The sequence below is a fragment of the Peromyscus eremicus genome, chromosome 16_21 (assembly GCF_949786415.1).
Source record: "Peromyscus eremicus chromosome 16_21, PerEre_H2_v1, whole genome shotgun sequence".
NCBI classification, from domain to species: domain Eukaryota; kingdom Metazoa; phylum Chordata; class Mammalia; order Rodentia; family Cricetidae; genus Peromyscus; species Peromyscus eremicus.
Window position 1 is genome coordinate 8,981,864 of NC_081432.1, and position 69,312 is coordinate 9,051,175.

General features: G+C 51.2%; 3 protein-coding genes across 11 annotated transcripts; 1 reads left to right on the forward strand and 2 right to left on the reverse strand.

Moving 5' to 3' along the window:
• Positions 1–14,108: 14,108 nt before the first annotated feature.
• On the reverse strand, positions 14,109–25,960 carry Icoslg (inducible T cell costimulator ligand). 2 transcript variants are annotated; one of them, XM_059281713.1, is made up of 7 exons: positions 25,739–25,960; positions 24,149–24,276; positions 23,327–23,683; positions 21,548–21,841; positions 18,849–19,007; positions 16,922–16,951; positions 14,109–15,956 (listed from the first exon to the last, which is right to left on the reverse strand). In XM_059281713.1, the coding sequence occupies exons 1-7, from the start codon at positions 25,747–25,749 to the stop codon at positions 15,946–15,948; spliced, it is 990 nt and encodes a 329-aa protein (XP_059137696.1). In that variant the 5' UTR covers positions 25,750–25,960; the 3' UTR covers positions 14,109–15,945. The 2 variants fall into 2 exon arrangements, with proteins under 2 accessions (XP_059137696.1, XP_059137698.1); XM_059281715.1 differs by lacking the exon at positions 25,739–25,960 and adding an exon at positions 25,452–25,559.
• A 4,479-nt stretch (positions 25,961–30,439) lies between these two features.
• Dnmt3l (DNA methyltransferase 3 like) lies at positions 30,440–43,410 on the reverse strand. The gene is made up of 12 exons (XM_059243943.1): positions 43,290–43,410; positions 42,744–42,833; positions 42,469–42,513; positions 41,283–41,362; positions 41,096–41,208; positions 40,383–40,554; positions 39,097–39,184; positions 37,779–37,873; positions 35,905–35,980; positions 35,431–35,570; positions 33,343–33,428; positions 30,440–30,672 (listed from the first exon to the last, which is right to left on the reverse strand). The coding sequence occupies exons 1-12, from the start codon at positions 43,408–43,410 to the stop codon at positions 30,504–30,506; spliced, it is 1,275 nt and encodes a 424-aa protein (XP_059099926.1). The 3' UTR covers positions 30,440–30,503.
• Positions 43,411–50,340: 6,930 nt separating this feature from the next.
• On the forward strand, positions 50,341–62,433 carry Aire (autoimmune regulator). 8 transcript variants are annotated; one of them, XM_059282124.1, is made up of 14 exons: positions 50,341–50,475; positions 50,879–51,053; positions 51,271–51,426; positions 51,819–51,893; positions 52,366–52,479; positions 53,748–53,896; positions 54,081–54,161; positions 55,283–55,398; positions 56,298–56,397; positions 57,107–57,289; positions 58,237–58,358; positions 58,451–58,547; positions 60,745–60,813; positions 62,097–62,433. In XM_059282124.1, exons 1-14 carry the CDS (start codon positions 50,341–50,343, stop codon positions 62,175–62,177), a joined length of 1,653 nt encoding a protein of 550 aa, XP_059138107.1. In that variant the 3' UTR covers positions 62,178–62,433. The 8 variants fall into 8 exon arrangements, with proteins under 8 accessions (XP_059138107.1, XP_059138108.1, XP_059138109.1 ...); XM_059282125.1 differs by having other exon boundaries at positions 55,286–55,398; XM_059282126.1 differs by having other exon boundaries at positions 53,748–53,884.
• The last annotated feature ends 6,879 nt before the right edge of the window (positions 62,434–69,312 follow it).

Genomic DNA, 69,312 nt, shown 5'->3' on the forward strand with positions numbered 1-69,312 from the left:
GTTGATGAAAGTGCCACTTCCTCTTTCAGGCCTTAGAAGCAGACAGGAACTCAACATCTACCACGCTCACTCCTGAGTGACAGGCCCAGCTCTCCCCTCCGAGTGAAGTCCCTAGTGAGGTGCCTTGTGGATCCTAAGCTTGCTGCTTCTGATTGCTTGTCCCAAGTTTTTAAAGATGACAGTTCCAGCCATCTTGTTCCACCAGAGGCTTACCCAGCGGGTGTTCTGTACACAGCAGTTCTTCAGTGTGCCCTTACTGCTTCATATGCCCCTTGTCTTTACTGGAGACCTTAGTGTGTAATGGGTGCTAGTTGATGTCTGGCTTGTCCTGTCTAAGGGGACCATCCCGGCCTGCAGGAGCCCAGCCTGGCTGCTTCCTCCCGATCTCTGCAGAGCAGATTCTGAAGTGCCCTAAAACTGAAGATTGTGACATAAACCCTTCCTGAACAGGTCACACTGACTCAGAGGAAGCTGTTTTTTCCTCTCTCTTTCAAATCAGTATATGAATGGAGAAGCCAACCAGTTATGAAACAGAAGCCAAGCATCCTGATCAGGACAGGCACCCAGGTCTAAACTGAACTCTCTCTGAAAGTGTGAAATGCTCAGTTCCTATAGCCACACAGTCCCTCCGCCATTCAGCGGCTCGGAAAGTCCCTCCCGGTCTCTGATTCTGGTTTCAGGCCATCACCCAGCAAGGATGTGACAGCCCACCTGGACCCTTCTGAACCACAGCCCAGGCCCAGAGTCCTCCAGTCCAGCCTCATGGAGGTGGCTGCAGCCCCTGGTGTGGAGTGGGGAGGTGGATCACAGTTGACCCACATCAGTTTGACCCTGGAAGTTCATATCAGGGGTGCCATCAAATCTGGGCTCCCATGAGACTGTCACACTCAGCCCAGTTCCTCATAGTGTATGAAGTATCTCAAAGCCTCTGTGTGTGTGTGTGTGTGTGTGTGTGTGTGTGTGTGTGTGTGTGTGTGTAGGGGGAGTGCTCTCACTCCGGGCTGCACTGCCTTAAGCCTCAGTACAGGCAGGCAGTGGTGGCACACGCCTTTAATCCAAGCACTCAGGAGGCAGAGGCAGAGGCAGAGGCAGACAGATTCTCTGTGAGTTCAAGGCCAGCCTGGTCTACAGAGCTAGTTCCAGGACAGCCAAGGCTATGCAAAGAGACCCTGTCTAGGGCTGGAGAGATGGCTCAGAGGTTAAGAGCACCGACTGCTCTTCCAGAGGTCCTGAGTTCAATTCCTAGCACCCCATGGTGGCTCACAACCATCTGTAATAAGATCTGGCGCCCTCTTCTGTGTACATAATAAATAAATAAATCTTAAAAAAAAAAAAACAGAAAGAAAGAAACCTTGTCTAGAAAACAAACAAGCAAAGAGCCTCGATACATCTGCCCACAGCCCTCACCAAATGGCTCCAACACCCAATGGCTGTACTTTCCTAGCCTGGTTCCAGTTCACTTCCAAGACACAGAAGGGACTGTTTAAACTCAAGACCTCGAGAGCCAACAAATGCACATGGCCACTGGGAAGTTGATGGAGAGTTAGAGACATAGGAAAGCTAAGGCAGGCTCCCCAAGATGGAGGCTTCTTATTCCTGGAGACACTGTGAGGAGAAACTTCAGGAAGGCATGGGGGGGGGGCATCTAAGCAGGACCAATAGGAGGAGGGGGAGGGGGAGGAGGGAGGAGAAGGAGGGGAAGAAGGGAGAGGGGAGAAGAGGGGAGGACATAAAAACTCGCAAGCCAGTGTCCATTTAGCAGGTTCCTGGGCCCCTTCCACCCCAGGGGTTAAAGCAGTTCCTTTCTCAAGCTCCAGGCTAGGATTTTGTCTTTTCTAGAGGGTCAACTTCTTTTCTATCTGAGAACAGCCTTAGATCCCGAGATGACCACCAGTATTCCTGTTGTTTTTCTTGGGAACTGTCATCTATCCGGAATTTGAGACGACTTCTACTCAAGTTTGTATACTTGACTGAAAATCAGGAAGAATTGGAAGTGACTGTGACCTTCTGGCCCTCCAGGGCCTCTCAGAGAGGGGACCACCCCCCCCAAACTCCTGCCATGAAACCCCCAACCAGCACCCACCCCCACCAAGAATAAGAAGAGTAGAGGCTCAGGGTCCGATGGAGTGGGCTGCTTTGATCTCTTCTGGCTGGATGGAGATCTCACCGTAAGAACCAGAACAGACACTTATGCTGAGCCAAGAGACATGGCAAACTGGACCTCAGGGAACCAATCATCTCCTGGGGAGGAAGGTGGTTAGGGCCAGGTTTCCCACTCAGTGCTCCTGGGAAAGATGCACAGGGGGTCACTCGGCTCTGTGTCCTCTTCACCCCTCCCCCACTCTCGGGCCCTTAAGCTCTGATTAGCTAAATGTGGGCACCTGGGGGTGGGAGACCTAGTCAGCTGTATCTCATTTCTTGAGGCATTCCGTCCTAGCACGTGGGCAAAACCTGCCGTAGTCATGAGAGTGAACGTCATCCCAAGCCTGATGTTCACACTGAGCACACTAGGTGGGAAATGTCTGTTTCCATACGGGAAAGCTTCCTTCGGTGCTGCCCCGCTGCCCCCAAGGGGCTTTGGCTGTTTTTCTGGAACCCATGCGGCTGCTGGAGGCTCTACCTTGGAGTGCTCACGAGGAGAGGTAGGAATGTCGTGCCTCAAAATGCCCTCATCTTGTGTGAACTCTGAGGGAGGAGCTGAGGTGGCAGGAACCTGGGCTGTCGGGCAAGTGACAGCTCTGACCTTACAAATGCTCCCTACACAGACATACATACATACATACATACATACATACATACATACAGACAGACAGACAGACACACACACACACACACACACACACACACACACCCCTTCTACAGCTCAGGTTCTCCTGTGTCCCCTGCAAAGCTTTCTGCTGGCCTTGGAAAAGATACTGGGTTCGGGAGGAAAATGGAAGAGCAGGGTGGGCGGTGGGGGTTGAGGTTGTGGGCAGAGCTGCCATGGGCTCAGTTGTGGAAGGGCTGTGTAAGCTCTAGGCCCTCAGTCTACTAGTGTGGCAACTATCAATCCATAAAGAAGAGAGGAGACTCTCGGCCTCAGCTTCCTACGTTTGGATGTTTGCAAGACTTTTTCCACCCATGTGCCTCTAGCACTAAGGAGGTGAGACCTGGAAAGCATGTGCCGGGTGCTAGGCCAGCTGCTGCCAATAACAACGGGAAGCAGAAGAGGAGCAGCCTGCGATGGTGGAGGCTGGAGATGGGGGCTCCGCAGGTCTTCACGCCTGCTCTCTGTCCAGCAGCCCGAGCCTGATTTTCTCTGTTTACCTCCTACCTGCCCGCTCTTGTTTCTGCCCCATCGTGCTCTGAGAACCCACAGCCTTTCCTTTCACTTTCCCCTCACCGTGACACAGACAGGTTGAGGGAAAAGAGCAGATTTCAGGGTGGGGTGGGATGGGGGGGTGGTAAGGATCAAAGGGAACATTTACTCCAAAGAGTTTTGTTTTGTTTTGTTTTCAAGACAGGGTTTCTCTGTGTAGCCCTGGCTGTTTTGGAACTCGGTCTGTAGACCAGGCTGGACTTGAACTCAGTGATCCACCTGCCTCTGCCACAAGATATTAAAGGCTTCAAGCACTGGGCGGTGGTGGCACACACCTTTAATCCCAGCACTTGGGAGGCAGAGGCAGACAGATCTGAGTTCGAGGCCAGCCTGGTCTACAGAGAGAGTTCCAGGACAGCCAGGCTACACAGAGAAACCCTGCCTCAGAAAAAAAAAAAAAAAAAAAAAAAAAAGACTTGAAGCAATCCAAACAGGCTTCCTGTCTTTCATGGCTGCTAATGAGGAAGGAAAGTATGCAGATACTCACACCCATGTCAGTAAGAAGTGACTAAGTCTCCAGAGGATGCTCTCCCAGGGAGACAGCCCTGGAAGACCTTCGGGATCTCTTTTGTTGTACAGAAGGGCAGTCATGAGCAGAGACTCCTCTAGATTCTATCCTTACTCACTGGGATCTCTTCAACCCACAGACATTATGAAAGGAATGCTGATATCTTACTGTACACGGGCCTGGCCTAAATATAAACTAGAGGATTTAAAAAGTGGCCTTGAATGGGAAATATTAGTATGTAAAAAACAGCAGGATAGAATGTCTCTTTAGTCTTGAGCAGGTCCTGGTGTGGGCTGAGAGCTAGATGGACTGGTTTCCTGCTGGGTGAAGCTTAAGAGGTGGTAGCTGCCCCTTGTGTTTCCAAAGTGCCTCACAATGTCTGCAAAGTGTTGGCAATAAAGGAAGCGCCTTCAGGGAAGCCTCTGAAAGCAAGAGAGGGGCACATTAGATGTAGCGGAAACCGCTCACTCCTGCAGGGTCAGGAGAACAGGAAGAGGTTCCACGCTGGGGCTCTGAAGTCAGACGGCCATGTCTGGAGCACCTCGGGGTGATTCTTTCTTCAGACTCTAGCTTCCCATGGTGAACAGGGAGTCTCAGTGTCATTGCTACCCCATTCTCAGTGTTGCTTTATGACCTCAGATGTCACCCCCTTGGCATGCCCCCGGCTTGGCCATTATGGGCAGGAGGCCTCCAGAGGTCGGAGGATATTGTTATCCTAGTGACCAAGAGAGTCCTTGTGGCTGTCTAGCATTGGTGCCGTGGACCCTTCTGTCCTGATGATCTCTGTAGGAAAGCAAGGCACACACGAGACACACTCTGGAGCTCCGTGGGCTAAGATCAGTTATTGGAACAGCAAAGGGCCCAACCTTTCTGAGGAACAAAGGTTGTGCACTTTTACGGGGGCTGAGGAACACATATATACACATATACATATAGGTGTGAATTGTTTGCCCTAATAAACTTGCCTGAGGATCAGAGGACAGAGCCAGCCACTAGATTAGACGTAGAGGTCAGGCAGTGGTGGCACACTCCTTTAATCCTGTTACTCGGGAGGCAGAGATCTGTCTGGATATCTGTGTGTTCAAGGTCACACTGGGCTACATGAGATTGATCCAGTATAGGAGAGAAACAGGGCCAGATGGTGGTGGCCCACATCTTTAATCCTAGCACTTGAGATCTCATGCCTTTGCTTGGGAAGCACATAGGCCTTTAATCCTAGGAAATAATATGGCAGGGCAGAGAAAGGTATATAAGGCATGAGGAAACAGGAACTCTCTCTCTTTAGGCTGAGGATTTCGTAGAGGTGAGAACTAGTGGCTGGTTGTTCTGCTTCTCTGATCTTTCAGCTTTCACCCTGATATCTGGCTCTGGGTTTTTTATTAGAAGACCATCTAAGATTCGGACAACACATAGGTAGCTACCAGGAAGTTACAGCTGTTTTTTTATGGTTTGACTGGGAGTAGGATGAGTTGTTTTTGATACTGGCATATTGTTTTTGAGCTGAATGATCAAGCCAGGGTTAAGCAATTCTTCATGGCTTGGGTCAATCACTCAGTATAGCCTGACTCAGTTTCTCATGACCTGCGACTATTACCCAACATTCCTCCTAATTAGATACCCTTCCCCATTAGGGATGGCAGTAGACCGCTTTGTTAAGGATGAGCCTTCTCTGTGACTGCTTTCCACCTTCAACCTTGACCTCGTGGTTGCGTGATGAGATGAAATAGGAAAGAGTGGCAGTGCATTGGTGAAAATATCTCATATTCTGTTTGTTCGTTTGTTTGTTTGGAGATAGATAGGGTTTTACCACTGCCATGAGGAGCAGCCTTCAGTAGCTCGGGGTTGAGGGGGATCGACGGAGTCAGTGAACTAATCACTCGGCTTGACTTTTCTATCTGAGGGATAAAACTTAACTCTCTGGGGCTGTCAAAAAAGGGAAAACACACACACACACCCCTTTAGGGTCTTGCCATCATCATTTTTCTCTGTTCTTTCTTTTCTTACCTCTATCCAAGTGTATATCCTCTGACTCTCTTGACGTCTTCCTTCTAACTAACTTTATTTTTTTCCCTTACAGCTTATACACCCCAGCAATCTTTCAAACAGTATAAAAATTACAGTGTGGTTACGTGAATGATTACAATGAATACAAGTAAAAAAAACATGTTTTCCAAAGTATCTGTTACATGATTAAACATTTTATATATTGCGGGTGAAAAACAAATTCTCCCCGGGACTCACATACATTCATATCCAAGCAACTTGTTATAGATGATCAGAGTACAAGCAAGCACAGCATTTTTCTCGGACAGTTCCTTTACTGGCAGGTCACATTTTGCAGTTACAGAGAAAGGATCAACCACTTTATTACTTATCTTAAAGGTAATCTTATAAGAAATCTTAGAAGAATCACAAATCTGAACTTTTATATATGAAAAACAATCAGTCATCTCTATTTTAAAGCCTCAGGGTGCATACCCACTCATCAACAGTTTTTTTTATATCAGGAAGTTAAAGGTAGAAATGGGTGCAAGGAATTAATCATCACCCTTGATCACCAACACATCCTAAGGAATTAATAATCACCCTTGATCACCAACACATCCTAGCAAGAAAGCCACATCAGCCAGCAGTAGCCAGACTGTCATTGTTCTTGTTTTCTGACCTCAACAAGTGCCTTGCTCAGCTATTAAAAGTGTGCCTTTAAATTGTTCCCCAAGATTTTTTTTACCTCAAAGTCATTCACAAAAACATCTTAACCTAACCTAAAGTCATTATTTAAAGTTTTGCTTTAGCTATGATGTACACTAAAACCCATGAACACATCTCTCAACATTAAGATTAAAAAAGAACTTGAGCTAACTTAACTTCCGGAACACAATTGTTTTTCTTAATCATTAACCTAAGCCACAGTCTGTTCAGCTCCTCAAGAGAAACTAGCTGTGTGACATTTCCTCATTCTTATTTTCTATCCTCTGCAGCACCTGCATTATCAGAGGTGAGGGCAACACCATAGCTTGCTTTTACCCATATTAGTTTTCCCACTAAACTGGCCTCTATCATAATCCCTTACTATATTTATTAAAGACCCTCAATCATCAAAATCCTATTTAAACTAACACTATTATTGTATCATTGCTTCAGTTAAACAGTACATCTTGGGAGGAAGTCCTCTTCATAATAATCCACAGGTAAAAATGCCCAGTGGAACGGGATATTCTCATGAGGTAATCACACTACGTTAAAGGCAGTGGGGATCTCCCACGCCCATTCACACCATGCCAGATACCAGAGAAAAGTGGCAGCAGCAAACATGTAAAGACACAGCAGTCGCAAGAGACCTTCTGGGCCTGAGGCTCTTGGGGTCTTGCCTATCCAAGATTCGTTCACCCATCAGAGCTTTGCTTCCTGGTGGGCTGACTTCCTGAAATTCAACTGCCACCTGCTGCTCCTCTGACATGGCCACTGGCAGAGTTTCTCTGTGTAGCCCAGCTGTCCTGGAACTTGCTCTGTAGATCAGGCTGGCCTCAAACTCAGAAATCCACCTGTATCTGCCTCCTGAGTGCTGGCATTAAAGGTGTGCTCCACTACTGCCCAGCTGATATCTCATATTCTAAGAGACTGGACTTTTTGCTGGACTTCACAGCCAGAGTTAATAATATACCTTCAGGTCACTTAAGATGGCTCTCCTACTGTGTGCTCAGTCTGAGGTTTAACTTTTAAGAGAACAATGTAACAACCAACCTTCCTTGCCTAGGGTTTCTCATGTAATCTACCTTTACAACCTAAGCTAATGCATGCCTGTAATCTTGTATTGTGTTCCCCCTCAATGCCCCTGACCCAGAGAGCAATGCATGTGAGTCGTTTGTTGAAAGCATCAGAAATAGAGGTTGAAAACAATTTTATAGAATCAACATCCACCATAGATGCCTACAACATTTGGATATTTGTTAACAAAAAGAATGATGTTTGTAGTACTGTTTGTTGTCTGGGTCATTCAAGGTCAATTAGAGCCAGTGACTTCTCTTGTAAAGTTCTGTTAAAGATGTCTGTAAAGTGTCCCTCACTCCTTCCTTGTGTGATACTTTCTGTGCTGTTTAATAAATACAAAACAAGGGACTGGAGAGATGGCTCAGTGGTTAACAGCACTGGTTGCTCTTCCAGAGGACCCGGATTCAATTTCCAGTACCCACATGGCAACTCACAACTGTCTGTAACTCCAGTCCAACACCTTCAAATAGACATACATGCAGCCAAAAACATCAATGCAGATAAAATAAGTAAATCTTTAAAAGATACAGAACAAATAAATAATAAAGCTCTTGGGGAGAGACGGCCATGGCTATAGATTCAAACTCATACACTCGACAGAGGATGTAAGACACAGGAAGAATGGAGTCGAGAATTCAAATCTGAACCCGCTCTTGGTTAAATGACGCCATGGGGAAGTGCTTTGATGCAACACTGATACATTACTGGTGATTCAGAGGTTAGCATTGATGTTGCAAAACTGACCACAAGGCAGATGGATATGAAGAGCCAGTTCCTATTGAAAGATGGGCAGAGTGGCAAGCAAATGGCAGTGGCCTGAATGTTAGCCCAGCGCTAACGTGTTAGCTCTGGAACCTGGCTGGCCAGTATGAAAGGCAGCCAGCTGGGTCTCAGCCAGCCCAGCACCAAGTCACAGGCGTGATGCTTGTATAACCACGAGTTGTCTCCCCAAAAGACCCCCCCCCCCGAGCCCGCTCATCTGAGAACCAGATAGGGATGCTGCAGAGACACACCTGTGAGGGAGGTCCTCGCCCTTCAGCTGTGCATAATAACGGGCTGATGCTGATAATTCTAAATCCTAATTGTTTCTCTGGGATTTCTACAAATGCCACACTAGGAGAATTTCTGAATGGGTAAGTAGATGGGGTCCCCAGATGAGGCAGAACTTGAATTCTAAAATTCTTAGACTCTATCCATGGTGAATTTGGCTTCCAGGGTCTCCCCAGTAGGGCCTCAGATGTCTGTACAATGGGCCAATGGGCTGGAGCCTGTGTGTGTCCTTTCTGCATCTATCTGGCTTGGTCTCCAGCTCTGTGAACTTGGATGGGTTAGTGATCACTGGGAAACATCTTAACTTGGAGTGTGGTGATCCTGTGAGGCTGAAGCGGAGCAGACCCATCACATAACTTGTGCTTGGTAGATACAGCAAAGGGGACTCAGGCATCTATCTCACTGAGCTCCTGTGGTCTAAAGAGATAGAGAGAGTGGCCTTTATAGCAAATCAAGTGTTTTGAGGAAGCATCAAATATCTTGGATACAGATGGTCCCCCTAGAGGACCTGGGTCCAAGTATCTAGTGCAGGATATTTGGTCGCACTGTGAAACTCCGAGACTGTGTTAATAAAATTAACCTTGGATCAGGGGGTGGAGCCAGAGACTAGTTGGCAGGAATTAGCCAGAATATGGAGGAGCCAGGGATGCAGACAGAGACACACAGGAAGGAATAGGGAAGGACTTAAGACATTTGCGGTCGTTTTTTGGTTTGGGACAGAAGGAGAGGCACTCTCTTGCTGGGTCTGTGGCCAAAAAGGAAGGTCAGCTGGTTGCTTCTTGGCTTCCCTGATCTAGCAGGTTTTCATCCAAGCATCTGACTCCCAAGTCTTTATTGTATAGAACAACTTATATAAAACAACGTATATAAAAACAAGTGTCTTTGGAAGGATAAAAGGCAGCATTGCCCAAAGAAACAGGGAGATGGCAGGGCACTGAGCTGTGGGCAAGATAAAAAACCCACTGTTTAATCCGGCCTCCCCCACTGCAGACTACGCTTGATGACCCCAGATGGACCAGGGAATGTGGGTAGAGAAACCGGAACCCTGATCAGAGACACTCTCTCTCTCTTTCCTCCTCCATTTTATTGTAGATGAGACAAGCTGGTTCCAAGATTCCTCCAAAGTGACCACTTAGCTGTTTTCTCAAACACTGGGTAGAATTAGACTTTTAGACATTTAAATAAAAAAACAAAACAAAAAAAACCCTGATTTTCTTTTGTCAGGAAGCATGGCTCTAGTATCCACTGGGATGTTTTCCTTGGAGGGGATGGTGGGAGAATTCTGATCCGCCTACATTCACAGAGTCTTCTTATTAAAGTAGCCTAAAAAAACACAGAGGGTGTTGGTTTTTCAGGCTGTCTGCCTCCATTTGCAGGCATACACTAACTAGATTGTGGCTATAGGCTTCCAAGCAGTTGAAGTCTAGGTAGGGAGGGTCTCAGGTGAGACATTAGTAAAGACAGCTTGACCCTCCTTGATCACGGGTACTCACTACATTCACACTAAGTTCATGATCACTCATCCATGAACTTAAAAACTAAAGGAAAACTTGTCACTGGGCATGGTGGCACATGCCTTTAGCCCTAGTACTCAAGAGGCAGAGGCAGGTGGATCTCTGTGAGTTCTAGGCCGGCCTGGTCTACAGTGTGAGTTCCAGGATAGCCAGGGCTGTTACACAGAGAAACCCTCTCTTGAACCCCCCAAAAACAAACAAAAACTTGTCAATCCCTGTTCTCAACACATGATACAGTAAATGATAAGGCTCATCTGGACAAAACTGTGCTGTTTACAGAGAAGCCTGTCTGGTGCCTTGGGTCCAGCCAGTAGTCACTGGACTCAAAGGCAAAGCTCCTGGCCAGTGGGTTCAGGTTTACAGATGAACAAATGCCTTTTGTGAAAACTGCCATGTGCTGTTTAAGCTTACCAACTAGTTATTTCTGGAGATGAGATTTGGCTGTCCCACTTCAAATCCAAGCATGTTTGTCTCCAAATGGCCTCCAAAGCCCCTTTCCTGAGTTAGGCGGGCCCCCGATTCTGCAACTGCAAGTAGAATGAGGAAATGGCCCAAGTGTAAAGGCATTGTGGCTATTACTTATCTCATGATATAAGAAAAGCAGGTAGAGGAGAAAACAAGCCCAGCACCAGAGTTTTCTGTATCCATTCAAAACTAAAAGCATGGTTATGGTAGCTTACTCTATGGTCTGTGTTTTCCATACGGTTTATCCAAAACCAAAAGCATGGTTATGGTAGCTTACTCTATGGTCTGTGTTTTCCATACGGTTTATCCAAAACCAAAAGCATGGTTATGGTAGCTTACTCTATGGTCTGTGTTTTCTATACGGTTTATCCAGGAACTTACTGAGCCCAATCATTAATAGTATGTACACAAGTAGTATTAATTTATTATGTGTGTATTTCGGATTCAACATTCTTTTAAGGTGACATCACACAGCACTGTCTTCCAGGCAAAACAACTGCCAGGACATCTGCTATGCCAACGTGCAAAAGATCGTCACAGCTAGGCCTGTTGATGGCTGATGTCTCCCACGGTGTCTGGGTGTTTTTCCAAGAATGAAAAAGACAGAAAACTTCATCAAGTTACAAGAAGCTATCTGGGAGGGAACCTCACAGTGTGATACTAGCCACTCCATGCCAATCTTGAGTCACATACTTTGGGGAGAAAGGCACAGCCTAAACTCTGAGCGGACCTAGTGGAGGACCTTAGGATGCCCTTCAAGATCTAGGACTGCAGTCCCCTGGACTGGCCCCAGGAGCTTACCTCATAGGAGTCCCCTCTCTCTTGGACAGGCATGCCCTAGACTCTGCCCCCTCTCAGCATGAAGCAGCTAGAGCGGTCATTGCCCCGTTCCCCCAAAGTCTTTGGTGTCTATCTCTTGGGGCGGGGTGGGGGGGAGGGCCGGGGGCTGAAGGCAAGTTAGAGGGACATAGATAGACAAGGAGAGCAAAAGCGGGCTGCCTGAGGTGGTGGCTGCTTTTTCCCAGAAGACATTAGGAGAAACGGCGGGAAGGCACAAGGTAGGTATCCAAACAGAACCACCAGGGGAAAGAGGAGGACCTAGGGGCAGGATAAAATACCCAAGCCCCAGAAAGAGTCCTTTTACTCACTCCCAGCCAAGCTGTTACTTTGTTACTTGCTGCTCGTCCTGTCTTTCGCAGATGTTTAGTTTAGTCTTTTGTTGCTCAGCAACCCTCAGGCTCAGCAGCATGGTTACAAAGTGACCTTTTAAAACTAACTTTCCCTCTCTCAGTTATAAGTGGCGCTGTGGATTGCCTTGGTGTCTGTGTTGTGGGAGGCCAGCTCCCACCTTTTACAGGTTCCTATGAGGAGGAGAGAAGAATAAGGAATCTGTAGATAGAAAGATAGCGGAGATAAGACAGACTGAAACAGATAGCTTGGGGGGGGGGGACCTGGGTCAATACCCAATGGTCCCTTCTGTCTCTTCAAAAGGACTTTTTATAACGATGCCAAGGGGCTGAGCAAAAGCATACTGCACAGCCAAGTGCAGATCCTCCCAAACACCTAGCAACCATGCATGTGGTCAAGCCATCCCCTTATGCAACTCTGCTGGGTAAAGCAAGCTCAGATCTCACTAGGAAACTTCTGTGGGCTCCCTACACTGTGTCTAAAGTCTTAGTTGGCAAGTTTTCCCTCTGGGCCCTGGGAATTCATGACAACGTTGTCCCTCCTCCCATGCCACATGCATCTTCTGTATCACACCGTGGTGTCACAAACAGCTCCCACAGTCTGTCCGCTCTATCAAGGGTTGTCTTTCTCCCTATGGCTTCCCCCAGAACCTCCCTGAGGATGGATGTCACGCCTTTATGGGGGCCGTGGGGACCTGACCATGTCTGCAGTGCCCGTCTGTAGATGGGGCTGCTGAATACGCCCTGAACGAGTCTGACCCTGTGTGTGTTCCTCAAGACCACATTTCCCTCCTAATGTTAGGGACTGGCTAAGGGGACATCACAGTGCAGATGAAGCCCGGGGACTGAGTACAGGGCAGCTGGATAACAAAGCAGCACTGAGAGAGGCTGGGAATGAAGCTGAGTGTAGAGCACTGGGGTCTGTATACATAAGGGACTATCCAACCCCATTGCTAAAAGTGAAGTTATGTCCTTATCCCAGCCTGCAGCTTCCCAACTCAACAGCTGCCTCAGAGCACTGGGGGGGGGGGGGGGGGGTGGTGATGGTGGTGGTGGTGGTGGTGGTGGTGGTGGTGTCGTCCCAGTTCTTTGAGAAACCAATTCCCATAGCCTGCTTCCTACCCACAACAGCTCACTTTGGAACAGGCCCTCCGACTACACAGCATGCTAGAATCACACCCTCAGAGGATGGGCGGAGCCCTTGGGAAGAGCTCCAAGGTCAGGGGCCTGGAAAGGGAGAGCAGGGGAGCCGGTGTTTGTCAAGGGGAGGTGGGGACAAGCAGTGTGTGGTGACCACATGTGACTAAAGGCCTATTGGAAAGGGGGGCTGGTGGTGAAGTCAGGAGCCTGTTCTGGGCTTGGCCTGTGCTGATTAAAGCCAAGAATCATCAGTCCCCAGGAGGACTTCATGGGAATGTCTGAAGGGAATGTCAGGGATCTTGGGGAGGGGACTATCTAGAAAGGGGTCAGCATGAAGGCCTCTTCTCTACTTTCTGGCATAAAAGGGACTTCCTACCAATGATCGGCCATAGGGTGGGGACTTTGGGGATTTCTAACTTTGGGAGCCTCAGGGTGGGTAAAGAGGCTTTAGCCAGAGCCTCCACAAGTCTATACCTCCTTGCACTCCTGGCACCCTCTGAGCTGTGGATGGGACGAAGGGCTGCATTGGATGAAATCACCCCACATTGCCACAGCAGCTGCCTCCTCCTTAGCTGCATGGGCTTGGCCTCTGTTTAAAAGATTGCCTGGGAGGGAGATCCATCAGTCAAGCCGATGCTGACCCAGGATGTGTACTCCGTAAGACCGCAAGCTGAAGCATCCTCAGACCCACCTCAGAGCAGACCAGGCAGTAACAGAGAGGAGCCAACTTCTCTTAAGGCTGGACATTCCAGAACCACATCTGTCATTCCAGGCTGGTCTCTATCAGGAATGTCTGAGCTGGACAGACCAGTAGATGGACGCCATTTCCACAGAACACAATGAAGAGATGAGGAGCTCAAGCTAGGGGCCACCTGCCCTGTCCACTTATTGGAAGGTGACCACTGAAGTCAGGCCTTTCCCCCTTGGGACCTTTCTGGGCTCCATGGGATGCTGAGAAGTACCTCTGGCTTCTGCACCAGGGTTGTAACAAGCCCCAAGGGTGACTGCCCATGTCCCCTGAGGAATAGAGAATGTAGTGGTAGCACTACAAGAGTGACAGCTGGGCTGATGGAGCCAGACTCACCACACTGACACAATCCACCAGACACGAGGCAGAAAAGCACATCTTGTATTTATTCCCTTTGTCAGAGTTCTGAGAATCGCGATGAGAACATTGAAATCCAGCCCAGTCTACAACCCAGATAAAGAGTGACAGCAAGATTCTGGGCTGAAGGAGGCAGAGGTTACAGGGCAGGTCTCAAAAATGCTGATGTGCAGGGGTAGGGTGGGGGAAGTACTCCCAGGGGTCCATGGGAAGGTGGGGCCTGCTGGGATCAGCAGGCGTTAATGACTGTAGAGCAAGCAGCCCAGGGTCTAGGCAGAGCCCACAGGGCACAGTTGATGAGGGTTCCACTGCCTACATAAGCAGTGGGAACAGTGGTTTTGGTGCCCCAAGGGAGCTGGGCTGCAGGGTTGACCTCTTTCTGACCCCAAACTCCCTCCTGACAGAAAAGTGAAAGTAGACTGGATCTCCCTGCTGGGCTGCCACAGACCCACCTGAGACCCCTGGGGCATAGCTGCGTCCTGGAACTTGGGGAAGCACTAATTCCTAAACTCCTCTCCTGGGGCACTGCACCCCAGCTTCTTGCACCCCAGTGGCTCCTTGTGCTTCCTTGCTATAGCTGCCAACTCAATGAAATTAATGAAACGAAAGTAATGAAAATTGCTATTTTACAGATACGTAATGCTTTGCAGGATGGAGTGCGTCTTTACACTCATTAAATAAATACATCCGTGTGAAGAGTCTGAGCAGAAAAGTAGACAGATCCTCACAATACTGATCCCCTTGAGCCTGACAGGGTCCTCACTCCTCAGTCCTGCTCCATCTGGGCCTGGCAGCTCCCACATCTGTCAGCACTGAGCAGTGGCCATATAACAAGCAGGCCCTTACTGTCCAGGACTTTCAGGCCTCTGGGTAGGAAGCAGGGAAGGCGCTTGCCCACAAGTAGGGTCAGATGCTGCGTCGCACTGGGGAGTCCCATGCCCCTACTCCATCTCCCTGGAGCTTGTGCACACCCAGGTTACCAAGCAGCCAACTTTGCAGAACCATCTAGAACCCAGATGGCTAGCTCTAGTCTGGCCAACAACAGAGAGACCCTGGAGGCTGTGGCCACCGAGCGGGTCTGGTGGTTCCAAGAATGGCAGGAGTCTTCCTAGGTCCTCATAGGCTGCTGAGGCCGGGTAAGTGCAACTGTTCTTTGTGTTCAGTCTGAAAGACCTAGAGGTTTGCAGGAAGCTTCCATATCCACAGCATGATCAGACTCGAGGACCTCCAATGATGAGTGAGAAGCGCCCATGGGTGGCACATGGACCTTGAGGCACGTCCCTTTGATGTTGCAAAGCCAAGGACTGCAAACCTCTGAGTCCAGCCATTATCGCCAACAGCGATAATGTAGACAAAACCCTACGTATCCTCTAGCAGGCCCAAGTAGGCTGAGACCAGAATAAATAAGGTCAGGCTTTCTCCCCTTCTGAAAGTCCTGTAGGGAAACAGTCTCCAGTGGATTTTGTAGGTGCTTTCAGAGTGGCTCAAATGCCCTTTTTCAAAGAACCTGGGACTGAGTCACGTGCTCGCTCTACAGCCCCTGCTGGGGAAGGACCTCCCCACAAGCGCCTCCTCTCTGTGCCAATGGCTGGGCAGGGGCTGTTCACTGGAGGCTCCATATTCTGATGTTGCTACGACCCACTGGAAAGGTCTCCCTCGAGGTTTCTGGTATTAACCCTCTGTGCCTCTCAAGGCTGGGGACTCCTGTCTTCCACCACAGCACATAAGCAGACAGCTCACTGTCCCCCTCGGCCACCAGGCCTGTGGAAGTCGGTTCTGAAGCTGTATCCAACATGCACCGGGTGGCATCTCACAGAAGCCCAGTCTGCATCCTGGGCAGAGTCCTGTCAGGCGTGGTCTGAAGGAAGAAGAGACAGGAAAGTGAAGGCAGGTCCTGCCTACTCATGCCTGCCAGGCGAGCACTTACTACTGAGCCATCCTCCATGTTTTCATTTTGGAGACAATGAAATGATTCTTCCCAGGACTCAGACTGGTGAAGGGAAAGGGACTAAAAGCTAGAAGCAGCTGGCTAGAGGAGCCACATGACTGGGTTAGGACCAAGAGGCCCAGAGCTCTTCAAGTTTGTCCCAAAGTGGCCAGACACTAGCTTGTCCAGCCTGGAGTGGGAGGTGTCAGCCATCAAAGTCAGCCATCGAAGCCTGCTCACCTAGGTAAGCAAACAGGCCCTCCCCCCTACACCCCCCACCCCCACACTGAGGGGACCACACACCCTGTCACCTCTAAGAGGGAAAAGCAAGTTCAGGGAGGTACAATCACTTTGAGGTGGCAAACGTCCTTAAAGCCAGGGATATCGCCGGGCGGCGGTGGCACACACCTTTGACCCTAGTACTCAGGAGGCAGAGCCAGGCAGATCTCTGTGAGTTCGAGGCCAGCCTGGTCTACAGAGCAAGATCCAGGACAGGCACCAAAACTACACAGAAAAACCCTGTCTTGAGAAAAAATAAACAAACAAAACAAAAACAAAAAACAACAGGGATATCTTCTGGTGGTCAACTATCATCCATCATGTGGATGTCTTCCCAATACTGGGATAATCCACACCTCTGGAGACTATGGAAGGTCCATCTGCCCCTGTTCTCAAGACTATAGAGCACACTTCCACCAAGTGAGACGGAGCTGCCAGAGTCACAGCGTCGATGGGTCCCACAGAGCAGAGGCAGGAGGGCCCTGGGGACCCTGGAAGTTTCCACCACAGGGCAGGGTTTCTACATCTATGAAATCACCAGCTATTTAAAACTGCCAACTGAAGGTGTGAAGGGCCATGGCAGCTCAGCCAACCTGCTGCCCCCAAGGCACACTCACCTGTGAGTTCCTGCTCTACAGTCCGGGGACCTGCGGGTCAAAGCAGAGAGGTTCAGGCTTTGTTGGAGGGTAAGCTCACAGTGGTGTCACCCCTTCTGTCCACCATCTCCCCAAGGCGTCTGCTCTGGGCTGAAGAGGGCTCCCATGGGGGCTTCCCAGACAACCTTGCTTTTAAGGGAGGATGAATTTTAAGGAGCAAGTATACAGGGAGCAGTTATAGTTTTCTTCAGTTATAATAAAAGATAAATTAGATACAAAACTTTAGACTTACCAAGATAGATATTTTCTCTAATTTTGCCAGATGCAAATGGATTAGATAGTGTTGTTGTAATTCTTACTTAATAACTGTTTTGTTGTATATAATCTTACTATGTTAAGGTTAAAACCTTTTTTAATTAGACAAAAAGGGGGAAATGCTGTGGGATAATTCTCTTGTACACTGTAACGATGCGTCACTTGAATAAAACACTGACTGGCCAGTAGCCAGGCAGGAAGTGTAGGTGCGGCAACCAAACTAAGAATGCTGGGAAGAGGAAGGGCGGAGTCAGGAGTCGCCAGCCAGATGCAGAGGAAGCAAGATGAGACTGCCTTATTGAGGAAAGATACCAAGCCACGTGGCTAAACATAGATAAGAATTATGGGTTAATTTAAGTGTAAGAGCTAGTTAGTAATAAGCCTGAGCTACTGGCCAAGTATCTATAAGTAATATTAAGCCTCTGAGTCAATTATTTGGGAAGTGGCTGTTGGGTATTTGAGAGTGGCTATGGGACACAGGAAAACTTCCACCTACAGTTACTTTATGTCAGGGCTGGAGAGATGGCTCAGTGGTTAAGAGCACTTGCTGTGGGGGGGGGAATGGGAGGAGGGAAGAGAGGGATCTGGGGTTGGTATGTAAAATGAATAAAAAATTTCTTAATTAAAAAAAAAAAAGCGGATCTCTGTGAGTTCGAGGCCAGCCTGGACTACCAAGTGAGTTCCAGGAAAGGCGCAAAGCTACACAGAGAAACCCTGTCTCGAAAAACCAAAAAAAAAAAAAAAAAAAAAAAAGCATATGCTGCTCTTGCAGAGGACCTGGGTTCAGCTCCCAACACCCACATGGTGGCTCACAACCACCTATAACTTTAGTTCTAGGGGATCCATGCTCTTTTCTGACCTCTTTGGGCTTCTGCACACAGGTAGTATACATATATACTCAGGAACACACACATACAAGTAAAATATAATATATATATATATGGCCCTGGCACAGTCTGGCCAGATCAGTGGGGCCATGGTCAGGGAGAGCAGTTCAGACATCGCTGGTATTGGCCACAAACTGGGAACACAAAGGTGGCTTGTAGGGAAGGGAAGAAGGTTTTGTCAGGGGCTGAGCCAGGCTGTGAGCTGGCACAGGGCTCCACTTAGCTTCATCCACTTCCTGAGTCCTTCCAACATTTCTAGACTTCCTGGCCATAGACCCTGCACTGTTTCCCATGTGCAGGACGTGGTGACTTCACCACTTTCTGGGCCTGTCCTTGGAGTGCACAAAACTCCAGTCACATGGTCTTGCCCGTGACTTACAGCAGCATCAGTTGATTTCCACAGAAATGAAGTTTATCCCTTCTCTGGGAACTGGACTTGTATCCTTTAGAACGTAAGTGTGAGTATAAGCCTTCAAAGGCTGAGTACTCTCCAACCCATCCATGCCACCTCTGAATCTAGACTCCATCATGCCCCGGAGCCCGGAACATGAGCTGCTCGTCACTAGAGTGGCTCTATTGGAAACAGAGGGTCTAACCCTCTTCTGGGAGGCTTCAGGCTCTTGCTGAGCATGCTTATGCTTTTAAAAAGCGGACCTTAAATGAAATCTTCTCAAAGAGTGTAGGAAGCTGTAAGAACCAAAGCATTTACAGCAACAGAGTAAACGGTCAATGAGTCTCAGGCGAACCTTCATAGTGTCTGTGGAGACACCTGCTTCTGTAAACCCAGGCGAAAACCAGTGCCACCAGTACTACAGCGAGGATGCTGAAAAGGACTGCGTAGTTCTTCCGGTTGTCGTTTTCCGGTGGATTCTCTGTGCTCCTGTCATTGTTTCCAGTGGAATTTTCTGCAGGAAAGGGGAAACGGGCTGGGGATGTGGCTCAGTGGGTACAGTGCTTGCTTAGCATACATTAAGCTCTGGGTTCAATCCCAGCACCACATAAACGGGGTGTGGCAGAACACACCTATAATCCCAGCACTCCAGAGGTGGAGGCAGAGGATTAGTTCAGGGTCACCTTGGTTACACAGTGAGTTTGAGGCCAGCCTAGGCTACAGGAGACGCTGTCTAAGGAAAGGAAATGTGGCCATGTGGTGATGGCTCACACCTTTAATCCCAGCACTGGGAGGCAGAGGCCCCCCTGGGCTACACAGCGAGTTCCAAGACAGGGCTACAAAGAGAAACCCTGTTTCAAATCCCTCTTCCCCCACCCCAAAAAGAAAAAGGAAATGGGAAAATGCCCAAGACTTAAAGACCTTGACGGGAGGTCTTTTCCATGGAAAGAAGCGGGCAGCAGATTTTTAAAAACTTCCCTCGTCACTGTGTGAGTTTTAAAATCTCAGGCTGGTATAGGGGTGCTCTTTCAGGCAAGGGTCCCCGTCCTACTATGAAACTTGGAGTCTTGGTCAGTCCCTGGGCTTGCAAGGGAGGGGTATGAAAGAAATATAAGACTCTTCTGGGGGTGACACTCTTTGATGTTTGTACAATACATGGGTACCCACTGTGTGGCAATTCTGTGGCACTGAGTATGCCAATACAGTGGCATCACTGACCCCAAAGAAGGTAGCCTCTCCTTACACCACTGCACCCCAGTTCCTGGCCTCTTCTTATCTGCCTTATCCCTCTGTGGACCACCTACCTATTTGGGACATTTCCTATTAACAGAATCACCCTTCTGATTTCTGGGGCCTGGCTTGGTTCCTCACCTGGACTGGGAGAGCTATGGCCTCTGGGGAGGGTCTTGTCTTTGTGGTCCATAGAGGACCCAGCCAGCAGCCAAGCCCAGCTGAATGCCCTGAGGTGGGCACATGTTCAAAGGCAGAAAATGTGGGGGAGTGCCCTAGTATGGTCCTCCATCCTTTCTGGAGGATGTGGGAGAATACAGCAGATGGCAATTAATAATTCAGGTGTTGACCCACCAGATGAATAATTCCCTGATGGAGGAACCCCATTCAAGCAAAGCTTATGGGGCCATTGACTCTGAACACTGTTGCTTCTGTCTCTAATTTTTCTCATGTGCCATTACATTTCTTCCCTAAAAACAGCTATGGTATTTCCCCCATTGATGGTGTGTTTATCTCATGAATATATTTTATCTTTTGGGCACACATATAGCTGTGGATGGTCAGGAAGATGATTTCTGCTTAAGCTGTATAATTTTGATGAATAGAAATAGTAATAGGATATTTTTTATTATTCAGACTGACATAGGGAAGTAACAGTATTCTCAGTCACAGAGACAGCTAATTTTAGACTTTAGAGCAAATCCAAAATAGACTAATTGCCCGGGGAGATGAACTGTACAAGGTGTCTGTTTGTTAAACCAAAGCCAGGCTGATAAACATTAAGACATACCCCCCTGCAGCAACTGACTTTCTGCACATACTCCTAACCTCAAGGTTCAGCCAACTGTTTATTGTCTATAGGATAGAGATGTATATGTGTAGGAGAGAGGTATGGGAAAAGAGAGAGATGTGGAAAGAAGCAGAGTAGCTATGTAGGAGAAAGAGCTGTGTAGAGAGATGGAGTAATAGCTATGTAAAGATGTATATGAGAGAGAGAGAGAGAGAGAGAGAGAGAGAGAGAGAGAGAGAGAGAGAGGTGTAGAAGAGAGATGTAGCTCTGTAAAAAGAGAGATGACTGTGTGTAGAGATGTATGGCTGTGCAGGAGAGAGATTTATGTATGTAAAGAGAGATATGCAGATGTATATAAAGAATGTAGCTATAAGCTGGGAGGTGGGAGTGCACACCTTTAATCCCAGCACTCAGGAAGCAGAGGCAGGCGGATCTCTGTGAGTCTGAGGCCAGCCTGGGCTACAGAGCGAGATCCAGGACAACTAGGACTGTTACACAGAGAAACCTTGTCTTGAAAAATAAAAAATAAAAAGAATAAGAATGTAGCTATATGGAGACAGAGATTTTCAGAAAGAGGATTTTTCAAGATGAAGTAAAAGAGAAAGTTACCATCAGAAAGTGTGTGTTTCCTTATTTTCTTTCTCCTCAGAGAGAAAAGTCTAGCCCTTACCACATTCATGGATTTTTTTTTTTTTTTTTTGGCAAGGCTGCCCCCCCCCGCCCCCCGCAGGCAGTGTTAAGTTCTGTGGCTCCTGAGGTGCACCAGGCCCTGCAGCGCCTCAGTCATCACTGGTTCAAGAGCCCAGTCAACAGCTGCTGTGGCTGACAGCCACACTAACCATTTGTCTGGACAGTGAGTACAGGTTACTGTGACCAGCCTGAGCAGGAATCTCTATCCCTGCCTTCAGAAACCAAGAGCCCTCCTTGCTACTTCCTGATACTGATCATCTGAAAGGAGTCTATTCATGACTGGGCCTCTCCTATCCCACAACCTGGATGCTCCCTAAATCCCTGTACCCCGGCCTAGGCCTCACCTGCCTGGCTGATGCTGGTGAGGTTCTGGTGGAGAACCACATTCTCTACACAGCAGCTAACATTCACATGGGCCAGCCATGGGATCCTCAAGGTGCTGACCACATCATATAGGCCCCGCTCATTCAAGTAGACAGTGTTATTCTGCAGAGCCTCGTCTATCAGGCTGTTGTCCGTCCTGTTAATCCAGTACAGGTTGGGCTTTGGGTAGCCATTCGTGGACATGCAGGTGAAGGTGAGTCCCTGGCCTTCGGTGGGGTTGCTGGAAGTGCTGATGATGGGTGTGCTGAAGTTCGCTGCAGGGAAAAGGAGGCAGTGGTGAGGGAGGCTCAGACCAGTGGGGAAGCATCACCAAAGCAAAGCCAAGGAAGCTCATGCTGCCTGCGGGGCCGGATGCCCCACAGATATGGATGGAAAATCTTCGCTGCCAATTTGACTGGACGAAACCCACCTGTTCTTAGACAAACCTCTAGGCATGTCTATGAGGGGGTCCAGAGGATTGACTGAGTTAACTCCCATGATGCACTGGGAGAACGGATAAGGGGGCGCTAGAAGGGATGGTTCAGAGCACCGGCTACTCTTCCAGAGGACTTGGGTTGGATTCCTAGCACCTGCACTAGACGCTCACAACCACCCATCTGTAACTCCAGCCCCACATGATCTGATTCCCTCTGTGGCCACCAGGCATGCACATAGTACACAGACACGCATGCAGACAAAACACCCATACACATAAACATTTTAAAAGGAGGGGGAAAGGGCTGATAGCCAGCCTGCCCTTCTCTTTGCATCCTGGTCTGCCGTGTGCTGAACAGCCAGCCGCTGCCACACGCTCCTGACGTCACCTGCCCTGCCCTGCCACCCTGCCTCTCCCTCCAGGACGGCCTGAAACCTGAAACTATGGGACGTCTCTGTTCCTTTGTTGTCTGTATCAGGTGTTTTGGTCATAGTGCTGCAAGACTTAATGTCATTAGTGCAGCTAGTCATGGTGTGGGGGGGGAGGAGGGGTGTGAAGAATAACACTGAGCTTGGTGGGCAGTGACGGCTCCCACGCCAAACTTCTGATCCCTCAGGTGGGCCTAGTTTTCCTCACTGGAGACATACTGCCTCCCCACCAAGGGCCCCCAAATCCTTGGTGGAGTTAAGCTTTCCCTTAAAGCCGACCTTATTTAGCTGTCCAGCACTCCTTACTTCTTGTGTACGTACACATTTGAGAACATGCTGGGGGTGTGAGGGGGCTGCATGTGCACGTATGTAGGGGTGCACACGTGTAAGAGCGCACGTAGAAGCTGGAATACAACCTCTAGTGTTCCATAGCAGCTGTCCACTTTGTTTTTTAGGGGGCAAAGGTGCTGCTCACTGGCCCAAAGCCCAGTGGGCTAGGCTGGCTAGCCAGTGAGCCAAGGATCCACCTATCTCTGTTTCCCCAGTGCTAGGACCAAATGAATGCCACTATGCCTGACTTTAGATGGGTGCTGGGATTGAACTAAGGTCCTCATGTTGGTATGGTAAGCACTCTACTGAATGAGCCATCACCTCCCACTCCCCATTAACTCAGTTTTTAGTATCTACTTTGAGCTGAATTGGGCCGTTGAAGACAGAGATGGCTAAATAGGCACTTCTCTGAAACCAGGGGGCCTTTGAGTTTTGGACTCTGCTCAGATCAGAGCTGTGCAGGTAAACAGAAGCCCACCAGAGAGACAGGCTGGCCTGGGGTTTCCTCAGGAATGTTCAAGAGCATCAGGCTGAGTAAAGCCCGTTCTCTGCTTGGAGGGTCTTACCTGCCACATGCAGCCTGACCATCTTTTTTAAGGTATTTCCTAACTCTGTAGACTCCCTAAACACTTGGCACGTGAACTCCTGGGTGTCCTGGGGGGTGACGTTCTGCAGGTACAGAGAGAAGTCACCCTGCTTCATGCGGTCCAGTGACAGATGGGCCCGGTTCTTGTAGTGGTTGTCTGCATACATCCCTGTAGACCCATTAGGCAGGTAGTAAGTCACCACAGTTTTGGGGTGGTGATTCTCGATTTGCCAATAGACATACAGATCATTCAAACTGAAATTGCTTCTGTGGGGATAAACACAGCTGAGCTCCACATCGCTGCCCACCATCGCGTGGATTTCCTTGACTTCACTCTCTGCAGAGATTCCAAAGCAGCACAGTTTATTACTCACTCACAATCCAAACACTAATCCTATCCCAACCCAACAAGGCAAGAAAAGAATTTATGACTCAGCTTCATTAGGAGGGTGGGTGAGGGTCTTGTATCAACTCAGGTGTAAGGTACAGGCTTCCACCTAGTGCCAACACTGGTCCCTCCCAGGCTTTGCAAGAAGCCCCCAGCTCTTCCCAAAGGTGGCTTTTATGGTTCACCATGCAAAGAGACCAAGAGGGACATTCTACTGACCCCAAGCAAGGAATGCAATGGGAAGTGTAGAGTTTGGAAAAGCACTTCCCTTTATGATCTCCAACCCTGTTTATCAACCTAGGTGTGGTCCCCGCTCTCTCCAATGGGCCTCTGGAGAGGCCAGAGGGGCTGTGACGAGGGCTTCCCTGATGCCCTGCATCTATGCCTTGCACGGCATGAAGCGTCCCAACTTACCAGCGCGCAGGCTGCTGAAGAGCAGCAAGAGCAGACCAGGACTGGAAAAGAACCCTCCTGAGACGCAAACAAGATGCTGCTTCTTCCAAACCGGCCAGCTGGTTCCCAAGGACAGGAAATGGTGACACCTGTCAGAGATGTGAACTCCCCTGTAGAAGGACCCTTGGCTGGTGTTCCACAGAGACCTCAGAGAATCCAACCAGGACCATACACACCTCACTTCCCCCTGCCCCACAGCCAGTCCCCAGGGCCTGACAGCCCCCAAACTCTGAAAGACAGTTGGTTTGTGTGATGAAAAAGGGCACTGAGAGCCACTGCTGAACCCTGTGTCCCCTCCCTGTGACCTAACTTTCCTGAAGAGGAACACAAGACTGTAGGAAGCTGTATCTGAGGTGATAAGGACATGGAGACACCTGATGGCCCCAAGGAAGGCATCCTCCGGGTGAGGGGCAGAACCATCTAAAACCAAACTGGGTGGGATTCCATGTTTCAGACCCTTGGTGGCTGGGATGCTTCTCCCAGACTCTTGAGAGACTTCATGTCCTGGGAGACTCAGCCTTGTTATCTCCTCTTACAAGCCACACAGAAAGGGGGCGAGGGAGGGGGGGATATGAGAAGGTGGGGGGTGAGTAGGGGGTGGGGAAGGGGAGGCGCCTCACCCTACTCGAAAGCAACCTTGAATACTTTAGCCAGCACTTGCCCAGTCTCGCAAGACTGTCTGTTCTATGCAGACGCTGCTTGGGGTTAAGACCTTACAGTGCGGCATAGACGCTTTTCAGGTGTCCATGCACCTTCTGACATCTGAAACGTCACCCTCCCTCAACAGCATTCCTGAAACTGCTCAGAAGATTGTCGCAAGAGAAACCCTTCGTCAGTGGGCAAGCCATTGTGCCTCAGGCCTAGGGATCCCCCACACAAACTCAAGCCAGTCACTGCCCATCACGGACTCCATAGCCTGCGTGTGCTTCCCTTTTCTCTCCTTGGAGACTCTGTAGGTAGGACACCTGTGGACAGAGGGTCTCACCAAGTAGTCAAGAGAAACGGGGTATCCACTTGCACAAGTGCCGAGGGGATATTGTAGCAAAAAGCCAGAGTGCAAAAACTACCACACACACGCCCTTCCCACTTCCCCCTGCCCAGCTGGGTCTGTGAAGTATGCCAAGTGTACCGAGGAGGCACCCTGTCCCCAAGTGGTGGGTATCAGCCAGTCTTTGAGGTAGCACACATCCTTCCTTCTGGGAAGTCAGCAGGGAGAAGGGCGGTGGCGAGTAAGCCTGTGCCGGAGACTGGTGTGAGTCTTCACCTTCAGCCTCGGATTTTGCTCTTCAGCCTCCTCCCACGAGCGGCCCGCCCACGCGCCCGGGCTGGTCACCGGTACAAGCCGGTTGGCCCCGCGCCGCCCCCTGCCGTTCATGCAGGCAGGTCCAGGTGAGACGGTGGGGCACAGGGGACATCCGCGCCTCGATTGGGCCGCTGCGCTACCGTCGGGCGCTCTGAGCCCCGACTCCGGGTGGGTCCCCGGCTCCAGCCCACGGCTCCCCCACCCCACCACCCACCCCACTCACGGGACACGATCGCGAAAGGACTCACTTCGGCAACATGGTGCGTGCGCAGACTCCGGGCTGCTGGACCCTCGGGGCGCGTAGAGCTGCAGCTGCCCGAGTCCCGGAGTCCTCGGGGGCCACGGAGGGCTGGGGCTGCCGAGACTTGGGGCGCGGAGATCTGGGGCTGCCGAGACTTGGGGCGCAGGAACCGCTGTAACTGCGCTCGCTAGCGCTGCGCGTCTGGCCGGGTTGGGTACAGCCCCAGATCCCCGCCCTCGGCCCGTCCCTCCCGCCACAGCCTCGGGGGGCGGGAGGAGGCGGGAGCGGAAGGTCTCACTCAGGCTCCCCGAGAACCTCTGACTGGGCAGGGACAGAGCCCGCTTGTCGGCGGGGCGGAGACGGGCCTGAGTTACAGGTGCGAGGGCGTTGGATGGTTTGCAGATCCCGTCCAGCTCCAAAGGACGGGCGGCACCGAGGGTACGTGTGGGAAGACACAGCACTCAGCTGCTGGCCCCCGACGTTGCCCAGAACATGCCGGGTCAGGCTGCTGCATCCTTCCTCTAGAACTCTGTGTCTTGCACAGGATGAACCTGGGTTCAGAGCCCCAGGTCCCCGACCAAGCACCGGAGATAAGTGGAGATCCTAAAGACTAGGAATTAATAAGTGGAAGGCAGGCAGGTGGGAGAGGAGTGGGGGCCAGCGGGAGGGAGGAAGGGAGGGGAAGTAGGGCCTCCTCTCTGGTCCAGCCCTCCTATCACCCAACTATTTCCCAGTCTTCGAAGGTTTGGTAAGGCCGAACGTTTGCCCAGGAAGACATTGAAGAGCCTGGGTTGGTGTTTCGTTTTTTAACCTCGAAAGCCAGGCAAACTTGGCAATCCTGTTCTCAGCCTTGTGTTGCCTGGCACTCGATCCAGGAGCGGCCTAAGGGTTCACAGGTGCTGACCCTAGGCCTGAGTCTAAGGACTCCCAGATCACTTCATTCCATGCTTTCTCCCCTGCTCCAGCTGCCAGTGAGTTGAGAATGTGGAGGCCAGAAGGGGGCAGGTTCCCCCACCCCACCCCACCCCACCCCCCTCATGGAAGGGCCTGGGCACAAGACTGATAGAGAGGACACTATGGCAGCCCACCCCACCCTCAAAACACACACACACACACACACACACACACACACACACACACACGCACACACTGCTTACCACTTGAGGTCTGCAGATGTGTTCCTCACCAGGCAGGAGGGATGTGCACTGTCACCGTTTTATCTCGCCAGCTACTGATCAGGAAGGAGCAACAAGCCATCTGACCCAAGCCCTAAAGTACAGGAGGCATACTCCCTGGACTCCATGCCTCTTGGAAGGATGTCATAAGGTCAGCAGAGCTTTAGTGAACACTGTTAGAGTCCTAGGTGAGCACCACAGATCATGGCTGGTTGGTGGCGGCGGCGATGGCACACACCTTTAATCCCAGTATATGGGAGACAGAGGCAGGCAGATATCTCTTGAGTTGGAGTCCACCCTGGTCTACAGAGTGAGTTCCAGGACAACCTGGGCTACACAGAGAAACCCAGTCTTGATAAACCAGAGAAGGAAAAGAGACTGAATCTTTGGCTCTTGGCAGTCACCATCAGGGAGCAGGCAGGCTGAGGCAAGCTCCAGGGAACAGAAGAGGCGAAAGGGAGGTGGGTACCAGAGCTGCTGAGGGAAGCAGCCTGGGAGGGAGGTTTGGAGGTCCTCCTGAAGGGAGGGGCTGCCTTCTTTTTGTGCTAGGAGAAACAGAAGTATCGGAACTTGACCACTGGGCTCTGGGAGAGATAATCCAGGAGTCTTGCTGGGTACCACCTTGGCTTGGTGGCCTGAGTTGTGTCCCCATCTCCCCACACTAGGTTGGCAGCAGCTGAGGGAGGCTTCAGCAGAAGACTGTGTTGAGGAGTTGCCCTGGCATCACTGGGCAGATGAAGAGGATGGGTACTGCTGAGGGGTAGCACCATGCCCTGTGTTCCAGCTCCCCTGGCCAGAGGCTCCCCAGTTCCACTCCAGAAGCACAGCCCTGCCGCTAATCTCAAGACTCTCTCTGATTGGATAGGCCTGACTTGACGTCAACCTCTGGGCCCATCACTGATGCCCAGGGACCCGAACAGCACCCCCACTGGCTGACACTTAGGCCACTCTTTGTCCTGTGTCCACCTGGATGACCAACCCTCAACCCCATACCCAGCAGTTCTTCCTGGCAGACAGTGGGAGGCTATGGTTGGAGGGGCTTTTGTGGCAAAATTGGATCACGGGATGGCTAGCAAAGTGGCAGGGACTGGAGCTCTTCAGAAATGGGTGCCCCGCCCCCCTCCACATCTGGGATCTCAGAAAGCCAAATGCCATTCTCTAGGCAGAGGGATCTTAGCAGAGCAAGGAAGTGAACTGAACCTCAGAAGTGGACACTAGGCAGAGCTGGGCAGAGGAGGAGCCCCCGGAGAAGGGGACGCCAAGGCAGGAGACAGTGGCAAGTGTGTGGCTGGGCTCAAATCCCACCTTTGCTTCCTGGTGCACCATCAAGTAAATTACTTAGTGCTGGCAAAACAGGGATACTGTGAGCCTGTAAGACAGAGGTCCTCAAGCTGGGGGTCACGACCAACTTGAGGGTCAAATGATCCTTTCACAGGGATCACCTAAGACCATCTGAATATGCAGATATTTACATTATGATCCACAGTAGGAGCAAAGTTACAGTTATGAAGTAACAACACATATAATTCACCACAACATGGGGAACTGTATTAAAGGGTCACAGCATTAGCAAGGTTGAGAACCACTGCTGTAAGATACTGAGTAGTCAGTCCTGAGTTAGTGTGACACTACATGGGTCGCATGCAGATAGACTTCCGCTTTGACTTGGTTTTGAGAAAGGATTACTCCAGGCCGGCCCCCAGTTCTCAATCCTCCTGCCTCTGCCTCCCCAGTGCTGGGATTACAGGTATACACCACCATACCCTGCTCACACACATTATTTTAAGGCAAACATAGAGCTGGGAGACTGTGGCTGGGGCATAGTTTTGGCTTTGCGTTTAAAGGTGTCTGTTCCTGGCAAGCAGAATGTGGGAAGACTGGTGGTCGGATGTGAGATCCAGTAGACATCATATACTCATGCAGACTTGGGGCTCTTAAGGTTTTCAAGTATGATGAAACAAAAAGTGTGTAGCCCCAAGTGTCTGCTGGGTACTCAGAGACCAGTGAACCTTCTAGCAGGGCAGCTTGGCCTTGCCACATCCCTGGAGGCCACATCCCTGGAGACCACGACGACTGCCTTTAACATTGCAGACATTTGTGGATACTGAGAGTGATTTCTGGCTGGAAGAAGTCACTCTTTTCTCTTAGGATCTGTCCACTTCCTAGGGGCAATTAGCTACAGCTAATCAACTCTCTATGTCTCTCTCACACACTCTCTCATACACACAACAGCTCTGGGAGCTAGAGAGATGGTTCACCACTGCCCGGCCGCCTTGCTTTTTTTAAAAAATGCCTTTAATCCCAGCACTCGGGAGGCAGAGCCAGGCAGATCTCTGTGAGTTTGAGGACAGCCTGGTCTACAGAGCGAGATCCAGGACAGCTAGGACTGTTACACAGAGAAATCCTGTCTCAAAAAAATCAATCAATAAATAGACAGCATGAATTTATGGAGATCCATGGTATTGTAAGCTTGGGTGGGAATGGCTGCCACTCTCCAGAGCTCTTGCCACATTTATCTGGTTGATGGTGGTCATGGATTTATACTTTCTGCTTCTACTGCCTGATCAGGTGACCTGGGTGGGTAGACCCCTGGCCTAAGTAGGAATTCCTGTAACCTGTGCTCACATACACACAGGCCACAGAAGATGACTTACAGGAGTGGGGTCTTGAGACTCGAACTCATGTCATTAGGCTTGGGAGCAACCCACTGAACCGAACCACCTTACTGGCCCCAGAATTGCCCGAGACACGGAGATGTCCTATCTCCTGACCCAAGACAGCTCCTCTCCTACTTCAGCGTCCAACACTGTTTCCTTTCACAGGGCACTGCCCAGAGCAAGGACAGTGCCAGTACGGACCCGGTGGGCCCTGAGCCCCAGCTGCAATGCTCAGGCAGTTTGAGTCTCTTCATTGTCTGACGTCTACATCTGGGGTATGTGGGGGAGTGGCTCCAGCCAATCAGGATTCACCACACGTTTCAAAAACTGGCCAGTCCGCATTTCCCAGCGGATTCAGCCTCATCGGAACACCAACAGCCGAGAGCTGTTGGGAACCCACTTCTGCAAGTTCCCGCTGTGTTAGGAGGACCCAGAAATCGAATGGTCAGCTCACTAGGTGTGAGCTTTAGGGATGGTTTGGGTCACTTTGGGTAGCAACAGGAGGGTGAGCGATTTCAGCCATCAAAGGAAATAGGTGACGAAGGTGCTGTGTGACCACGGCAGGACATCAGGCATGCATAGTCTATGGAAAAGTCACCACTGTGACATTTATTCTGTGACAGAATAAAGGCCTCACTCTCCACACCACACCAAAACTCCACCGGTAACAAGCCTATATCTGAAAAACTTCACAACAGGTACACACACACACACTTTTGGAGATACGTGGCAGGCTATCCCACCAGGATCTTGTCCCCAGAAGTGAGCACCTCCCACCCCCACAGTGGGCTGCACGGGAGGCATCTTGGGAACCGAACAGGAGAAACAGGCAAGCAAGCAGAAAAAAAAAACAAAAAAAACCAACCCTGTCGAGAGAAAAGGCCACAGGAGGAAGGCTGCTGTGGTTCTAGGAAAACCTCTTCTTTCATTGTATCATGATTCATTTGTAAAGAGGAAGTGGGTTCTGAGAAAAATACTTGAAATACTCTCTCAGGGGGAGAAGGCAGTTCTTCACCAGGGGGTCGTCTTTCTGGGCGGCCATCTTGGCTCTGGTTCTGACTTGGCCTTCCAAGGACTGTTGCTCCTTTGGTGTCAGGGCCAAGTGTTTGCTACCAAGGAAAGAGTCACCTGTTAGAAATGCGGCACTGATAGAGCTGGGCAGTGGTGGCGCACGCCTTTAATCCCAGCACTCGGGAGGCAGAGGCAGGTGGATCTTTTGAGTTCGAGGCCAGCCTGGTCTACAGAGCGAGATCCAGGAAAGGCGCAAGCTACACAGAGAAACCCTGTCTCGAAACACCAAAAAAAAAAAGAAATGCGGCACTGGGCTGAGGGTGGGGTGGGGTGGGGAGACAAGATCCCCACAAGGTGAAGGTTGCCTGTGGTCTCTAGGGTGAGTGCCCTCAGGAGGACCTACCAGTGTCTCCACATCTTAAAGCAGAGGAGGAAGTGAATGGATGAATTGGGAACAAGCAGGGTTCCCAAAGACCAAACCTCTGATATCTCCCTTTCAACACAGTATCTCACTATGTGGCCCTGGATGTCTGGGAACTTACTATTGTAGACCAGTGAAATCCACCTGCTTCTGCTGGGATTAAAAGCAAAGGCATGAGCTGGACGGTGGTGGCGCACGCCTTTGATCCCAGTACTTGGGAGGCCGAGGCAGGTGGATTTCTGTGAGTTCAAAGCCAGCCTGGTCTACAGAATGAGTTCCAGGACAGCCAGGGCTGTTACATAGAGAAATCCTGTCTTGAAAAACCATTTAAAAAAAAAAGCAAGCATGTGTCCTACTTCCCACTACACCCCAGCTGAGACCTTTGACCTTTGACTCAGCCCTGCATATCCCCATTTTGGTGTGAAGAGGGAGCCTAGAAGCTGCCAGGAGTGGATGTGAGCCATCCCAGGCAGACCCACACAGAGCAATGAGACCCTTCAAGGATGCACAGGCACTGTTCCCAGGAGGTCTGACAAGACAAACCCAGCTTACACATGGGGAAGCCCATGCCCCAGGGGCTCCTAGAGCATGTGAGCTTCATCCCGGAGTCCCCCTAGTATATGACACCTAGCATCCCCTTTCTGTGTGCCCAGTCCCCGACACAGTTAAGGACCATCTCCATCTTTCTGGGGCAGACAGAAGCAATGAAGAGCATGGCAGTAAACATGTCCTCTACTTTCTGTCCATCCTACCCTGTCTTCCTGTGGACAGTGGTCATGTGGAGGCAGCCAATACACAGGCTGTCCATGAACTTAGCAAGATAATTCCTACTCCAGTGGGCATGAGTCTTTCACCCTGCTGTGAAGCCATCCTGTTTCCTCCAGGAGCCAAGTGACCCTAGGTATTAGGTGCAGGTGCACCCAGCCCTCAACTTCCTTTGGGGGCCCTAAATCAGAAAGGAGGTACCTCAATCAGAAAAGAGGTGGGACGGGGGCCCAAAAAGAAAGAAGCTGTCCCTCCATGCCCCAAACCTGGCAGGACCCCACAGGGGGCTAGGTGCCTCTCTTGCAAGTCACATGTACTAGGATTGGCAAGACTATCTCTGATTACTTTTTTTTTCTTTTCTTTTTTTGTTTTTTTTGAGACAGGGTTTCTCTGTGTAGCTTTGCACCTTTCCTGGATCTCACTCTGTAGACCAGGCTGGCCTCAAACTCACAGAGATCCGCCTGTCTCTGCCTCCCGAGTGCTGGGATTAAAGACGTGCACCACCACTGCCCAGCCTGTGATTACTTCTTTTTTTTTTTTTTTTTGGTTTTTCAAGACAGGGTTTCTCTGTGTAGCTTTGCGCCTTTCCTGGATCTCACTCTGTAGACCAGGCTGGCCTCGAACTCACAGAGATCCGCCTGTCTCTGCCTCCCAAGTGCTGGGATTAAAGACGTGCACCACCACTGCCCAGCCTGTGATTACTTCTAAAGCATGTTTGTTGTTTGGGAATAGAAGGCCTGTGTGTGATATACCTGATGTGTGACATGCCTGTGTGTGACAGGTTCATAGCTAGCAGTAGAGCCTGGCTCCTTTTGCCCATTGTCTAGCTCATTCACTGTCCCTCTCCTGCCCTATCCCACAGTATCTATTGGGAAGGGACGGCAGGCAGGAGACTGTACTTTACTTATAAGCATCCAAAAAGAATTTTGGGGAGCGTATGTCTCCTCAGCTCTACCTCAACCCAAGTCCTGAAAGCATCCAGGTGAGGGAACCTGGTGATACCTGACTGGCATAGTGACTAGGAGCCAGGAGAATGCTGGGATGGAGGAGGTGGGTGGGAAGTTTCCAGAAACTCACTATAGGGCAGGAAAGGACACGACTTAGCAGTCTTAGAAGACACAAACTGGCTCAATCTACACACAGGTCTGTGAGCAAGTGGGTGTCTGTGTGTGGGTGTCTGAATGCGTTAGGGAGTTGCGTCAGTATATATGAATGAGTGTGTGGGTGTGAGCATGAGTGTGTGCAGGGCAGGAGCTTCAGAAAGCTGGGTGGGGGTAACTGGCCTGCACAGTTTGAGAATGTGTCCTGAGGCCCATGGTTAGGAGTCTAGACTTCCCCCTGAGGGTGAGGGAACTCCTGTTCAGTCCTGAAGCAGGACTGTAAGGGAGTCCTGGAGGTAAGGGAGAGTCCCTCAGTGCACAGGGACATGCTGAGCCACATTGTGTCCAGGGTTGTGGTGGACAAGAGGTTGCTCAGATACAGCCGGGTGGAGCGTGGAACTGTGTAGGCCTAGCTCTACCAGAATGCACGGTTTCCTCTGCCTCTGAGTCTTTACCGTGTCCGTCCCCGCCCTGAGAGGTACCTCTTCAACCCTGGGATGTTGCTCCACACCCGCACAGCATTCTGGAGGACTCTGCCACGGATATTCTGGAGGGTCACAGGTTCCATCTGTGGGAGAAGAGGGGGCTGTGGGTCAGCGTGGCACAAATGCAGTCTCCTCCCCGTGGGACATACATAGTCAACAGACCATCTAGGCTGGCCATGCCTCCTCAGTGGCACTGCTCACAGGGCACTCGATTTTCCTTACAAGACTACGGAGAACTAAAGCCTGGAGACCGCCTTGATCAGCTCTATAAAAATACTTTCTATTGCTTCACTGAAATGGGTAATATTCTAGGATAAGGTAACTTTCCAAAATACTGACCTCTGAAAAGACAGAAAATCTCTGGGCAGTGGTGGCACACGCCTTTAATCTCAACTCTTGGGAGGCAGAGGCAGGTGGATCTCTGAGTTCAAGGCCAGCCTGATCTATAGAGTGAGTTCTAGAACAGCCAGCACTACACAGAGAAACACTGTCTCAAAACAAAACAAAACAAAACAAAACAAAACAAAACAAAAACCAGGCAGTGGTGGCGCATGCCTTTAATCCCAGTACTCCGGGAGGCAGAGCCAGGCGAATCTCTGTGAGTTCGAGTCCAGCCTGGTCTACAAAGTGAGTTCCAGGAGAGGCTCCAAAGCTACACAGAGAAACCCGGTCTCAAAACAACAACAACAAAAAAAATTTAAAAAAAAATTTTCATAGATGGGCTTCCATAGATTTCTTTCTTTCTTCTTCTTCTTCTTCTTCTTCTCCTCCTCCTCCTCCTCCTCCTCCTCCTCCTCCTCTTCCTCCTTCTCCTTTTTTTTCTTTTTTCTTTTCAGGGAGACAGGAGTGGATGGCAGTGGAGACAGAGTCTCACTCACCATGTAGCCCTGGCTGGCCTGGCACTTACTATATAGACCAGACAGGCCTCAGATTCAGAGATCCTCCTCTTCTGATAGGATTAAAAGCAAAAGCATGTGCCATTGCGCCCAGCGCACAATTTTTTGTTTGTTTTTTAAAGCTGTACCGAGCAATACAATTTCATAGAATTCTTTCACCACGTAAAATATTTCTATGAACCAGATTCAACACAGAAACAAAAACCTGACAAGGATCCCACAAAAGAGAAAACCACAGACCAACCTCCTCTTGCACTTGTCAACTCAAAAAGTCCTACCTATAAAACACTTTCCGCAGGCTTCAGCCACGGGCTAAAAGAACGTACCGCGGTCAAGTGGATTTTCCTAGGAATGCAAGGATAGTTCATTCCCAGCAGCAGCTCTAACCATATGCTATAGCCCATTAATGGATGCGGGGAGGTGGGGGTGGGGAGAGGTGACCTGGCCATTTCAAATGTTAAAAAGAACACAGGATGCTGCACTTTTAATCCCAGCACTTGACAAGCAGAGCTTCTCATTCCTGATTGATTTTTCTGTCTGAGTACCCAGGGAAATTGTCTGGTGCCTATGGCCCCCACCCTCTCTACTCCCGCAGTAGGACAAACTCCCCAACCTGCCATTGTATCTCCTCCTGGGAGGTGAGGACACAACACGCTTCCTCCTTCCTCACTGTCTCCCATCTCCTATATTCAAGACTGTCAGTCATTCCTCACCCTCCACAGCTATCCCCAACACACTGGCCCGAATCGGCTCTGAAGGGAACTGAGCCCTGGGCCCCACGGGATGGCCACACTGATGGTGAGAGTTCAGGTAAAAAGGGGCGAACAGGCTGTCCAGAATGAGCACACACAAGCTCACGGGTGTGCATGCAGTGGGCATGCATGTCACGTGGAATGTGTGGTGGGTGGAAGTGGATGTGTTCATGTGTGCGGGCTGAAAGGGGAGGGGAGGAGGGGACGTGGATCTGGGTGGCTGTGACTTGCATGCACAGAAGTAGTGTAGGAGGAGGGGGGTTGCACTGCAAGGCTGTCCCTGTAGGGGCCAGTGTCCTGAAAATCTGCAGTCTGTGTCGCAGGTGCCCAATGTCCTTGTGGCCCCCCCGCGCACACGAGGGCAGCAGAGGCCTCAGGAGTGAGAGTCCCAGAGCTGGATACAGGATAAGCTCCTACCCCCAGGTATGCACACTCACCTGGAGGAAGCGGGTTGTGGTGACTTGGTCATCCTCAGTCAGCAGCAGACTGTCCACAAACAGCCAGAAGAAAGGCCGCTGACTCCCTGGGTGTGGGCGCGCATACTGCAGGATCCGGTGGAATTGGAACATGTACCAGCCTGCCATGAACCAGGGGGAGGGCCAGTTCAGATGGCGAGGGCCAGGACCACACCTTTGCAGATGCTGGGCACCTCTGCTCTCCCATTGTGGAGATGGGAACACGAGTGTCCATTTAGTCTAGAACTCACCCATCAGCACACTGAGCATGTGCAAGTTCACCTATCAGTTATAGCCCAGGGAAGCTAGTTTTAAAATGCAGAGTGTGTGATTTCTGCCCTGTCTGAAGGCTGAGGGGGCATGAGGTGATGCGGAGACAGAAGAGAGGACAGGGTAGAGGTGACAGGGTTGAAGACAAGATTCTCAGGTGAAAACAGCCCATTTCTTGAAACTTACCAGGGCAGCGGTCACAAGAGCGACCTAGAGGCTGTGTTGAGCCGTACACGAGGTCAAAGGGGCCCCATCTCTCCACCTAAGGAACATACACATGGTTATTTATGGGATAAGGATGGCTCAAAGCTAAGTGCTCTCCCACCGGTGGCCAGTATTAGGGCCTCTGCACCCCACTCATCTCCCCAATGATGTACCTTGTGGGTGACCCAAACAGTCCTCCTAACTAAGCCTTGGGGCCCACTTAGGCAGAGATACCCAGACACCAATGGCTCTCAGGAGAAGCCCAAACAGTGGCAGCCTGAGAACATTCCATATCTAAGATTCTTCCTCAGATAACTGTTGCCTTTAAAAGGGGGGGCCAGTCCTGGAGGGAGAACACATGCTATTTCAGCTTGCGGGATTCCATATCCTTCTGGGAAACTGCGGATTGTGCTGGGGTCAGTAACTGGGAGCAGCAGGCAGCAGGGGGGACATCATCTGATGGCCATAAACAATTCCCACTTAATAAGCAGATGGGGTCACTAGCTGGTCAGTTAGGAAGAAAATGAAACAGTCAGTCCCAACTCTGCCCCAAGTGCAGACCAATAAGGATCCTTCCGTTTACCCAAGTGGCCCAAGGTCCCTCGCCAGAGCCCAGAGAACCCCTGCTTCATCAACTGCCTCTCTAGCCCTGGGTATTCTTTTAAGAAAAAGTTCTGCCTGGCAGGGGTGCACCCCTTTAATCCCAGCCCTCGGGACGGAGAGGCAGGCGGGTCTCTCTGAGTTCCAGGCCAGCCTGGTGTGCAGAGCGAGTTCCAGGACAGCCAGGGCTACAGAGAAATCCTGTCTTGAAAAACCAAAAAAAGAAGAATTATTTAGGGGCTAGAGAGATGGCTCAGAGGTTAGGAGCACTGGCTGCTCCTCCAGAGGCCCTGAGTTCAATTCTCAGCAACCACACGGTGGCTCACAACCATCTATAATGAGATCTGGTGCCCTCTTCTGGAGTACAGGCACACATGCAGACAGAACACTGTAAACATAATAAATCTTTAAAAAGAAAAAAGAAGAAAGAAAAAAAAAAGAGTTCCTAAGATATCCAAGCATGATTTCCCCAATCTAGAATAGGCCCCCACTTTCTTGGAATTTCTCTCAGTAGTTGCCTGACTTCTAAATTAGGCCCCAACTTCTTGGCAATTCTTGTTCTCTATGTCCCCAACTTCTCTACCTGGGATCCTACAGGGGCAATGGCTGGTTGGGATCTGGCCAGAGAGAGTGATCAGGGTTCTGGGTTAAAGACCAACACCCCAACTGTCTACATTAAGGAGGTCCAAGTGCAACTTGCCCCCTCCCCCCTCCAGTGCCCTCAGGAGGAGGGGAAGAGGGTCCCACGCAGGGACAAGACAACACCAGATTTGCATTTGGAAGATGTTTTCAGACAGTTGTGGTCTGCTCAGCTCCAGACTTGTAACAATGGGAGGGTGGGGTAGGGCCGAGCCTCTCTACCCATGCATATCCCCCATCATAGGAAGCAAAGACTAGCCATGTGGCTTTCAAGACTGTCTGGCGGCTTGCCCTGATCAGGGCCGAGGGCCAAACAGAGGTCAGAAAAGCATTCCACTCCCACCTCCCTCTGTGAGGCGTAACAGTGGTGACTGCACTGGGGCTGGACCCACCAGAACCCCATACCAGAACCCCATGCTGGTCCAAGCAGGACGTCGCACCCTGCATGCTCCTTCCTGTCCCTCCAGAGCTCCCTTCCTCCCTCCGTCCCTCCCCCCTCATCGCCCCTCTCTCCCTCCCTCCTATTCCCTCTCTCCTTCTTGCTCCTCCCCCACCCAGCCCCCATAAGGCCACTTGCACACCTGGCTGTGGCAGCCCCACCCCACCCCCCAACTTACATCTCTCCTCACAACATTCGTGACATCTTCCACGTACTTCAGCCTTCCTCCTTCAGAACCAGAACCTCTTTCCAGAAAGCCCAAACTCTCTAGCTCTGGAGGGAGGACAGACAGACAAGATGGACAGAGAGCAGAGATGGGCTCTGTCCCCGCAGAGTGGGGGATGGATCCATGACAGTGCAACTTTCCTGTCATGGAGCAGCAGCTTGATCTTTTCCAGTATCAAGAGCCCAGGGCAAACGTCCTGCGTGTTGATTTATGAAAGTCAAGAAATTTGTTGCAAAACTCTGCATTTCTGAACCATGCTCTCACTTGCTGGCTCAGGCAACCAGTGGGCTGTGACATCCATAATGGTGTCCTTCTTGAATCAAAGAGGTGACATACAGAGTAGGTGCATTTCCTTCAGACCCCGAGAATTAGAGCTTGGGTAAGTTGAGCCCTTGGTGGGCGTCCTTAAGGTATAGTGATACAATTATAACTACCGGGCTGGAGAGATGGCTCAGAGGTTAAGAGCAGGGGTTGCTCTTCGAGAGGTCCTGAGTTCAATTCCCAGCAACCACATGGTGGCTCACAACCATCTGTAATGAGATCGGGCGCCCTCTTCTGGCCTGCAGGCATACCTGCTGTATACATAATAAATAAATAAATCTTTTTTAAAAAAAAAAAAAAATTATAACTACCACATGGGGCCCTTGTGACACACTGTGGGGTCACTTGGACACTCTCCTGGTATCCTGAGTGGGATATGATTTAGCCAGAAAACAGAGTAGCTTTAGGGCTCTGAGCTTGCTAGGCACATGGAGGTCAGAGCAGTCCAAGGGACAGGACTCAGGGAGAAGAATAGTCAGGTTGGGAGATTCAGGTACAGAAAGCGGAGACAGGATGGTGTGGAGGCTGGGGGAGCTAGTGCATGATTGGGCCAGGGCTGCCAGAACCCAGCCTTGGCATCAACAGTAGTTCCCATCCACCCTGGTAGGCTTGCCCCTTCCCCATTCAATGCTGCCTCCTCCTGTTGGGGAACTGGGTCCTCGTCTGGGTTCCAGCTCTCTGGCCCTTTTCACCTTCCCTCCCGCTTGGGCACACGGTTGGGGGATTTCTTTGGATATCATATCCTTTCTGGGATACTCAGTTCTCTCAGCTCAAAGAGTCTGAGGAAGAAGTTCGACAGGCATTCTATTCTCAATCCCTGCTCCACATCTCAGATGCCCAGGGGTAGCCTAACAGCCAGGACCTCAGAACACTCTGAGCTCCTCTGGCCCCCTGCCTGACCCTCACGCGCACACGCTTCTGGAGAGTCACTTGACATGAGGACACTCACCTTTCTCAATATTCCCAAAGAGGCTCAGTACCCGCACTGGCTGTCTCTTCCAAGCAGACACTGGCTTGTACATCTCCAGAGGGCTTGCCTGGAAAGGAAATTGAAAAAAAGAGAGAAAAAGGCGAGAGGATATGTGCTAGTTGCTCAGTGAGAGCTGGTGAGTTACAGTTAAGTGGCTCCTACAATAGTCTTTCCCCGATGGACAGACAGGACTCAACCGAAAGCCACCTGGGACTCGCTTGCCAAGGCCTGGCTGACCCTGGAGGGACCAGCGCTGTCCATCCCTCCCTGGAGGCCAACTCCACCCACTCCCCAGGTCTAGGTCTCTTGCCTGGTCCCCCACATATCGGGAAGCAGGGTATGGTTTCTCTGAAGTTAGAGGGTAATAGATACTGGCAGAGGAGAGCTCTGTCTGTAGGTCTCAGGCTCCAAGACTCCAGGAGAGCAAAACCAGTCCCATAGCCCAGCAGCCTGAAACCCAGGTGCCACCAGCGCTGGTGGCCTGAGGCTTCAGGGAACCATCCCAGGCCTCTCCCAGCAGCTGGGCTCAGCACACTGTGGCTCTGACTGGCCATGTGTGCTGCCTCTGCCTTCCTCACTAGATTTTTCCTGCATGTCGCAAGGTCCTACAACCCCCTTCTTTTGCAAGGATGCCCCCGCTACATACATGCAGAGCCCACCTCCTTCCAAATTGCTCTCATCTCAAGCTCAGCCAAGCGACACCACCAAGACCCCACTTCTAAATCAAGTTGTGTTTTCAGGTCCCTGGTTTATGAACTTGACAGATGTTTCAGGGAGAGAACACACACAAGTCCAGTCTTCTGCGCCTTTGACTGTTTTGACCCCTCTGGGCTTCACCCTTGAGACGGCAGCCATGGCTACACATGGGATGCCATGTTGGCTAAGCATCCAAGCCAATGCGATGGACTTATTGTATGTCTGTGGAGGGGGCTCCTGTCCTACTTGTGACCGGTAATCATCCCTAGGCTTGTAAGAAACGAAATGATGACCAAGGATGCAACTCAGTTGGTAAAGAGCTTGTGGAGCCTATGGCCCTGGGTTCAGTCCTTGTAAATGTGGTGCCTGTAATCCCAGGACTCAGGAGCAGAGGATCATTGAGTTCAAGGTCATCCTCAGCTACAAAGTGAGTTGGAGGCCAGCCTGGGCTACCTGAGATCCTCACAACAAAATAGCAGTGATACCAGCTCTCCAACCGAGAAGGGGCATTATGGCAAAAGCCTTATCCGGTGATGGAGTACGTGTATCCAGCACTGGGTGGTCCTTACCCCCTCCAGATCATGGAAGGCCTTCAGCTGGTGACGCCACCTCTTTCGCCTCTGCAGCAGCCCGCTCCGAGTGAAAGGCAGGCACAGGAAGCAAACCCAGCACGCCATGGCGTTGATTCGCTCTGAAGTCCCGGGGCCCACCAGGATATCCACACACTCAAAACAGTAACATCTAGAGTCAAACCGAGAACCATGGTGACCTGAGTCATACTGCCATGGGGACCGCAAGGCAGGCCAGCACCTTGTTCAGGAGGGAACCGTAGGTTTCTCTCTGGGCTCATCAGCAGAGGAGCTAATGTTGCTCTCAGTGCTGGGTGGGTGAGGCTGGATGCAGGCTGGGAAGGGGAACTCAACAACAGAAGACGTGAGGTAGGTGTCCCCAAAACAGCGGACCTCACGACCTTAAGCCTTCCCACAACTCTGAAGCCTGTACACATGTTTTTTATGAGAAAAACCATACACAGGAGCAGCTGGCTGGGAAGCGGACACTTGAAGTCGGGGATATAAAGAGGGAGATGTCCAGGACAGGGCAGGGACCAGCATGGACGGAGCTCAGGATGGTGTTTAACACAACTGAAGGTGAACGTGCCACCCGTGTCCTGAACAGTCCCAGTCATGGCACATGAGATGGATCTTCAGCACCTGTTTCTCATATTGGGGGTGGTTCTTTTGGGAAGAGCAATGGGGGGTTGTGCCCCCCCCCCCCCGCTCACCTGGTACAGTCGGGGCTCTCACAGATGAACAAGGTGTGCCCTGAGCAGCAGATGGAGCAGTAGCTCTGATGCCCATCCTCATCATAAAGGAAGATGGTCTCCAGGAACGTGTCCTGAGCAGGGAAGCAAAGGCCGTGTGTGATCTCGCCCTCCAGTGCCAAGTAAGTCCCACTGCCTCCCTGCTTACCTTACACGAGGCACATATGCCCCCCTCAAATAAGGGGTGCTGCGTATGCACCTGGAGACTTCCACAACAGAGGCAGATGTCTAGAGAGAACGCAGAGGGAAAATCAGGGGAAAGACTTAACAAAAGCGGCCCAAGGGCCCTGAGAGAGATCAGGGAAGACCCAAGAAGTGTGTGTCAGGGTTACAGATCGGAAGACTTGATGGGAAAACAAAACGCCCCAAATGAAGGGCAGACATCTCCAAACCCCAGATGGCTTTTTGCAGACCTGACATGTTGGTCCTAAAATGCCTGTGGAAACCCAAGGGCTCCCATATCGGCCAATCCAGAGAAATAGATCACTGACTGAGGAAATTGGAGTCCCTATGAATGGATACACGTTAAAAAAAAAATGATTTATTTTATGTATACGAGTGCTCTTTCTGCATGTATGCCCTTATGCCAGGAGAGGGCATCAGAGCCCACTATAGATAGTCGTGAGCTACCACGTGGGTGCTGGGAATTGAACTCAGGACCTCTAGAAGAGCAGCCAGTACTCTTAACCACTAAGCCATTTCTCTGGGCCCCAGACACACATTTTCCTTTTCCTTTTTTCCCCTTTCTCTTTCTGACAGGGTCACGTATATCTCAAGCTGGCTTCAACTTCACTAAAGGTGACCTTGAATTTCTGGTTCTCCCATCTTTATCTCCTGAATGTTGGGTTACAGGGTGTGTCGCCACACCCACTCCACAGGGTGCTGATGGAACGAACCTAGGGCTTCCTGCAAGATGAGCAGACACTCGACTGAAAACTCAGCAGAGTCTCAAATTGGACTGCAGTCGTGGATGACGTAAACACAATTTTTTTGTGAGGGTGGAGTGGGGTTCAAGACAGGGTTTCTCTGTGTAGCCCTGGCTGTCCTGGAACTCGCTCCATAGACCAGGCTGGCCTCAGACTCAGAGATCCTTTTGCTTCCGCCTCTTGAGTGCTGGGATTAGTGGTGTGCACCACCATGCCCAGCCCAGATACACAAAAAAATTTCAACCACATACTTAAAACAAATCTGGGGCTGCGGTGGGGGATGGGGAGAGAACATCCCATGGGCGCCAGGATTGTTCTCCGCCTTCTGGGATGGCTAAGTAATGGCAAGCCTTTCTAGTGTGGCTGACACCCTGTTTTGTTGGGTCACAAGCAAGTATGCAAACTTACCCTCGATGTTCCGTCGGTTCACAGTGACTTCATACCTGATGATCTCTGGAAGAGAAAAAAATAAGTAGCCTCCTTCCTCTGGCTCCTCATTGAAACATGCATGGTAAACTTGTCTTCTGAGGTGACTGGGACACAAGGAATCCCCCCATCCCCCACTGAATACCTGCCTTTGTCTGGGGTGGGGGCATCCTGAATGATACAGGAACATTCCGTGCATTGCCTGACTCTGAGGTTCTCATCCAAGAGATAAGTTCATTACTTGGGTGGGGCCTTACCTCTGCCTGGTGGAGGTGAGGTTAAAGACCGTAGCTCCCTGGAGTCTTCCAGTACGACGTCCATGCTATCCTCATCATTCAGGCTTGGGGCTGGAGATGGAGACAGCGTCATCCCAGGGAGGCCACATAGGGACACAAGATACATGCAGGAAAAACAGTCAGCTACCTGTAGTCAATACAGGGGTCAGGGGACCCACTAGACTGCCCAGCCAAGCCATGGTGACATCTACTCACCCATCTGGGAATTAGGGACAAGAAAAACTGCAACATCAGCTTTGAATTACTTGGTATTAGAGAGTGGGCCCTATGAGAGACCCTTCACCCATCCAATCCCAGCCACCATGTGTTTTCAGGTGGGGCATATATGTGGATACCCCAGCGTCCGTGTGGCCCTGCCTCCCTCTGTACCTGGTAGACCCCTCTAGGACTCATTCCCACCTTCTAGTGAAGATCCAGAGTCCCTGCTAAGGACCCTGTGGAGTAACAGGAGGAAAGGGAAGAAGAGGAGGGGAGAGGGAAAGGAAGAAAGAAACCTGAGGATCTTACAGGGTTTCGGCCACTGCTCTTCCAGGTGGCTGGTAGAGTCTGGGCTAGAACAGTCCAGAGTCTCCAGGTCCCAGGTTCCAAGGGCCTTGGGGCAAGAAGAAGAATTCTCCTGGGAACCCATGAAGGTTGTCTGCTAGAAGGATCTGTGTCGAAGGGATGGCGGGTGGCTGGAGATTTCAGGAGGTGTGTCAGCAGAGTCGTCAGAACCCTGCAATGCAATGAGAGTTGATGGGAGGGGGTGTAAGGTGCTCGGGTGGGTTCCCTTGGGGTCTAGGGGGAATTATGGAGAGGAAGAGAGAGGGAAGGTTAAAAGGGACCTTAAGGCAAGTACGGATAAGAGCGAAGAGCTGGATGGAGCCTATTAAGGGCCTGGGACGGTGGGGTTGAGGGTGTGGGGGCAGGCACTCAGGGGCGGGGCTTAAGGAGCCCAGCACGTGTGGGGGGTGGATTCAGGGAAGAAGTGGGGGTGGGGTGGATGGGGGCGGGGCTGAAGGGGCTCAGGGAACCTTGTGAGTGGGAGAGGGGTTCAGGGTAGGCGTGGGGGAGGGAAAGAGTTCAGAGGAGGGGTTATGGAATACTGTAGGAGGGTGACTCAGGGCTGAAATGAGGTGGGGGTGGGGGAAGGGAGGTGCTAGGCCTCACACACACATTGAGGTTAGGGAGCTGGGAGGTAGGGTTCCTGATTGTGTGGAGGCTTCCTACCTGGCTTAAAGAGTGAATTCATTCATGGCCACCTGTCCCTTCCAGGATACCACAGTGGTTGGCCTAATCCGCTAGGAGTTATAATGGAGGGCAAAAAACCATGGGAACATGGTTGCTGACTCCAGGCTTTGATGGGCAAGGCTGGTAACTTAGACTAGGTTCAGTATGGAGGTCACTTACAGTGAGACACCTGGCTGCTCACAGCCCAGTGATCCAGGCCAGCACTACTGTGACCAGTCCTGTGTCGCAGGCATATTATAGGGGACAACCAGTTCCCTTGTCTGCATTTCAGTGCTAAGGAATGGGGGCCCTGAGATATCACATTTGCCCAACTTGCCAAATGACCCTTCATGTCCCCCCACAGCTGCCTAAACTCACTGTACACTGATGAACACTGTATATGAGCCTGGGGAAAACGTCTGTTGTGATATTTGGCCCAAGCAACACATTTCCACAGATCAGTCTTCAGTAGAGGAGCCAGTGTGGCCACCAACCTGTAGCTGCAGGCTGTGGAATAAACTGGTTAAATCTCTCTGCCCTGGTCCTTCCTGATCTTCTACTTTTCACTTTTTATCTCTTTTTTGTTAGAGTCTCACATTTCCCAGGCTGGTCTGGAATTCACTATGTAATCAAGGTCCACCTTGATTTTCTCATCTCCCTGCCTCCACCTTTTTATTGCTGAGATTAGGAGTTAGGCCAGCGGCACCCAGGGGTGTGGCGCCGGGGATTGGACCAGGGTTTTGTGCTCTGTACAATCAGCTTTCATCAACCTCTCCAGCCTTCTGTTTCATTATTTTTACATCTGAGTGTTTTGTTTCTTTGCTTGCTTTGTTTTGTGTTTTTTATTTTTGAGACAACAGGCTGGACTCAAACTCAGACTCTGCTGGGATTTTGAATTTTTTTTTTTTTTTTTTTTTTTTTTTTTTTTTTTTGACCCTGAGAAGAGGTTGTTGGCAAGTCCTCTCCACTGTCTTTTTCTTACTGGTTTGAAGGTACTAAGACATTCTCATGTAAATGTTAGAAATATTTTATTCATTTTATTATCTCCCCCTCCCCCACTTTTTTGGAGACAGGTCTCATTGTATAGGCCAGGCTGGCCTGGAATTCACAGAGATCCTCCTGCCTTTGCATCCCAGGTGCTGGAATTAAAGGAATGCACCACCACACCCACAGCCTTGTTTGTTTTTAAGACTGGGTCTCACTCTGTAGCCCAAGCTGTCCTGTAACTTCCTATGTAGCCTAGGCTGATCTCACCGCAATCTTCCTGCCTCTGCCTCCTGGGTAATGGGGATTACAGGCGTAAGCCATCACACCCAATATCATTACTGTTTTGTGGTATTTTATATAGAAACATCTTGTGTGAAGACAGACCTATTGCTCTTTCTAAAATTATTATATTTATTTGTGTGTGCACATGAACATGTGCCCTTGCCTGGCATGGTGTATCTAGAAGTCAAATTCTGAAAAAGAAAAACAGACCAACAAAGAAAATGTCCAGCAAGATGGCTCTGTGGGGAAAGGTGCTTGCCGCCAAGCCTGGGGACCTGAGTTCTGAGTTCAGTCCATGGACCCCACATGGCAGATGAGTACCAACTGGCACATGTTGTCCTCTGACCTTTAAACACACACACACACACACACACACACACACACACACACACACACACACACGATTTTTAAAAAAATCTGTGTCAAGGCTGGAGAGACGGTTTGGCAGTTAAAAGCACTTATTGCTCTTGCAGAGGGCTGGAGTTCAGTCTGAATTTGACTACAACCCTTTTATACTTCCAGGTTAAGAAACAGCTGTGTTTGGCGTTTGCACGCCTTTAATCCCAGCACTTGGGAGGCAGAGGCAGGTGGATCTCTGTGAGTTCGAGGCCAGCCTGGTCTACAGAGGGAGTTCCAAGACAGCCAGGGCTACACAGAGAAACCCTGTCTCAAACCCTCACCCCCGCCCCCACCCCCCAAAAAGCTGAAGCTTAGTTGAGATGCTAAATCCAGACAGTGGCATGCCTTTCCATTTCTTTCTTCTTTTGTGAAAATGTGAGAATTGTGAGTTCTGGCTAAGCTCTTGGTCAGCCCCTCTAGTCCAGCTACTTAGGGAGCGGAAGCAAGGTCATGGCTGGGGCTCAGGAGTCCAGGCCAGCCTGGACTACACAGTGGGATTCCATCTGAAACAACAGGACTGCGGATGCAGCTCAGCTGGAGATGTCCTGCTCTAGCAGGTACTGCATAAACCAGGTGTGGTGGTGCATGCCGGGCATCCTAGCACTTGGTGGAGGCAGGCGGATCAGAAGTTCAAGGTCATTCTTGGCTACACAGTGATTTCCAGATCAACCTGAGCTATATGAGGACCCCCTTCCTCCCCCGCAAGAAAAACCAATCAAATAAGAGCAACAAAAAATGAACAAGAGGGGGTTGAGGATTTAGCTCAGTGGTAGAGCGCTTGCCTAGCAAGCGCAAGGCCCTGGGTTCAGTCCTCAGCTCTGGAAAAAAAAAATGAACAAGAAATTCCCCAGTTCTGAGAAGTGCAGTGTTCTTTTAAAATTTTTCTGGCTATTGGATATTTTTGTTGGTATTGGGAATATTTTCTATTACATTATCCATTTTAACCTAAAATGAACACACAGGCTTTTGGGATTCAAAGCACACTGGGTGTACAGATCTGGCAGGCCTGTAGCAGCCCCCCATCAGGTCTCCACCCCAAGCTGCATCCCCAGCACCTGGCTCCAACCCACCTCTGCTAAGGACGGCTTGGTACTTTCCATCCGTTTGCTGTTAACTGTCAGAGCCTTCCAGCCCCGACCCAGGCCACCTTCTCCTTTGTTCTCTGAACCTCTGTGGGATGGAGTAGTTGCCCTGGGCTAGCCCCCATGCTGTAGTCAACCTCTTTGGGATAAGGACATTGAGGATCATGGATGCAGCCCGCATGCTGGGGCCGCTGAAGACCTGAGGCATTGCCCAATTGAAGCACTAGACCTCTGTGTGGATACGGGTCACCCAGACCACCTCTTCTAAGTTTAGCTGCTCCAGACCACCTGCAGGTGTGAACTGCCACGGAAACCCCCACATGTGATGGAAAGTCCAAAATTCTACAGGAGTCTTTCTGTTGAGCTCCCACAAGAGGCTGGGGGATGCCTGCCTGCAACAGTCAGTGCTCAGCCAATGGTGGGTGTTCTGGGACAGCTTCAGGCTTTTTATAAAAAAAAAAGTAAAGTGTAGACTTTGGTCTATGATGCGGTTTCTAGTTCTTCTTTGTCTGTTGCCTTTGGCAGAGTAATCCCCATTTGAGGAGAAGCCTCCACATAGGGAGAAGCTCCTAGCTGGGGAGAAACCCCCAGGCTGTAGGCATGACATTAGGAGGATGGTAATCCTGCCAAGCAGGGGGCTGGCTGAACTACTATAGGATCAACACCTGATCACCCAAAGGTATAGGCACTGCCTCTGGATCCAGGGTGCTTAATGTGCATATTCTAGAGCTTGTGGACCCAGAATCTCCACCATTGCCCTTTGTGCTCTTGAGACTTTGGCAAGTTGTGAGCAGGGTGCAAGGAACTGGGGCCTGTGTCCACTCCACCATGTCAGTGAGGATGCTCTGTGTTCTGGACAGCAGAAATCACACTTGGTGCTGGGTTGACAGGGGGCTGGGGGCTGATGTTTCTGTAGTATATACATACTTGCAGGAGACAGCAGGAGAGCTCTGTGAACAGCAGCTTCCTCTAGGGCTGAGGGACAGGTGGTGCCTCTCAGGGGGTGCAAGCCCATCTTGACATCACCCAAGGCCTCCTTCTCAGTACCTGTGGGAGGCATAGTGCAGGTGATATCAGCTCCACAGCCACTTCCAAAGGCTTGGAGCCTTGTGATGGACAGTGAGAGGGCCCTGCTCCCTGAACACAGCCTCTAGGACATTCTCCACCTCTGCCTATCTTGGTGTACATACACACCCTGGGTCTGAGGTGACTGATCCTTCACAATGAAGCTCTCTCTTCCCCCAGCACCTGGTTCTCATGCTGACTGTCTCATCCACTTTCAGTACTAATACTTCACCTTCTCCCTTCTTTCCTGGTTTCCTACCACACACACACAGACACAGACACAGACACACACACACACATACACATACACATACACACACACAGACACACACACACACACTCACTGGAGAGCAATCTCAGCATACACAGAACTCACACACACACATACACATACACATACACATACACACACACAGACACACACACACACACACACACACACACACACACATACACACACAGACACATACACATACACACACACAGACACACACACACACACTCACTGGAGAGCAATCTCAGCATACACAGAACTCTTACGGGGGCCCTGAGTTAGGAGGTAGGAGAACCCAACAGAGACCAAGGCCAGCACTAGCCATACTTGGTTTTCTGCCCAGACCTCCCTGGTGGCCACCCTTGTGAGGATGCTGGATGACACTACTCACGGAATCAGTCTCCTGCGCAGCCTGAGCACTCCTCCTGCTGTACCACACAGCCCCAGCCCAGGGTTGTGCTAACTGGTCTTAGCATTTGCTTCTGTTCAACCGTCAACACTCACAGTGGCTGGGGCCCCAACACAAACCTGACCATAACACTTTGCTCCAAAAACTGCCCCCTCCTAGGCCACTTACAGCTGTAGGCTCTCACCTTGCTGGGGGCACCATTTCCAATGACATCCACCTCGACTTCCCTTTCTTTTCTTTCTTTTTCTTTTTTTTTTTTTTTTTTTTTTTTTTTTGAGACAGAGTTTCTCTGTGTAGCTTTGCGCCTTTCCTGGAACTCGCTTTGTAGACCAGGCTGGCCTCGAACTCACAGAGATCTGCCTGCCCCTGCCACCCCAGTGCTGGGATTAAAGGCATGCACCACCACCACCACCCAGCTTCAACATCCCTTTCTATTTGCCTCCAGGACACCTCCCTGATTTTCTTGGGGCTCCTGTCCTTCAGGTTACACTACCCCGTGGTCTCTGTCAAGAGTCCTGAGAGGGCTGCTCGGACTGTGAGGGGAACAAGACAGGAATGGCCCAGGGGCATTTGTCAAGGGCTCTCTGCCTTCTTGCCCCTTGTTGTTGTACTGTCCCCGACAGACCCCCAGCTCAATGTGCTGGCCACCTCTGAGCTCAGAGATACGCCATGTGTTGTTTCTACCCATTGGCACGCAGGATGGACCATCTACTCTGCCCTGCCGGAATCTTTCATTCCATTCCTCCAGCCCCAGGTCTGGAACAGCTAATGGTTCCCAGCCAGGTCCACCTTCCAGCCCTTTGCAGAGGTTTCTTATTGTGGCTGCTCTCAGAGGCACTAGCCTATCTGGGCAGCCAGGGTGTGGCTAGAAGCACTGTTTTGCCTCCCCCACCATCCCCTGGTCCCCCAGTTATTTTATTCTATGCCTATGAGTGTCTTGCTTACATGTTTTTGGTCAGCACATGCATGTAGAAGCCGAAAGAGGGTGTCGGATCCTCTGGAACTGGAGTTATGAATCGGTGGTGAGCCATCATGTGTGTGCTGAGACCCAAACCCAGTCCTCTGCAAGAGCACCAAGTGCTCTTAAGTGCTGAGCCTTCTCTGCAGTCCCCTTTCTTTTTTAACTCATTGTGTGTGTGTGTGTGTGTGTGTATGTGTGTGTGTGTGTGTGTGTGTGTGTGTGTGCTTGCACATGTTCGTGTGTATGGAACTAGAGGTGAGCATAGGGTGTTTTCTTCAGTTACTCTCCACCCAAGTTTTTGAGGCAGGTTCCAGGAACCTGGAACTTATCCATTCAGCTAGGTTGTCTGGGCAGTGAGCTCTACCCCGGCTCCTGTCTCTGCCTCCCCAGCACTGGGATAACTCAGGTCCTCAGGCTTGCCGGACAGGCAAATTGTCCACTGGGCCATCTTCCCAGCCCGTCCTAGTTTTTACCCACAGACAGGACCCTCTGTAGGGTCAGGGTCCTGTTTCTTCTACCCCAGTTTCCTTCTTCCTGTTTCCTCTACCCTAGTCCAGGGCGCTACTTCTAGCCCAGACAGCTGGATTCCACAAGAAATGAATGCCAGCTGTGGAGGACCTCCTGAACCAGCGGTAGGACAGTCTCTGTCCCCAGCCTGCAGAAGCCGGGCCCTGATTGGCTCCAGGGTGAAGAGCAGCCTCTGCTCTTTTCTGGTTGAAAGTATAACAGAGACGTGGAGCAAGGCAAGCGTCGCCTTTCCCCAGCCGGGCAGTAGGTATACGCTCACAGGAGCCTCTCCGGATCGCGCCAAGACACCCAAGGTAGCGGGAAAGGGACGCGAGCGCGCACAGACCAGCAGGGGGCGCTGACGCGCAGTCCGTGTCGGGACGATGGCGGGCGGGGATGGGACGCTGCGCCGCCTGCTGAGGCTGCACCGCACCGAGATCGCGGTGGCGGTAGACAGCGCCTTTCCGCTGCTGCACGCTCTGGCCGACCACGACGTGGTCCCAGAGGACAAGTTCCAGGTGGGCTCCTAGCCCCCCAGCGCCTCTCAGTTTCCCCACTCCTCTCCCCACAACCTAGATCCCTCCCAAGCCTTCCAACACCCATGCTCTACCCACCCCGACCCTTCCCACCACCCATTCCCCAACCCCCACTCCCCGAGACACACACACACACACACACACACACACACACACACACACACACACACACACACACACACACACACTAGCCTAGGGGTGGCCCCAGCCCTCCTCAGGAGACCTTTCCAGGGAAAATTTCAGGTGAGTCCCCTAACCTCACATCCTGTGCACCCCCACTCCCCAGGGTCGAGGGACTGGCAGGAATAGGCTGGTCTCCCTTCCAAAAGAGGTAGCAGGGATTGGAGGTAGGGTGTGCATAGGCAGCCTGATACTGTCACTCCAGGAGACACTCCGGCTGAAGGAGAAGGAGGGCTGCCCCCAGGCCTTCCATGCCCTGCTGTCCTGGCTCCTGACCCAGGACAGTGGGGCCATCCTGGACTTCTGGAGGGTTCTCTTTAAGGACTACAATCTGGAACGCTACAGCCGCCTTCATACCATCCTGGAGGGCTTCCCAAAAGGTGGGCCTGTGCTGACGATGGTGCCTGCCATCTCAGCCTAGGGGGTGGCGTTGAGGCTGTGGGTGTAAGTTGGAACGTGTTTTCGGGGAGTCACTAGAACTGGGACAGGACCAAGAGCAAAGAGCAAAGGCCTGGCTCACCTTCCTCAAGAGTGTCCTGGTTCTAGAGCCCACCCTGAGGAAACGGCTCTAAGACTGGGCCCTTGTTCCTGCTGCAGATGTGGACCTCAGCCAGCCCCGGAAGGGAAGGAAACCCCTTGCTGGTCCCAAGGTCTCAGTACCCCCACCCAGACCCCCCACCAAGAGAAAAGCCCTAGAGGAGCCTCGGGCTACCCCACCAGCAGCCCTGACCCCCAAGAGCTCTTCCAGCCCAGGTACGCAGGGCGAGGAGCTAGCCAGGGTTGCAGGGCCCTTTCCAACTGGCTCTCAGGAGTTTCAGTCTCACTGGTGCCTGCCCAGGGCCAGTCTGCTAGAACCACAGTCACCTCTGAGCGCTGGAGGAGGCTCACCGCCTCTCAGCTTCTTCCTGTCCTGAAGGCTGAGCTCCTGGGTGGTGAGGCAGGCAGGTGGTTTTGATTTCGTTTCCATTGAAAAGGAAACAGCCAAGCACAGCTTAAGAACACTCAGGGAGTCAGGGAACCCTTGATCTGACCCTACCAGGTGCTCTTCCCCACCTCACTTTATACCCTGAGACCCGCCAGTACCACCCCAGCCCAGAAAGGAGGATACCTCCAGGCTGCCTCTACTCCCCCACCCCACTTCACAGGCTCCCACACAAAGACCAAGCCCCCTAAGAAGCCAGAGGGCAGCTTGGAGTCACAGCGCCTCCCACTGGGGAACGGTGAGTAAGGCAGAGAGAGCGAGGGGCTGAGTGTGGTAGGCACTGATCCCATTGGTCTCAGCTGGAGGCCAAGCTGGAGAAAGCCGGGCCTCCTTGGTTCCAAATGTGTTGTCAGTCACCCCACCCACACTGCCCTGGGTGTCTCCTTCCAAATATCTGCCCATTTTAGTACTCCCAACCTTCTGGGCGGTCCAGAAACATAGCCACGGCAATACTATTCTTGCTCTTGAGCTGGGCCCCACCTCGTTACCGTCAACCCCGACACCGATCCCAGGGATTCCCATAGACCCATGCTTCCTGGTCCTCACCTCTCAAGATGGCCTAGGAACTCTGTGCCCCTAGCACATCATGAGGTCCCACACCATGAGATACTTATTAACCTATCATTGTGCTCCACTCTGCGAACACGGCAGTCCCACAGACCTGTGCTTATGCATGCTCGTGGGCAGCCACTTGGGCCTACCTTCTCCAGGAATCCAGGCCATGTCGGCTTCCGTCCAGAGAGCTGTGACTGTGTCCTCCGGGGATGTCCCGGGAACCCGAGGGGCCGTGGAAGGAATCCTTATCCAGCAGGTGTTTGAGTCAGGTAAGTGCGTGGGGAGCAGGCTGCCAGGGAGGCCCAGGCCCTCAGGAGGTGGCTCTCGAGCAACTGTGGCCGAGGCTGAGGACAAGGCAGCCAGTGTGCCTCAGGAAGTTCTGCTGGTTTTGGAGCACAGGCAATGATGCTGAAGGCCCCCTACCTGGGGAGATCTTCTGTCAGGCCAGGGGTCCATTGTCGCATTCAGGCATAGAGTGCCCACCTCCTCATCCGTGGGTGCTGCGGAGTCACAGCTGACACCCTTAGACAGGTTCTCCATGTGCTCCAGTTCTCTCAAGTGCTCACACTGCCCACCGAGGACAGCCCACCACCCCCTGCTACCCTTGCCTCAGGCATGTATGTCCTGTCCGGTCCCCTCAATATTTACCCAGGCTCCTCCCACAACTGCCTACCTTACTGGGTAGGCTAGCAGGTCACCTTATACAGCCACCCATGTCATCTGGACAGGACAGAGCTGGGGGCAGAGTCACTCACCATTACAGTATCTGTTCCATGGCATCTCCTCCGTTCTGGACACTGGACTTGGATGCTATGGACAGCCAGGATGGCTTGGGGGCTGATGCCAGTCCTGGTCCATCTCCATCAGAGCAGCCCCAAGAATCTTGTCTAACTGTTCTGGGGCTATCATAATAAAAAGTTCCAGGCTTATAACAACAGATTCCATAGTCGAAGTGTGGGCAGGCACCCATCTTGCTGGAGGCTAGGAAGGGTCCCTTCTCTTGTCTCTAGCACCGAGTGCTGTTGTTTTTCTTTCTTTCTTTTTTTTTTTTTTAAATATTTATTTATTTATTATGTATACAGAAGAGAGTGCCAGATCTCATTACAGATGGTTGTGAGCCACCATGTGGGTGCTGGGAATTGAACTCAGGACCTCTGGAAGAGCAGTCAGTGCTCTTAACCTCTGAGCCAACTCTCCAGCCCCCCACCCCCCACCCCAAGTGCTGTTGTGATGCTTGCTTCTGGGCCGTGGCTGTCTCTTGTCTGACTGTGTGTCTCTGTTTTCACCTTTCCTTGTTAGAACATTGGATTTAGGGTCTAGTGTGACATCATCTTAACCAATTATATCTCCAAAGCCCCCGTTTCCAAGAAGGTCCCATTCTGAGCTTATGAGTGGATACTATCTTAGTAAATTCCAGCAAAGAATCCCTCGCTGTACCCAGAACCCAGGCCTCAGACTCGGCTGTGGTTAGGGGGTGGGAAGGAATGGTTCTGCCAGACGCCTAGTGTGAGCTCAGGCCGTTTGCCTCGCCTCCCAGGAGGATCCAAGAAGTGCATCCAGGTTGGGGGCGAGTTCTACACTCCTAGCAAGTTTGAAGACCCCAGTAGCAATGCAAAGAATAAGACCCGTGGTGGTAGCAGCCTAAAGCCAGTGGTCCGAGCCAAGGGAGCCCAGGTCACTATTCCTGTAAGCATTATCCAACTTGTCCATCTCTAGGGAGCTGGGCCTTGGATAGCCTCCCCTCCCCCACAAAATAGCCAGGAGTTCTTCCTGGGGGTTGGGAGTTGCTTCCCAGAGGCACCTAGTTCTGGTGGCCACATGGATCTTCCCTGGCCCTGCCTGCATCATTATGATCCTGTGTCTCTCATAGGGTAGAGATGAGCAGAGAATGGGCCAGCAGTGTGGGGTCCCTGCCCTTCCAGCCCTTCCCAGTGAGCCCCAGGTTCACCAGGTAAGCCCCAAGAACAGGCGAGCCTGGCTTCCCCACCAGCATTCAACCAGATCTTCTGTTCCTTGTCCTGGGCATTTGGCTGCCTAGAACACAGAGGTCTGAGCTCTGACTCATGAGGGGCTCCTCCCTTCCTCCTTCTTCCCTCCCCCCTCCTCCTCCCCTTCCCTCTCTGCTCTTTCTTGGAAGTGTTCTTTCCAATGATGCACGTTGGGAGATTTCAAATTAGTCAGAGCAGATGTGGCTTACACCTTTAATCCCAGTACTCAGAAGGCAGAGGCAGGTGGATCTCTGAGTTTGAGGATGCTCTACAAAGTGAGTTCCAGGACAGCCAGGACTACACAGAGAAACCTTGTCTTGAAAAACAAAACTATATATGTATATGTATGTATTAAAATAAAGCCACACATTCACTCCAGACTACAAAAAGTATCTTAGCTGGGGTCGGGGTAGAGATGCTGCTATATAGAGTATGAGGGTTCCCTGGGGACATGAAGCTCATCCTCTCCTCCCCAGCACCACTGGCTGGTTGTGCCTGCCATCATCGATTATAGGTCCCAACAGCTCAGAGCCAGGCACTCTGCGGGCCCCAGACATCAAAGATTGAAGGGTCCAGTTCTGCCCCGCTCCACAAAAGTGCCTTGGGTATTGGGGGCCTGTGGAAGTATTCCAATGGATGTAATGGTCACTGTGCAGGGCCAGCATAGCCTGGCATCTGGGAACTTCTTGAGGAGGTGGTGTCCAGACTCAAAAGTACCTCTATCTGGACAAAAGCAAAAGGTGGGGACCTGGGGGAGTGACAGTAGGTACTCAGGGCTGACAGGAAACCCCACAGACCCATCCACCTGCTGTCCTATTAGGTAGTTGGGGTCCACCTAGGGGGCTGCCTGGTACCCAGCATTTCTTCCTGAGAGGAACATCCCCTAGGCCTGTTCAAGAACTAGTATTGTAAAGACACTGGGCAGCACAGAGGTCAGCCAGGGGCCAACAAGCGAGCAGGGAGGGAATCTGGGAACCAGTCCCTGGTGGTGAGCATTGCAGGAGACGCCCCTCCAGGGTGGGTCTCTCAGGCGGGCACTGTGCTCCCTTCTGGGTCTGCATGGGGCCCCCTCTGGCCTGGTCAGAAGAATGAGGACGAATGTGCCGTGTGCCACGACGGAGGTGAGCTCATCTGCTGTGATGGCTGTCCCAGGGCCTTCCACCTGGCTTGCCTGTCCCCACCTCTGCGGGAGATCCCCAGGTGAGCAGAGCTCCCCATCGTGGCTTGCCACTTGGCACCCCGGCCACCCTGATCCATCACTGTCCTTATCTGCTGACCCCACAGATGGATAGTAAGGGTCCTTCAGGAAGAGCCACGCTTTAGGGCACTGGCTATGGGCATGGTTGGATTTTCCTTCCATGCCACCTTCCCCACCTCCCTGCCACATGGCTCGCTCAGGCCAACAGGCCTAAAGGTAACCACAGCACGATGCCCCAAGGCAAAGGTGGCTATATTATGCTTTCCACCCCAGGTTCCTAGCCCAAACTCCCTTGGGCACAGACCTTTTCCCAAGGCCCCCCCCTAAATCTCACTCCCAGGTAAGGTGGGGGGGTGGACACAGAAGCCACAAAGCTACACTCTCTACCCCCATCACTGACTGCGCAGGCCTTTGTTCTGGGGAGTGCAGTGGCCTGTGGGGGTCTAGCCTTGGTTCTGCCCCTTGTTTCACGGTCTCTCTGGTCCTCTTCCATCAGAGTCCTCCCCTTCCTGTCCTTGAGGCCCCACCCCCATCCCTACAGGAACATGGGTGGTCTGAGGATGGAAACAATGTAACAATGTACCCCTGGGCCGGGCCTATAGGCACAGACAGACGCTGAGGGTTACTGAGCATGGGGAATTCTTACCAATTAGCTGAGAAACAGTTTAGGGACTCTGACTCTCCCACCAGGGCCACCCTCCAGGTGGTAGATAATAACTCACCACCCACATCTTACTGAACTTCCCTTGTGGTAACCTTCTCTACCGTTCCTGGGTTTGGTTTCCCGTGAATGAGCATGGTAACAGGGAGTGTCCTCAAGCCACCCCAACCATACAGTTCTGGGGAGGTCTATGGTCTCTGCTTTGTCCTGCATGCCTGTGACTGGTGGCCTCATGTATAGCGGCCTCTGGAGGTGCTCCTGCTGCCTCCAGGGCAGAGTCCAGAAGAACCTGTCCCAGCCTGAGGAGTCCAGGCCCCTGGAGCCACCTGCAGAGACCCCGGTATGCCCACACTGGGTTACCCACTTCTTCTCTCCCTCTACAGTCCTACCTCCTGGCTTCTCCTGTGAGTTCTACTTGCCCTTGCTGGAGCGCCATGCTCTATTCCAGCCAGAGCAACCTTCCTGGTGAATTCCCTGCTGGGTTGTGGGGCCTCGGGAGCTTGTTCTTACAATGGCTCCGTTCCTCCTGCTCTGTGGGCCTGACCCGGGGTACACCCTCACCACTACTAAAATTCTCCAAAAAGCCTTTGGTAGCTTTCTGTTGTGTTATACCCTACATCCTGTTAGAAACCTAGTTTGCTGGGGCTGGCTCTGAGGCCACTGTCACCAGGTCTAAACGGCAAGGATGGAAGCATTTGCTGAGAGCCATGGAGCCACACACCCAGACTTTTATCTTAAAATTTATTTTTTTATCTTAAAATTTATTTTATTTTATTTTTCTTTATCTTAAAATTTATTTTATTTGCATTGGTGTTTTGCCTGCATCCATGTCCGTGTGAGGGTGTCAGATCTCCTGGAAATACAGACAATTGTGAGCCGCCATGTGGATGCTGGGAATTGAACCCACGTCTTTCTTTTAACCACTGAGCCATCTCTCCGGACTGTACCAAGCCTTTTCAACCTCAAACCCACCACAGCAGCCCAGCCCTGACTCCCCGGTGGTACTGAGCAGTGCCCGAGGCCCCTGAGCGTTGACCCTTGAATTCCAGATCCTCCTGGGACTGAGGTCAGCTTCAGAGGGGACCAGGGGCCTGTCCAGGGAGCTCCCAGCCAGCTCAGAGGCAGCCATCGCATATGTGAACCTGCTGGCCCCACCTTCTGCAGCCCCCCTGCCTCTGCTGGAACCTTCAGCACTACGCCCTCTGCTAAGTGCTGGGACTGAGGGGCAGCAGGTAAGCGAGGGGGACCCCTGGGGCCTGGGTGCTCTCTTCTGGGAGCTCTGGGCCTACAGGGTGGTTGTAAAGTCAGAACAGCTGGTGGACCCTGGGGGCTAGGAATTAGAAAGGCTCTCCAGGAGTCAAGGAGGAGTCTGCCAGGGAAAACTTGTTTGACAAAGGGAGGGGGGGATACCAGGAGGGACAGGGGCTGTGAGGAGAGCATCTCAAGGGACTCCAGCATAGCTCTCAGCCCCGCCACTCAACCCTGATGTGCCAAAATCCAGCTGGGCTTTCTAGATGGCTCAGCAGGTAAAAGGGCTTGCTGCCAAGCCTGAGGACCTGAGTTCAATCCCCAGGACTCACATGGTGGAAGGAGAGACTCACTCTGCAAGTTGTCCCTCTGAGATCCACATGCTCACCCACAAATCAATAGTGAATTAACTAGAAAGGGAAGGAGGGAGGGAGCGAGGGAGGGAGGGAGGAAGGAAGAAAGGAAGAAAGAAAGAAAAGAAAGAAGGAAGGGAGGAAGGAGGAAGGAAAAGAAAGAAAGGAAGAAAGAAAAGAAAGAAGGAAGGAAGGAAAGAAGGAAGGAAGAAGGAAGGAAAAGAACGAAAGATAACTTGGTTATCTGGGCAATAAATCCACCACCACCACTGTGAGGCAGGACAGCAAAGGCAGAATCTCCTTGCTGTCTCCCCCAAGCCCTGCCCACTTCCAGCGGCCATATTCCCTACAAGCTCCTCTGGAGCCCGACAGTTGGCAGGAGCAGGGCTGGAGGGACTGACCCTGGCCCTAAAGGCACTTTCTGACAGTTGCTAGGGTCACCAAGGCATCAGAACTTACAGTCCCGCTCACGTGACTTGCAACCATGAGGTTTCCGGGTTAACCCGGGTTGGTGGGGCATATGGCGAGCATGGCACAGGCTGAGTTGCCGTCCACATTGCTCAATCATGCTCCTGCAGAGTACGGCACAAGGCGCACGGTGTGGTGTGTGCGGGGATGGCGTGGACACGCTGCGGTGCGCACACTGTGCTGCGGCCTTCCACTGGCGCTGCCACTTCCCGATGGCCGAAGCCCGGCCAGGGTGAGTGAGGTGGCATGGGCGGGAGAGTAGCCAACATCCCCACCCACCTGAAGGTTCTCGGACCCTCAAGCAAGCTTTCCCCACTCCTCTAGGACGAACCCCCACTGCAAGTCCTGCTCTGCAGACCCGACTCCCACTCCTGGTGAGGCAGCGCCGACTTCCGCGCGCCCGGCCCCTGGGCTTGCCAAGGTCAGTGTGTGGCCAGTTGAAGTGGGATCCTGTGGGCATGGAGATGAATTTAAAACCATACCCACTAACCTTGTGTCCCATTGATTTTTTTGTTTGTATCTTTTTTTTTTTTTTTAAAGATTTATTTATTTATTATTATGTATACAGTGTTATGTCTGCAGGCCAGAAGAGGGCACCAGATCTCATTACGGATGGTTGTGAGCCACCATGTGGTTGCTGGGAATTGAACTCAGGACCTCTGGAAGAGCAGTCACTGCTCTCAACCTCTGAGCCATCTCTCCAGCCCTGTTTGTATCTTTTTGAGGCAGGGTATCACTACAGATCTCTAGCTGTCTTGGAACTCACTATATAGACCAGACTGGCCTCAAACTCGCAGAGGTATACCTGCCTGTGCCTCTCAAATGCTGGAATCAAAGGCGTGTACCACTACTTTTTTTTTTTTTTTTTTTAAGATTAGTGCTGGGATCAAAGGTGTGCATCACCATGCCCAGCTCCCCATTACTTCAAGACAGGATTTCTCTGTGTAGCCCTGGCTGTCCTGGAACTTACTCTGTAGTGCTGGCCTCGAACTCAAAGAGATCTGCCTGCCTCTGCCTGGGTGCTGGGATTACAGGCGTGTATCACTGCCACCTATCCAATCCCCATTAGTTTTATAAAGTGTTTTTCTATAAATAGACAGTATTTTGATAAGTTGAATCTATTTAAAAGGGAAAGGCTGGGTGTGGTGGGGCAGAACTTTAACCCCAAGCACCCAGAAGTAGAGGCAAGTTGGTCTCTGTAAGTTGAGTCCAGCCTGGTCTACATAGTGAGTTCCAGGTCAGCCAGGGCTACACAATGAAACCCTTTCTAAACAAAACTCAGCAAAGCTAAATAAGTAAATAAATAAGTAAAGTATTTTAAAGGGAAACACCCTTAATAGCCCTGAACTCAATGTTGGGACTGGGTTCTTATGGACCTGGGAATCCGTGGGCCTTGGTGCTGTATTCAGGGAGCTCCGGACCTACAGGGCAGTCGGCTTAACCCAAAACAAGACAGCCAGTAGACTTCTAGAGGCCAGATCATCTGCTGAAGTTGGAAAATAGGAATTAGAAAGGCTGGACCTCTGGGATGACCAACTACTGCCCTGGGTGGGGGAGGAGAGAGAGAGGGGACTCCAGTTGGGGAGGAGAGCCTGCTAGCTATTGCCAACCCCAAGAGCCACCTGCCCAAGTCCTTCACCCGGGTGGATCTCCACTTCACCCCTATTTTCACTGGCCTGGCAGGGACTGAGCTCTGGATGGAGATCTGAGGCCCGGGGAGGAAAGAGCAGGGTCCACCTCTAACCAGTTGCCACTCTATAGTACTGTCAAGGCAGACATGGGCCCCAAGCTCAGGCCCCTAGCTGTCCCTCGGGCTCATGGGTAGGAGGGAGAGATCTTGTGAAGATGTATTATGCAAAACTGCAGATTCCAGATCTCCATGATAAATCCAGGCCCCTGGCCGCAGGCTGGCCCTGTGTGGCTGAGAAACATCTAGGGGCTGTATAGGAACCTACAGATACCAGGATTCTGCCTGTGGTGGAGGACCCAGGAAGTCCTAGGACAAGCTTTGCTGATCATCTAGAGCAGTAGTTTCTCAATATGTGGGTCGAACCACCACCATTCACAGAGAGTGCCTAAGACCATTGGAAACACCAGATACTTACAATTCTTAACAGTAACCAAGTTAGTTATAAAGTAGCAATGAAAATAATTTTATGGTTGGAGGTCATCACAACATGAAGAACTGTATTAAAGCATCAGGAAGGCTGAGAACCACTGCTCTAGAGTCTAGACACAAGCAGAGAAGATGGGCAAGTGAAAGTCACTTCTAGAACAAGGAAGATTGGGCCATCCCACTGTGAGCTCCTGATAGGAGCCTGCGATCTGGGAGCTGTGTCACTGTGGCTAGGAGCACGGGTCTAACTAAGTACAGCTCATGTGACCACTGAGAGCTGGTGACAGGTCCTGGCCACTGTGTCTCTCTGGAGAGCCCTGAAGGCCACAGGCAGTATATAGGACAGGTCGATTATCCCCACCTATCTGCACCACCAGCATGGGGATCTCAGTGTCGGTTTGTTCTGTGGTAGGGTACAGGCTGCTGCTTCTGCAAGCTGGAGCCTTGCTTCCTGATCCCAACCTGTGCTAGGCTGGGTTGACTGTTAACTCTTTGGTTCTAGGTGGGGGACGACTCCGCTGGTCACGAGTCTGTTCTGCAAAGGGATGATCTGGAGTCCCTCCTGAATGAGGTAATATGTCGCCGGGCCTGGGCTGTGCTCTCAGCCCCTTTGCTGCCTCAAGTTAGGCAGCACTCAGCAGTCCCATGCCACCCCGCCCCCATAGCTGCTCTTCCCGGAACAGTGTATCACCATTTCCATGCAGGAGCCCCAGGGTGCACAGCCCTACATGAGATAAGCTGGCTGCCTCCCACCTGTAGCCTTCCTCCTCCTCCTCCTCCTCTCAAGAGCCTCCGGCACCTGGGAGTCCTATTGTCCTCAGGACCTCAGAACCAGGAGGGCTTAAGCCCTTGACCCTTGAGGGAGAGATAGTAGGGTGGTCTTCCAGAGACCCCTCTCTTACCTCTCCCAACTCAGGTTCCTGCACCATAAGATGGACGGGTCAGGTCAGGTGTGGTGGCCCGGGTCTTTGATTCCCAGCACTTGGGAGGCAGATGTAGGAAGAGCGTGAGGTGGATGCTAATCGGGACTACGTGATGAAACCCTGTCTCAAAAACCTGAGGGGCTAGAGAAATGGCCCAGTGGTTAAGAGTGTGTATTGCTCTTGCAGAGAACCACATTTGGTTCCCAGCAGCAGTGGCCTATAGCTGTTTATAATTCGATTCCAGGGAATCTGATGCCTCTGGCCTACTCAGGCACCTGCTCACACACACATACTCACGTTTAGAAATAGTAGGAATGCATTTCTTCTAAAACCTAAAAGGAAAGGGGAGGGGGAGGTAGAATTACTGAGAAGCCAGACCTTTTTAGGGCTCCATCTATTGTAAGGGCACAAACTCCTTCGGTCATTCCCACACCCCAGGTGGCCCTCTTGCTCTCCTCTATAGCCACTGGCATTTTGGGAGGCTCAACTGGGCAGGGGACTGCCCTATGCAGTGGGCCACCATGCACAGGCAGATCTAAGGAAATGCAAGAGAGAGATGGGTCACCTAGCATGGATGGGCCTTTGAAAACGTGAGGACCCTCCCCCATGACTTCCTAGTCCTGATGGGATGTCTGACTCCTGAGCAGAGAGGAAGGCTCTGGCAAAGAAAGCCACCAAGAAGAGGAAGGGACAGCCTGAGGGCCACACCCAGGGATTATATGTTGCTCTAGAAAAGCACCCGATGAGGAGTCCTCCCTTTACTGGCATGTCCAATGGGGCCTCAGGTCTCAGTCCCGCACCATGAATTGGAGGGTCAGGTCGGGTGACACCTTCATGTCAGGATGGTCACAGTTCCACAGACATGGCGGAGCGGGCACCAGCTCTGAGGAGGTCCAGCTGGTCTGAGCTTCTATGCCTCTCTCTCTCCCAGCACTCTTTCGACGGCATCCTGCAGTGGGCCATCCAGAGCATGTCACGGCCGCTGGCCGAGACACCACCCTTCTCCTCCTGACCCTAGGTGGCCCAGGAGGGTGGGCAGCATAGCACTGGCCCCCACTCCACATCATCGGATGAAGCGGAGTTGCCTTACACCTGCAGCCACCCTGTTCCAAGAGGACATGCTCTGTCCCGCCAGCAGCTGGGCTGGTTAGGACCAAGAGCCGGCAGGTCCCAGCTGTCAGTACTCAGTCTGCAGATGGTCCTGGTCCTTGTGGGGACACAAGGCCATCCTGTGTCCTGAAATTAAAAGTCACTTCTGTGGGCTTTGAGGTGCTCTGTAGTGGATGTTTGTTTGGGGGTATCCGTACTCCTCGTTCTTGACGCTGTGGCCGTGTGGAAGGAGTTCACTATTCTGGAAGAAGAATGCCTTGAAGAAGCACAAGGAGGCGGGAACAGCACTCTGTGCCCTTGGAGCAAACCCTCAGGCCTTGTCATGGTCTCCAAGGCGCTGATGGGCTTTGTCCCATCTCTACCCCTGCATCAGTCCCCCTGTGCAAGCCAGCCCCTTCTCCATCATCCAGTCCTATCCAGGCCCTTGCCACTTGGAATTCCCTGTCCTTGCTATGCCATGTGTCTGGCTTCTCATCCGTGAGACCTCAGTCACCTCCAGTGTCACTCACTGCATTTACTCATTTTTTTAATTCAGTCTCTGCTGTGTGTCTTCTATTGCTGAGCATCTTCCCAGGCAGGTTCCAGAGGGACGTCTCAGCGGGAGGGACATCCTGCAAACAGTGCTACTTTAGACAAAGCAATGACTGTGAAGCCGGAAGCCATAGGGATCAGAGGGGATGGGTGTGCTGGGCAATGGCTTGGGACCCTGGAGGAGGGCAGGGAGCCTGTGTGCAGAGGGGAAGGCCTGACCTTCCTGTAGCACAGACATTGGGCATGGGGTTGGTACCCAGCCAACCACAGTGAGAGCAGGGGGTTGGGGGTTGGTGTCAGAGAGATTGGCTCTCTGACCCTTTCCCTAGACTGTCAGTCCCTCACCAAGTGTACGGCCAAGCCCAGTCTTCGGCTCTCTCCTGTCCTCATCTCCAGATAGTGCCCTCAGATGCCTCCCCCCACCCGCACGGGATATTGATTCTATGGCATATTGAAATATCACAAGTGCCAGGTGGTGGCTGCAGACATCACCAGGCATGGGGTTCAGAGCTAGACCAGTGTCCTTAGCTAAGATGTATGGCTTGTGTGTCCCTATGTGTGTCCTGAAATAGTCCAGTAGGGATAGCTAGAGGTGATAACCAGGATGCCTAGTCCTGGGCACCCTGGTGAGTGCAGCTCAGCACTCCTAAAGGCTACAGGTGAGCGTGAAGGCAGCCCCTAGGGTAGCTGGCACCTGACCATTGTCCACACTGTTGTTACATACATGGGTGAGCAGCTGTTTGTGCCATGTAGGGTCAGAGGCAGGGGACAGCAGGGGGCCAAGGGGTCTCAGTCCCATGGATGCACTTATACTGTCTTACTATGTAGATTAGGCTGGCCTCGAACTCACAGAGACCCACCAGCCTCTGCCTCCCAAGTGCTGGGATTAAAGGTTGCACTTGAACTCAGTGTGGAAACTGTCACAATTGCACTTGAACTTAACTTGGAGATTGAGTGTCACGGGTATACTTTTCTCAAGAAAGCCGAGTGTCACAGGTGCACTTGATTTCTCGATGAAGCTGAGTGCCACAGGCACACTTGAACATCCTAACTTGGAGAATGAGTGCCACAGACACACTTGACGTCTCAGTGTAGGGGGTTGGTGCAGGAGGGAGGGCTCAGAAGTCAGCTCAGAACTGTACATTGTGAAACTTGGACACATGGAGCAGGGCTCTGCCTGAGTAGGTGTGGGCATGTGTGTGCCTGTGTGCCTGTATGTGGGCACCCTGTTTACCACGGTGGGGGAGGAGGATTCCCAGAAGGGACACACAGCTGCTGTCCTTGTGAGATGCTCTGGTCGGGGAGGTCACCAGCAAATTGAAGAGCTAAAGCCTCTAGAGTCTACCACCCTTGGTGGTGGTAGTGGTGGGGACAACTGGGATTTGCCAAGAAGCTGCCCAGGGAATCCCAGACACCACCATGGTCATGCTGACATGGTTCCATAGAGTCCTCTTCAAATGACCCCTCTCCAAAAGTGGAGGGAGGGACCAACTCCAGCCCTTCCCAGCCATGGACTGGTCTCTCCTCATAGGGCAGCACTGGTACCCTGTTTTTCAGCTTGGAGATCCTGGAGGACAATAAAGAGTCCAGCATCACCAGGACGCTTTTCTGGACAGGTCCAAAAAGGACCCGAATCTAGGTTCACCCCCCTTTTACAGGGACCATGGACCTCCATGAAACTGAGCCCTTTTGCTTCAGCTTGCTCCTACCTGGGACCTGAGCCCAGGTCCTGGCCCCATGAAGCCACCCATAGACAGGTTCTATGAGGAAACAAAAGCTTCTGTTTTGGCTCATGTGGGGGAGGGAAGTGCAGCAGGACAGTCTCCAGCCACCCCTTCCATCTGTCCATCCGTCCGTCCTCTTGGACTTCCTGTATGTCATCAGCCCTCCACTACCCATGAAATGCCTGCTTCACTTTGTCATTGAGTCTAGCTTTTTGGTTGTTTTGTTTTGAGACAGGGTTTCTCTGTGTTGCCCTGGCTGTCCTGGAACTCACTCTGTAGACCAGGCTGGCCTTGAACTCACAGAGATCCGCCTACCTCTTCCTCCTGAGTGCTGGGATTAAAAGTGTGCACCACCACACCCAGCATTTAGCTGGTATTTTGAAAGTAATGAAACATAGCTTTCTGCCCTTAGGTGGGGTAGATCCTGGTCCCTGTAACCCTCACCCCATTTTCTTTTTCTTTTTTCTTTTTTAAAAAATATTTATTTATTTATTTATTTATTTATTTATTTATTTATTTATTTATTATGTATACAGCGTTCTGTCTGCCCATATCCCTGCAGGCCAGAAGAGGGCCCCAGATCTCATTACAGATGGTTGTGAGCCACCATGTGGTTGCTGGGAATTGAGCTCAGGACCTTTGGAAAAGCAAGCAGTGCTCTTTCTGAGCCATCTCTCCAGCCCCCTCACCCCATTTTCTTTGGCTCCTCTCTTACGGGCAGCCCGTGGGATTATCAAGGCAGCTCTTGTTCTTGTCTGTCTGTGGTTTGTCTCCTTCATCCAGAACCCAAACGAGGGCTGTCCACGATAGTCCCGAACTTAAGGGAGGGAGTGAGTAGCAGGTGGGTAAGTGAGCGAAGCAGCTGGTGTGTGAGAGCTGCTCCAGGCTACAGAGCGGTTAAGCCTGCCTTCCCCTGAGTGTAACTGGACTGCTATGATGAGGACTACAGATCAGGGCTTACGTAACGGACATGGGCTCTGCTGACCCTGGTGGCTAGGAGGAGATCAAGGTATGGGCAGGTGGCCACTCCCCATGGCTTAGCAGTGGCATCTCCTCTCTGTGCCTCCCACGTGTATGTGTCCGGATCACCTTTTGTTCTTGATATTGTTGGAGACAGGGTCTTACTATGTAGCCCAGGCTAGCCTCTAGCTCTCCATCCTCTTGCCTTAGCATTGTGAATGCTGAGGTTATAGGCAGTGCCTCTGGACCCAATCTCCTGTTTTACTAAAGACTGAGCCCCCGCCATTATTGATTGGCATGGCTTTTGCCACAATGACCTGCCGCCAGCCCCTTCCAGATGGATCCTTAGACACACAGAGCTGACAGGAAGGAGGCCTGAGGACACAGGCAAGTGAATGAGTACCTGGCCACTGACCCCAAAGCTAAGAGCTTTATTGCTCCAGGATGCTCTAAGTCCGTTCTAGATGTCCAGCCTGGACAAGCACCGGTGAAGAAGATAAAGTGAGGGCCAATGTTAGCAAAACGATGGCAAGAATAGAGGAAAACTAAAACAATAATATGGCGTGTTCCCATTCAAGGATGTCCGTAGCATGGTTGCTGTAGAGACAGGGAAGCTGTCTAATGGGAGGGCGGAGCCAATAAGACGGGAGGAGCGCTATTGCCGAGGGCACCAGGCTGACATCCCAAGACTCTCAACACTCTGAAATAGTGCAGCCAGCTGGTCTTGGGAGCAGCAAATCAGGTTCCGAAAGACTGCTCTACATCCCTGAGATCCTCCAGTTTTAGGAGGAGGCCATCTTCAAGAAGAACAATTTGCAGACTTCAGACAGACAGACAGAATTTACAGAGAGCAGCCCTGAGTCCCAGGCTAGCTCCTAGGACGCTGATGTGAATGCTGGCTTGTCGCCACATGCCAGTCACACACACAGACTGTCAAGTGAGGGAAGAGAGACAGGAATCATTGAGAGCCTTCTTGTCCATGACTTATAATGCCACCTGGTGGCCACCCGGAGAAACAGCGGCCTCTGCAGGGCTCTGGAGACTAGCCAGGGAGTCCTGAGCCTTGCCCTTGCACAGGTGGGTCTCTTGATGAATTACTATTCTTGCCTTAATTTTGTATATAGTGTGTTTTACGTATGTTATGTTATAAATGGAACTCAGCCCAGGGGAGATTGAACTTGGCCATCTGTAACCCTTCACTGCTTAACTGCTTCCAGACCTCCACAAGAGTCTGAGGCTTCCAGCTGCCACTTGTTAACTGGGTTGACATGATTTAATCACATGCTCACGGGACCAATCTAGAGTCAGACTTCTTTTAAAAATGTTTTTAAACATATTGTTTTTTTTTATGTGTATGAGTGTGCTGTGGGATGTCTTTCTGTATGCTGTGAATATGTGTGGCTCCCATTGGATAATAAATAAAGCTGCATTGGCCTATGGCAGGGCAGGATGGAGCCAGGTGGGAAAATCCAAAAGAGACAGTGAGAGGAGAAAGGAGAATGGAGGAAGACACTAAACCACCATCCAAGGAGCAACATGTAATGGGACACATGGAAAGCCACAGAATACATGGCGATACATAGATTAATAGAAATGAGTTGAATTAAGTTATAGGAGCTAGTTAATAATGAGCCTGAGCCATAGGCCATACAATTTGTAATTAATATTAACCCTCTGAGCATCTGTAGGGCCAGACCAGAGAAACTTCTGGCTACATGAGTGTTTTGACTGCATGTTTTTGTGTCTGCATACCACATGCATGTTTGGTATCCACAGAGGTCGGAAGAGGGCATCGGGTTCCCCAGAACTGAAGTTACAGATGACTGTAACACCATCTGGGTGCTGGGAACCTAACCTGAGTCCCGTGCAAGAGCAACAGGTGCTCTTAGCTGCGGAGCCCTCTCTCCAGCTGAGCTCTCTCCTTTTCTTTCCTGGTGATTGACAAAGTATTCTTAGTCACATAGCTCCGGCGGTCTGTAGACTCATTCTCTGTCCTTTTATTATGTCAGGGTAGGATTTTTTCCCCCTCGTGTAATGCTCTGATCTAGGAGTTAACTGAGCTGTTATGTCAATGTGTTTTATACAGTCAGTCTGTCACACTCTGAGAGCTGAGGTGGCAGAGGGTCTTAAGACATTAAAAAAAGGGGGGTGGGTGGCGCACGCCTTTAATCCCAGCACTCAGGAGGCTGAGGCAGGCAGATCTTTGTGTTCGAGGCCAGCCTGGGCTACAAAGTGGGTTCCAGGAAAGGCTCAAAGTTACACAGAGAAACCCTGTCTCAAAAACAAAAACAAAAAAAAAAAAAAAAAGGAAAGAAAAAGAAAAGCATGTTAATTTTGGGGCTGGAGAGATGGCTCAGAGGTTAAGAGCACTGACTGCTTTTCCAGAGGTCCTGAGTTCAATTCCCAGCACCCACATGGTGGCTCACAACCATCTGTAATGAGATCTGGCACCCTCTTCTGTGTATATAATAAATAAATAAATAAATAAATAAAGAAAGAAAGAAAGAAAGAAAGAAAGAAAGAAAGAAAGAAAGTAAGTAAGTAAGTAAATAAATAAATCTTAAAAAAAAAAAAAAGACCAGTTACTGTATCATGTAAGGTTGCTGTAAGTGACAATGTGTGCAGACTTTCTGCCCATGTGTTAGACTGTAAACTGTTTAAAAGGCTTTGATCGCTAAGCTGGGTGAAGATGCATGCCTGTAACGAATCTTAAGTGGTCTTATAATAAAAACCCAGAGCCAGATATTGGGGTGAATGCTGAAAGATCAGATAGACAAAGGAATAAGTGACTGCCACATTTCACCTCGCCAACTCCACGAATCCTCTGTTTGAAAGCTTCTGAGTCTGCAGCCAAAAAAGCTCTCTAGCCCAAAGGGCTCAGCCAAAAAGGGCTTCAGTTCCTGTCTCCTCATGCCTTATTTACCTTTCTCCACCCAGCCATATTACTTACTTCCTAGTGCTGGGATTAAAGGCATGTGATTCCCGAGTATTGAGATTAAAGGTGTGTGCCACCACTGCCTGGCTCTGTTTCTGTCCTAGACTGGATCAATCTCATGTAATCCAGGGTGGCTTTGAACTCACAGAGATCCAGACAGATCTTTGCCTCTCGAGTGCTAGGATTAAAGGTGTGTGCCACCACTGCCTGTAACGCCATCTGCGTGCTGGGAACCTAACCTGAGTCCTCTATGTTTAGAGTCCACTGGCCGCTATGCTTAATCTAGTGTTTTGATCTGTCCTCTGATCTTCAGGCAAATTTTATTAGGGCACACAATGTATCACCACAAGCTACCACTTGGGAGGTGGAAACAGGAGGCTCCATGTTCAAGGGCAACTTTGGCTATAGGAGACAATGTCTCAGAAACAAACAACAAAGTAACAATTGTCTCTGTATGAACAACGTTGAGATTAGGACTTCCACTCATTTGTTTAGGGTGCAGATTTTCCCAAACTCCATTCAGGCTCTGGTTCTAGATTTTGCCTCAGCCCTGACCTCTGTCCCTGTTCCACTCAGTCTAATTTGTTTTTTCGAAACAAAGTTTATCTGTACAGCCCTGGCTGTTTTGGAACTTTGCTTTGTAGACCGGGCTGGCCTCAAACTCACATAGATTCACCTGACTCAGCCTCCCAAGTGTGAGAACTAAAGGCGTGCACCACCACTGCCTGACTAGTTTGAGCAAGAATCCTGCTGAGTCAGTATGAAGCATCCTCATCCTGGAGTCTGATTTCTCTGTCTGTCTGTCTGTCTGTCTGTCTCTGTCTCTGTCTCTTTCTGTGCGTGCGTGCGTGTGTATGTGTGTGTGTGTGTGTGTGTGTGTGTGTGTG

What these genes read in the sequence shown, in the direction of transcription:
- Icoslg (XM_059281713.1), bottom strand. An exon ending in CTTCAGCAGCCTGCGCGCTG is followed by an intron (nt 23,684 to 24,148) that starts GTAAGTTGGGAC and finishes GAATCTCTGCAG; the next exon opens with AGAGTGAAGTCAAGGAAATC. An exon ending in GGTCAGGCTGCATGTGGCAG is followed by an intron (nt 21,842 to 23,326) that starts GTAAGACCCTCC and finishes TTTTCCCTGCAG; the next exon opens with CGAACTTCAGCACACCCATC.
- Dnmt3l (XM_059243943.1), bottom strand. Translation starts at nt 43,410, where the DNA reads ATGGGTTCCCAGGAGAATTCTTCTTCTTGCCCCAAGGCCCTTGGAACC. An exon ending in CTCACCTCCACCAGGCAGAG is followed by an intron (nt 42,514 to 42,743) that starts GTAAGGCCCCAC and finishes TTTCTCTTCCAG; the next exon opens with AGATCATCAGGTATGAAGTC. An exon ending in AACATCCCAGGGTTGAAGAG is followed by an intron (nt 30,673 to 33,342) that starts GTACCTCTCAGG and finishes TTTCCTTGGTAG; the next exon opens with CAAACACTTGGCCCTGACAC.
- Aire (XM_059282124.1), top strand. Translation starts at nt 50,341, where the DNA reads ATGGCGGGCGGGGATGGGACGCTGCGCCGCCTGCTGAGGCTGCACCGC. An exon ending in TCCCAGAGGACAAGTTCCAG is followed by an intron (nt 50,476 to 50,878) that starts GTGGGCTCCTAG and finishes CTGTCACTCCAG; the next exon opens with GAGACACTCCGGCTGAAGGA. An exon ending in GAGCCCAGGTCACTATTCCT is followed by an intron (nt 53,897 to 54,080) that starts GTAAGCATTATC and finishes TGTCTCTCATAG; the next exon opens with GGTAGAGATGAGCAGAGAAT.